Below are 72089 nucleotides of genomic sequence, written 5' to 3'. Positions count from 1 at the left end.
AAAATAGAACTACCAGGGCTTCCCTGGTGGCGCAGTGGTTGGGGGTCCGCCTGCCGATGCAGGGGACGCGGGTTCGTGCCCCGGTCTGGGAGGATCCCACATGCCGCGGAGCGGCTGGGCCCGTGAGCCATGGCTGCTGAGCCTGCGCTTCCGGAGCCTGTGCTCCGCAACGGGAGGGGCTGCGGCAGTGAGAGGGCCGCGCACCCAAAGGAAAAAAAAAAAAAAAATCGAACTACCATATGATCCCACTTCTGGGTATATATCCAAATGAGCTGAAATCTCAAAAGATCTCTCAAAGATATCTAAGTGTGTGTCGATGGATGAGGGGGTAAGGAAAATGTAACATGTACACAATGGAATTTTATTCCATAAAAAAGAAGGAAATACTGCTATTTGCAACAACATGGATGAACCTGGAGGGCATTATGCTAAGGCAGACAGAGAAAGACAAATACTGTATGGTATCACTTATTTATGGAATCTTTAAAAAAATTAAACTCATTTAAACAGAGAGTAGAATGATGATTGCCAGGGATTGGGGGAGGGAAGAAATGGGGAGATGTAGGTCAAAGGATACAAATTTTCAGTTATAAAATAAATATACAATACGGTGACTATAGTTAATGATACTGTATTGTATACTTGCAATTGGCTAAGAAAGTAGATCTTAAGTGTTCTCACCAAAAAAAAAAAAAAAAAAGCTATATGAGGTGATGGATATGTTAATTAACTTGATTTGGGGAATCATTTCACAGTATAAATGTATATCAAATCATCCCACTGTATACTTTAAATATATTACACTTTCATCAATTTTACCTCAAGGAAGCTGGAGGGAAAAAAGGCATCATGCGTAGTATTTAGAGGGTTGACAATGGACTCAGCCTGTCTAGGTTGAAATCCTGACCCTAGCACATTTTGTCTGAATGACTTGAAGCAAGTTTCCCAACTGCTTTATCCCTGCTTGTGCATCTGTAAAGGGGGTAATAATAGTACAAACCTCATAGGATTGTGATGTGAATTAAGTGATCTTTGTACATAAAATATTTAGAACAGTGCTTGGCACATATTAGATGTTCAATAAATATGAGTTATACTTGTAGGACTTGAAATCTCTTCCCCATATCTCATTTTAATATCTATAAAGTGGGAACACTATTGCATTTTCTTTCTCATTAGGATTGTAATACATTTCCAAGTTGTGTGGAGAATGTTTTAAACTGTAGGTCCTATGGATCTACAAAGGGTAACCATTTTTCCATTTTTAAAAGGGAGAAGAAAATTACTATGTGGTCTTTTTTCAGGAGGAGCATCAGTCAACAAACTTTTTTCTTTTTTTCTTTTTTTTTTTTTTTTTTTTTGCACCCACGGAGTTGCAAGCTACTGTGTGATGATTCAAATGATGTAGAAAGCTCAATTCTGGACTGAAGTGGAATGTTTTTCTCATATCAGAATTTTTGTAACTGCAATATCAGAGCAGGAGAATGTCAGTTTTCATGTGGAAAAGGAACCCTTTCCTAAGAAACACACAATATTTTACAAAGAGTAAGTAAAGAAGGGATCTATTTTAAACTGCCTCTCCTCTTAAGAAAAATGAAGCCATATATTCTTCTTTGCATATTATGTCCATGTCTGCCCTCCTCTTTATTAGAAGCACAAAGGTATCCCAGACAGCTACCAGGTCAGCCTCCCCCAAGTGCATTTCTATTTTTGTTTCCTTGTAGGAAACAACAAAGCTTACGGCTTGTTTTAGATTAGAGTTCTTTCCCCTGTCACCACTGGGAACTAACTGTGCCTTCCCATTGCCAAACCTACTACCTAATGGCACTGACAGAGACTGGCTCAAAGGAAAAGTCAATTTGAGTTTATGAAATAAACATCTGTTAGTGAAAGATGGGGACTAATCAAATCCTGTCATTAGGAAGACTCATTTAATTAGAGGAACAGAATATTGTGGGCTCACTTTGAGCATCGTAAAATCTTCTCCAAAGGCAACTCCCACCCCCAACATCTTAAAGTTAAGATCAAGCAGAAAAGGATGCTTACTTTTTTTTGCTAGTTGAACACAACTGGACCTTGAGCCTGTTTAACAAGATTTCCTGAGAAGTTACACCATACTTGGGTGAACCCCAAAGAATGGATGGGGAATATATGCTTATTAGGATATATACTGGGAAAAATGAAAAGGGAGTTGGGGGAGCATTGTGATATCCTGAACACAGAATGCATCCAGCCTATTGGTGAATGAAGGTGAAACAGGAAAAGTCCCCACATGCCTGAGTGAGTATGAAACCTAGAAGTGTTGAGAACCAAGGTGCCTGCCATGTGTCTGTCATGGGTCAGGAAGACCTCTTAGCAGAGACTAAGGGGAGACCTCTAAGGGTACATGGGGCATTAGAGCTCAGTGATGCCAATGAGAACAGAGCCATGGCCCAAGTCATCAAGGATGGGGAGGGGAGACTGAAAATTTTTCCCAAGTGAAATTACTGCCTCTGTCCATTAAAATGGATAATATGCATAGCATCTATGGCTACCAGTAGAATCATGGTCTACTCATTTTAGGATGATGAGTAATTCCCCTAGGAATTTAGACAATCCCCCAAGAGAAAAGAGGAACAGAAGAAACCCGACATTTGACTACCCAAAAGGATATGAGTTTCCACTGGAAGTGTTTTAAGTTCTGTTTAACAGGGATGATTAAGTTTGTGCCTGCTAAGCACAAGAGGCAAAAATAATTACACTTGTACATCTGAGTTGGGTACAATAGGCTCCATCATAGAGGATGAGAAAAAAGGAGTGTCGACCTCATTGTGGGGAGGACGAAAGGGTACAGAGAAAGAAATTTTGGAATTAATACTCTGGAGATTATCACGGACAAAAGTCCCACTTTCATTCTTATCTCCTCTCTTTACTTTAGAGAGGACTTGGAAAACAGTTACTAGGGCCAGTTAGGTCTGGAAGCCTTACTTAAACTTTCATAAAGCCTAGACCTGACTGCCCATTTTCATGGTTTCAGCCCAATTCTATATACTGACGGCACTTTTCATGTTTAAAATAAGATTTGTAGTAAACAGTATAGCTTCATTTCAAAATCTGCCCAGATACTAGTGGTTGGATAGAGATTTGCAGTGACTTAGAATGGTACTTCAGAGTTTTTAAAGCATTGAACTCCTTTGATTTTTCTTTTTTTTTTTGCCTTTTTCTTTTTTTTTTACCCCCATGGCCACCTGCCAAGGCAACAACCAAAATGAAACAAATGTATTTCCCACAAATGAGGTCTGCTGTATTTTCCCTGGCAAGGTAGGGTTATATTGTATAAGATCAAATGTTGGAATGCATCTTAAGATTGATTGACTCAAACAATTGCTTGTTTTATACATTACAATATATGTCAATTGATAAAAACATAACTTTTCTGTGTCTGAAGCCAACTACCAAGCTTAAAAAAAATGGAAGAAGAATTAGGAAATAGAATAAGAACAATAATGTAATGAGATCAATTTCTGTTATGATTTGATAATTTAGACATTAAAGAGAAGCCCTATTTTTAAAATACAGAAAGGACGGGTAAACCAGTGCTGTCAAGTAGAAAGTTGGAAGACCAGAAGATTATAGTAGATAGAGCCTAGAATGGGAGGCCAGGATAGGTCTCTTTATGTTAATTAATTAGACGAATACTGGTTGAATATATACCATGTACCAGACACTTTTCTAGGCACTAGGATATAAAAAGTTGCTGCCCTCATGGTGAGAGAAACAGACAAGAAAGTGGTATACACATAACAAATGGTACTATGATTATAACTGGTTGTGTTTGGTGCCTCTTTAATAGGTACTTTCTACAATTTCCACTTGTCCCAGAGAAAAGTCATATATCCTTGCCATGCCAAAGGTAGAAGAGGCTGTTCTACTGCCACTCCTACTCCGATCTGCCCTCTTGCTGCAATCCTTTTTGCCCCAATGTCCAAATGGGGCAGGGAGCAGAATAGCCATTACACTGTGTAAGCAGGTGTCCAACAAGGAAGGGGATGCCTCTCTCCCTTTCTAGTAGGCTTGCCCAATATCTCTTAGTAGTTTTCTTAGAGCCCCTGCTCCCCCTGCCCCATGTCCTGCACACACACACACACACACACACACTTGTTGTTTTGGGCATAGGAATGTGTACCTGTCACCTCTCTCATGAAAAGTTAAGGAGAAAGCCTCAGCACTTTCCTTTAGGTGGACTTCATACAATCTCATTCCCCTGCAGTTCTTGTAGTCTTCTTACGCAGGTTGGGAGATACCAGGTGGCGTTGGGGGTAGGAAGGCCTCAGGTGGATCGCTGGGAGTATCAGGTTCAGTTAGACTGCTTCCTAATAAAGCTTGAAGGGGATTATCTTGCCCGCTATTGCTTTGCATCCTTTGAGAGGGATTCTTTTTTTTTTTTTTTTTAAGCAGAGGTCTTCTTAGAAGCCCATGATTTAAATTAATTAATTAATTTATTTTTGGCTGTATTGGGTCTTCGTTTCTGTGCGAGGGCTTTCTCTAGTTGTGGCAAGCAGGGGCCACTCTTCATCGCGGTGCGCGGGCCTCTCACTGTCGTGGCCTCTCTTGTTGCGGAGCAGAGGCTCCACACGCTCAGGCTCAGTAGTTGTGGCTCACGGGCCCAGTTGCTCTGCAGCATGTGGGATCTTCCCGGACCGGGACACGAACCCATGTTCCCTGCATTGGCAGGCAGATTCTCAACCACTGCACCACCAGGGTAGCCCCCTGAGAGGGATTCTTACAGTTTGTTTTCAGAAATTTATGTTCCAGTGATTCATTTAGGAACCACAAAGTCCCACTTATTATCCCACTGCAAATTATCTTTGAAAAAGAGAGAGTTATCTACTTTAAATACCTTTCTTATGGAGTAAAATTAAATGACAGGTGAAGAGCACTTAGGGAAACTCTACTTAAAACATAGGTAACAATACCAAAAGAACCTTGTAGTAGGTACTAATAGCAACTTCATTCCCTGAATTGGATTGAGGGTGCTGAACTGAGGGATTGCAACAGCCCTTTTGAACTGACTGTTATAAGTGTGGATTGTATTAAACTTGGTTTTCACAGCCCTTCCAAGATGAATCTTCAAACCAGGGACTTGATTGTAGTAAGAATAAAAATAAAAATAACCACCATGTAAATAACAATAACATATCTTGAATTTAAATATTTTGAAATATTACCAGTTACTCTTATTATGTGATTGATGTTTACAAAAACCCTACTATGATGGTAAGAAAATGATCATTGTTACCCTGACTTTGCAGATGAGAAAAGTAAGATTCTCCTCACTTAAGTTCCTTACTTAGAGTCACCTGAGAGAGTAGTGTTGGATGCAGGACTTCTGTTGATTCTTCTATAGATTCATCCTGCCACACAGCCAGCCATCAGTTCCAGTTCTACAATACTCGGCAACATCTTATTATGTGGGGATGAGATTCAAGATTTAGAACTCATGGCAGAAATTGAGTAAGGCTAAAATGACTTTGAAAGATCTGGCTTCTTTGAAGTTTAAAAACCAATGACTAACTTAAAATATATTATTTTTCCATATATCTAATTTCAGTAAATTAAATGCATAAATGATGTGATTCTACTGAAATTCTGTAATAATATTTGAAACAAAGACCATTATCATTTATTTTACAGAGAATAGGTTGTGTAATGGTCTATAAACTCCCCTAATTTCTCCTCTAGGATTGTTATTCTCTGCTTAAACAGAACCTCCATTGCTCTTAGGATTTCAGAAAAATTCTAAGGATTCTAGGATTCAGTGCTTGTGGTCATCAAGCAGGCCCACTATTATAAAGAACTAATGGCCCTATTGTCTTTGGTTTGTTGCTAAGCAATTCTAGACAGCACAGTTTTCTCTCCCATAGTATTTGGACTTCAGCTAATCCACGTACTTTCTGGGAACTTTCCCACATCTTTGAACATATATAGTAAAAGCAGAGGATTCACATATTGATTCATTGCTGTTACAGATTTAATGGTGGGAAATCTGCCATGGCTTTGTTTTGGATATCTGATGTCTTATGAGTAAGGCAGCTAGGGACACCAATTGCAAATGAAAGAAGACACCCAAATCCTGCTTTGCTATCAAGGGGTTATTAGAAATAGGAGTTCAAGGATTTTATTTTTTGATGCTTCTATTTTTTCTACTCTTCTAGTATCTTCACCATTTTGAATCCTAAGCTATACCATTGTAACTTTGGAAACTTTCAGCTCTAAGAGACATTTCTAGCAGATGATTGAAGGCTTAAAATCAAGCATATTTCTGAGAAATCCAAGGATATTTCTGAAGCAACTGTCAATAAAATTGAAGAAATAAAAAATTAAAAGAACAATAAAATTGATTAAAAATTTTAATTTTGGAGTTTAATTTTAAAAATATTTCAAATTGAATGATGTGATGGGTTAGGATTGGTTTGCAAAAGGCACTGGATAAAAAATACCCAGATTCTACCACTTACTGGCAGAAGGGCTTTGACAATTTACTTAAACTTTCTAAACTTCAGCTTCTGTCTCTTCCTCTTCTTTCTTTCCACCTCTTTTTAAAGAAAAGGGACAAGTGGCCTATCAGTAAATGTGATTTTTTTCCTTCAATTTTCCCCTTCCCTCTTATTTTAAGGTAGCAGCCATGCTTTGTAATTTCTTGCCTTTGGAATATTTGTAATGTATTCTGTACAAAGGAGAAGGTGGGACGTGCTCTTTCTATTCTGTTAAACTTTATTTTTTATGATCTTAAAGCCATGAGGGATTATGCTAGTGTCCTGAATGAGAGAGAGTTGGGAGCAGGTATGTGAGTCAGAAGTTAGCTGAGCAAGGAGGGGAACTACTGAGAAATTGGGAGGACAGGAATTTGGTTGCCTTTGGGATAATGGCAATACCTCAGAGGGAAATGGCTGCCATCTCCTAGGCCTCCTAGCCTTGCTTAAGTGTCACATGCCTCAAGCCTCACAGGAAAGCAACAGAGCAACCTCTCCTGAAGTGACCACATGGACTAGGATAATTATGGGTGTCTGAGTGGGCACCAGTACGGATGGGTGACCAAAGACCAGCTGAGCCTCCGCAAAGTCTTAGTGTTGTTTGATCCCAGGATTTTGCACAACTCTGGAGTGATGGATGGGGAATACTCCAGCAGTAACTGGTTAGATTACCCTTCAACCCAGTAAACTGGGGACCAGAGTCAAGATTAGGTTGACTGAAAACAAATTTAAATGTGATATTTCTTGCACCCCTAACATGAGCTGAGAATCTGACACATAGCTTGATATACATTGATTTTCCTTCCTCCTTCCTTCTCTCCCTCCTTTCTTCCTTCTTCCCTCCTTCCTTCCTCCCTTCCATCCCTCCTTCCTTCCTCCCTTCCTTCCCTCCTTCCTTCCTTCCATCATAGTATCCTCCTTCAGTCAATCTAAGTCATAATTATTGCTGACTTACTGGACTGATTAGCTCAATGGGTTGGATCCTGGTATTAATGGAGCAGTGGTCTCAGTTTTATTCACTCGTTGTCCAGAAAACTTTGAATGGAAAAAAAAGACTACCCAACAACCACAGCCAACCCTGTTATTTTCCATCAGTCACAGATTCCTCAAATAGGAATTGATTGGTCAAAGGAAATTTTAGAAGGTAATTTGATGCATAACCACAACTAAAAGAAGTATGTCCCTGTGAACATGAGTTAGCCTTGCTAGCAACAAATGTCCCTATAGAAAGCAGCCCTTGACATTGTACTTGAGGCAAAACATGGATCATAAGTTTCAGACATGACTTCTTTTTAATCTTTTTTTTAAATTTTATTTTTATTTTATATTGGAGTATAGTTGATTTACAATGTTGTGTTAGTTTCAGGTGTACAGCAAAGTAATTCAGTTATACACATATCCATTCTTTTCAGATTCTTTTCTCATATAGGTTATTACAGAATACTGAGTAGAGTTCCCTGTGCTATATAGTAGGTCCTTGTTTATTACCTATTTTATATATAGTAGGGTATATATGTTAATCTCAAACTCTTAATTTATCCCTCCCCCCACAACCTTTCCCCTTTAGTAACCATATGTTTGTTTTTGAAGTCTGTGAGTCTGTTCCTGTTTTGTAAATAGGTTAATTTGTATCATTTCTATTAGATTCCACATATAAGTGATATCATATGATATTTGTCTTTCTCCATTTGACTTACTTCACTTAGTATGATAATCTCTAGGTCCATCCATATTGCTACATTATTTTATTCTTTTGTGTGGCTGCATAATATTCCATTGAGTATATATATACCACATCTTCTTTATCCATTCATCTGTCAATGGACATTTAGGTTGCTTCCACAGACATGACTTCTTAATGTAAGTAGAAACAATGGTGCTTTTCCCCTTAATAGTCATATTAAAATGAAATTAACCATAATTAAAATGAAATTAACTATTGTGGATTGTGAGAGCTAAAATTTTTGTCTGCCCAGAAAGTTTGTGGCTCATCACCACTCCTTTCTGCTGATGGAATCCTCTTTCTCACAAGAATCCATTTTAAATATTTTGGTGCTGAAGGCTGACCAAAGAGTTGATCATGAGACACTACAGATCAGCAAAGTGTATCTGCTCACTATAGCGACTTGTTTCAGGGTGACCACAAGACCCAAGACATTGACTGGAACATTCAATAGCGATCTTTTCAGTGACATTTTTTAGTCTAAGTGTGATGTAAACCTAGAATTGACAGTTGCTGTTTTGCCATCACATGAGGAGAATTTATATAAAAATGAAGACATTTGAGTCTCTGGATCCAGCTTAGCTTAGCCTTTATAATCTCTTGGACTTCTTAAGTTAGTCAGTATAAATATTCTCCTCTGCTTTTTCCCTTAAACTCGGGTTGGGCTTCTGTCACTTGTTTTCAAAAGTTCCTGATTAATACAGAAATCACATCAACTCAGAGAATAACTGTAATCCATAAGGGACAAGGATTCCTTGAAAGCAGTTAAAAATATTTGTAGCAAAAGGGCTGGTCACGGTAACAGCATATTTGAAATTATATAAATGTTAACTCTACCTCTCAGTAGCGTGTCTAACCTTATTTGCTTGTAAAAACTTCCAGGAGGGATCATTCTGTAAGGATAGAATGGAGCTTGCTCTGCTCCTCTGCAAGTTTTGTAATTCCTGAAGCAGGACTTATTTCTATGAAGAAGGCTGCTGTGAACCCATAATGGGTTTCATGGAAGATAATAACTATGTATCAATTTACAGCTGTAACCAGAAAAAGTTTTTTCCTGTTAAAGAGCATGCATTAAGTAACAGCACACTAAGCCTAGATAATGACGGGTTATATTATCTGCTTGAAAATGTTGCCAGTGCTCTGGATTCTTTCACCTGAGAGAGATGGCATTTAGTTCAGTTACTGGTCTTGTTGGATGAGTGATTGCATCAAAGCACCATATTGCCAGTTCATCACCAAAACCCATTTTTTGCTGCTGGGTAATAGAATAGGTGACATTTTGGATTTGAAGGTAGGGTCTTGACAGGACCTTAATCTTGCAAGTGCTAGGAAACTAATAAATTTACTCTGTACTCTTTTTGGAATAAAGAAGGAAGATATTCTACTTTCCTAGTGGAAAATAAAAGTTATTTTTTAAACTGTAGTGCATTTTGTTCTTTTGGCATTTGTATTAGTTGGGCCATGGTATCAAGAGACAGAAGCTAGGTCAGGCTAGCTTAAGCAAAAATGAGGAACTCACAGAAAGTTTAGAAATATAAGAATGGACAACCAAACTACAAGAAAGTCAGGGAATCTGTTGGACCTCAGAAATAGCTGACCCCAAAGATGAACATTTGAATTTTTCAAATGCTTTTATAAGAATTTATTAATAATAGTTGTACCTTTTTTCTTGTCATCTATATGATTTCTATTAATAGATATATTATTGGTTAGAGTAGGCTAACTTCTGTAAGGGACAGAACCAAAGAATGTAATAGTTCAAATAAAAGTTTGTTTTTTGGGACAGAACGGGAGGGATGAATAAGTTAAGGCAATTTTCTTCCACATAATCATTCAGAGACTCAGACTGACAAATGCTCTACCATCAACAAAATATAGCTTCCTAACTCCTGGGATCATTTCTATTCCAGCTACCCAACTGGGAGGGAATGAGAGAATGCAGGAGTACCTTGTAAGAGGCACCTTGAAGTGGCACATGCCACTTTATTTCACATTCTATTGGCTAAAATTCCATCATATAGCAACACCTAATTGTGAGGATGGCTGGGAAATATAGTCCCAGTTTGGGCAGTTAATTTCTAGCAGTAAATATACACCATGGTTGGGAGAACAGGAATTTTTAGTGGATCATTTTTAGCTGGTCATCTCTGTCATAATCTCCTAATATAGGGTTATTTTTGACTTTTCGGAATTAACCACACTGGTAATAATGTATTATTCTTTTAAGAGTATATATATGAAAATTGACATTTCTATTAATAATTGAGTAACATTATAGTCTCTTTGTTATGAAGTGTCCACTGAGTATATCCTTGGCTAGAGTTCATAACTCTGAAATATACTGTTATTGTTATATTTTCTATCATTTCTATTTATTTATTATTATTTTTTTTACATCTTTATTGGAGTATAATTGCTTTACAATGGTGTGTTAGTTTCTGCTTTATAACAAAGTGAATCAGTTATACATACACATATGTTCCCCTCCCACCCTCCCTATCCCACCCGTCTAGGTGGTCACAAAGCACTGAGCTGATCTCCCTGTGCTATGTGGCTGCTTCCCACTAGCTATCTATTTTACATTTGGTAGTGTATATATGTCCATGCCACTCTCTCACTTTGTCACAGCTTACCCTTCCCCCTCCCCATATCCTCAAGTCCATTCTCTAGTAGGTCTGTGTCTTTATTCTTCTCTTCCCCCTAGGTTCTTCATGACATTTTTTTCCTTAAATTCCATATATATGTGTTAGCATACGGTATTTGTCTTTCTCTCTCTGACTTGCTTCACTCTGTATGACAGACTCTAGGTCCATCCACCTCATTACAAATAGCTCAATTTCGTATCTTTTTATGGCTGAGTAATATTCTGTTGTATATATGTGCCACATCTTCTTTATCCATTCATCCGATGATGGACACTTAGGTTGTTTCCATCTCCTGGCTATTGTAAATAGGGCTGCAATGAACATTTTGGTACATGACTCTTTTTGAATTATGGTTCTCTCAGGGTATATGCCCAGTAGTGGGATTGCTGGGTCATGTGGTAGTTCTATTTGTAGTTTTTAAGGAACCTCCATACTGTTCTCCATAAAGGCTGTACCAATTCACATTCCCACCAGCAGTGCAAGAGTGTTCCCTTTTCTCCACACCCTCTCCAGCATTTATTGTTTCTAGATTTTTTGATGATGGCCATTCTGACTGGTGTGAGATGATATCTCATTGTAGTTTTGATTTGCATTTCTCTAATGATTAATGATGTTGAGCATTCTTTCATGTGTTTGTTGGCAGTCTGTATATCTTCTTTGGAGAAATGTCTATTTAGGTCTTCTGCCCATTTTTGGATTTGTTTGTTTGTCTTCTTGTTATTGATCTGCATGAGCTGCTTATAAATTTTGGAGATTAATCCTTTGTCAGTTGCTTCATTTGCAAATATTTTCTCCCATTCTGAGGGTTGTCTTTTGGTCTTGTTTATGGTTTCCTTTGCTGTGCAAAAGCTTTGAAGTTTCATTAGGTCCCATTTGTTTATTTTTGTTTTTATTTCCATTTCTCTAGGAGGTGGGTCAAAAAGGTTCTTGCTGTGATTTATGTCATAGAGTGTTCTGCCTATGTTTTCCTCTAAGAGTTTGATAGTGTCTGGCCTTACATTTAGGTCTTTAATCCATTTTGAGCTTATTTTTGTGTATGGTGTTAGGGAGTGATCTAATCTCCTACTTTTACATGTACCTGTCCAGTTTTCCCAGCACCACTTATTGAAGAGGCTGTCTTTTCTCCACTGTACATTCCTGCCTCCTTTATCAAAGTTAGGTGACCATATGTGCGTGGGTTTATCTCTGGGCTTTCTATCCTGTTCCATTGATCTATATTTCTGTTTTTTGTGCCAGTACCATACTGTCTTCATTACTGTAGCTTTGTAGTATAGTCTGAAGTCAGGGAGCCTGATTCCTCCAGCTCCGTTTTTCATTCTCAAGATTGCTTTGGCTATTCGGAGTCTTTTGTGTTTCCATACAAATTGTGAAATTTTTTGTTCCAGTTCTGTGAAAAATGCCAGTGGTAGTTTGATAGGGATTGCATTGAATGTGTAGATTGCTTTGGGTAGTAGAGTCATTTTCACAATGTTGATTCTTCCAATCCAAGAACATGGTATATCTCTCCATCTATTTGTATCATTTTAATTTCTTTCATCAGTGTCTTATATAATTTTCTGCATACAGGTATTTTGTCTCCTTAGGTAGGTTTATTCCTAGATATTTTATTCTTTTTGTTGCAGTGGTAAATGGGAGTGTTTTCTTGATTTCATTTTCAGATTTTTCATCATTGGTGTATAGGAATGCCAGAGATTTCTGTGCATTAATTTTGCATCCTAATAGTTTACCAAATTCATTGATTAGCTCTAGTAGTTTTCTGGTAGCATCTTTAGAATTCTCTGTGTATAGTATCATGTCATCTGCAAACAGTGACAGTTTTACTTCTTTTCTGATTTGGATTCCTTTTATTTCCTTTTCTTCTCTGATTGCTGTGGCTAAAACTTCCAAAACTAGGTTGAATAAGAGTGGTGAGAGTGGGCAACCTTGTCTTGTTCCTGATCTTAGTGGAAATGCTTTCAGTTTTTCACCATTGAGGACAATGTTGGCTGTGGGTTTGTCATATATGGCCTTTATTATGTTGAGGAAAGTTCCCTCTATGCCTACTTTCTGCAGGGTTTTTATCATAAATCAGTGTTGAATTTTGTCGAAAGCTTTCTCTGCATCTATTGAGATGATCATATGGTTTTTCCTCCTTCAATTTAATATGGTGTATCATGTTGATTGATTTATGTATATTGAAGAATCCTTGCATTCCTGGAATAAACCCCACTTGATCATGGTGTATGATCCTTTTAATGTGCTGTTGGATTTTGTTTGCTAGGATTTTGTTGAGGATTTTTGCATTTATGTTCATCAGTGATATTGGCCTGTAGTTTTCTTTCTTTGTGACATCCTTGCCTGGTTTTGGTATCAAGGTGATGGTGGCCTCGTAGAATGAGTTTGGGAGTGTTCCTTCCTCTGATATTGTTTGGAAGAGTTTGAGAAGGATGGGTGTTAGCTCTTCTCTGAATGTTTGATAGAATTCGCCTGTGAAGCCATCTGGTCCTGGGCTTTTGTGTGATGGAAGATTTTTAATCACAGTTTCAATTTCAGTGCTTGTGATTGGTCTATTCATATTTTCTATTTCTTCCTGAGTCAGTCTTGGCAGGTTGTGCATTTCTAAGAATTTGTCCATTTCTTCCAGGTTGTCCATTTTATTGGCATAGAGTTGCTTATACTAATCTCTCATGATCTTTTGTATTTCTGCAGTGTCAGTTGTTACTTCTCCTTTTTCATTTGTAATTCTATTGATTTGAGTCTTCTCCCTTCTTTTCTTGATGAGTCTGGCTAATGGTTTGTCAATTTTGTTTATCTTCTCAAAGAACCAGCTTTTAGTTTGGTTGATCTTTGCTATCGTTTCCTTCATTTCTTTTTCATTTATTTCTGATCTGATCTTTATGATTTCTTTCTTTCTGCTAACTTTGGGGGTTTTTTGTTCTTCTTTCTCTAATTGCTTTAGGTGCAGGGTCAGGTTGTTTACTCGAAATGTTTCCTGTTTCTTAAGGTGGGATTGTATTGCTATAAACTTCCCCCTTAGAACTGCTTTTGCTGCGTCCCATAGGTTTTGGGTCGTCGTGTCTCCATTGTCTTTTGTTTCTAGGTATTTTTTAATTTCCTCTTTGATTTCTTCAGTGATCACTTCGTTATTGAGTCGTGTATTGTTTAGCCTCCATGTGTTTGTATTTTTTACAGATCTTTTCCTGTAATTGATGTTTAGCCTCCATGTGTTTGTATTTTTTACAGATCTTTTCCTGTAATTGATGTCTAGTCTCATAGCATTGTGGTCGGAAAAGATACTTGATACAATTTCAATTTTCTTAAATTTACCAAGGCTTGATTTGTGACCCAAGATATGATCCTGGAGAATGTTCCATGAGCACTTGAGAAAAATGTGTATTCTGTTGTTTTTGGATGGAATGTCCTATAAATATCAATTAAGTCCATCTTGTTTAATGTATCATTTAAAGCTTGTGTTTCCTTATTTATTTTCATTTTGGATGATCTGTCCATTGGTGAAAGTGGGGTGTTAAAGTCCCCTACTATGATTGTGTTACTGTCGATTTCCCCTTTTATGGCTGTTAGTATTTGCCTTATGTATTGAGGTGCTCCTATGTTGGGTGCATAAATATTTACAATTGTTATATCTTCTTCTTGGATCGATCCCTTTATCGTTATGTAGTGTCCTTCTTTGTCTCTTCTAATAGCCTTTATTTTAAAGTCTATTTTGTCTGATATAAGAATTGCTACTCCAGCTTTCTTTTGGTTTCCATTTGCATGGAATATCTTTTTCCATCCCCTTACTTTCAATCTGTATGTGTCTCTAGGTCTGAAGTGGGTCTCTTGTAGACAGCATATATATGGGTCTTGTGTTTGTATCCATTCAGCCACTCTGTGTCTTTTGGTGGGAGCATTTAGTCCATTTACATTTAAGGTAATTATTGATATGCATGTTCCTATTCCCATTTCCTTAATTGCTTTGGGTTCATTATTGTAGGTATATTCCTTCTGTTGTGTTTCTTGCCTAGAGAAGTTCCTTTAGCATTTGTTGTAAAGCTGGTTTGGTGGTGCTGAACTCTCTCAGCTTTTGCTTGTCTGTAAAGGTTTTAATTTCTCCATCAAATCTGAAGGAGATCCTTGCTGGGTAGAGTAATCTTGGTTGCAGGTTTCTCTCCTTCATCACTTTAATTATGTCCTGCCAGTCCCTTCTGGCTTGCAGAGTTTCTGCTGAGAGATCAGCTGTTATCCTGATGGAGATTCCCTTGTGTGTTATTTGTTGTTTTTGCCTTGCTGCTTTTAATATGATTTCTTTGTGTTTAATTTTTGACAGTTTGATTAATATGTGTCTTGGCGTATTTCTCCTTGGATTTATTCTGTATGGGACTCTCTGTGCCTCCTGGACTTGATTAACTATTTCCTTTCCAATATTAGGGAAGTTTTCAACTATAATCTCTTCAAATATTTTCTCAGTCCCTTTCTTTTTCTCTTCTTCTTCTGGAACCCCTATAATTCGAATGTTGGTGCATTTAATGTTGTCCCAGAGGTCTCTGAGACTGTCCTCTGTTCTTTTCATTCTTTTTTCTTTATTTTGCTCTGCAGCAGTTATTTCCACTATTTTATCTTCCACTTCACTTATCCGTTCTTCTGCCTCAGTTATTCTGCTATTGATCCCATCTAGAGTATTTTTCATTTCATTTATTGTGTTTTTAATCGATGCTTGATTCATCTTTAGTTCTTCTAGGTCCTTGTTAACTGTTTCTTGAATTTTGTCTATTCTATTTCCAAGATTATGGATCTTGGAAATAGAATCTTGGATCAGCTTTACTATCATTATTCTGAATTCTTTTTCAGGTAGACTGCCTATTACCTCTTCATTTGTTAGGTCTGGTAGGTTTTTATCTTGCTCCTTCACCTGCTGTGTGTTTTTCTGTCTTCTCATTTTGCTTATATTACTGTGTTTGGGGTCTCCTTTTTGCAGGCTGCAGATCCGTAGTTCCCTTTGTTTTTGGTGTCTGTCCCCAGTGGCTAAGGTTGTTTCAGTAGGTTGTGTAGGCTTCCTGGTGGGGGGGCGTAATGCCTGTGTTCTGGTGGTTGAGGCTCGATCTTGTCTTTCTGGTGGACAGGTCCACGTCTGGTGGTGTGTTTTGGGGTGCCTATGGCCTTATTATGTTTTTAGGTAGCCTCTCTGCTAATGGGTGGGGTTGTGTTCCTGCCTTGCTAGTTGCTTGGCATAGGGTGACCAGCACTGTAGCTTGCTGGTCGTTGACTGAAGCTGGGTGCTGGTGTTGAGATGGAGATCTCTGGGAGATTTTTGCTGCTTGATATTATGTGGAGCTGGGAGGTCTCTTGTGGACCCGTGTCCTGAAGTTGGCTCTCCCACTTCAGAGGCACAGCACTGACTCCTGGCTGCAGCACCAAGCGCCTTTCATCCATCCGGCTCAGAATAACAGGGAGAAAAAGCAGAAAGAAAGAATTAGTAGAAGAAAGAAAGAGAGAGGGAAAGAAAGCAAGAAGGGAAGAAAGGAAGGAAGGAAGGAAGAAAGAAAGAAAGGAGGGAGGGAGGGAGGAAGGATGGAAAGAGAAGGAAAGAAAGGAGGGAGGGAGGGAGGAATGAAAGCAAAAGGAAGAGTGAATGGAAGAAGGGAGGGAGGGAGGAAGGAAAGAAAGAAAGAAAGAAAGACAGGAGGGAGGGAGGAAGGAAGGAAAGAAAAAGAAAGTGGAAAGAAGGGTGGGAGGGAGGGAGGGAGGAAAGAAAAAGAAAGAAGGAAAGGAGGAGCGGAGGGAGGGAGGGAGGAAGGGAAGGTAGGAAAAAAAGAAAGAGCAGGTAAAGTAAAATAGAATAAAGTATGAATAGCGTTATTAAAATTAAAAAGTAATTACTGGAAAAAAAAAACGGACCGATAGAACCCTGGGACATATGGTGGATGCAAAGCTATTCAGAGAGAATCTTACACAGAAGATTACACATACACATTCACAAAAAGAGAGCAGGGGGAAAAATCAAAAATCTTGCTCTCCAGGTCCACCTCCTCAATTTGGGATAATTCATTGTAAAAAGAGGAATAGGGCGAGAAGTCTGAAATCTTGCTCTCTAAGTCCACCTCCTTAATTTGGGATAATTCGTTGTAAAAAGAGGAAAAGGGGGGAAAGTCTTAAATCTTGTCCTCAAAGTCCACTTCCTCAATTTGGGATGATTCGCTGTCCATTCATGCACTCCACAGACGCAGGGCATATCAAATGGACCGTGGAGCTTTAATCCGCTGCCTCCGAGGCTGCACAGAGAGATTTCCCTGTCTCCTCTCTGCTCTCACAGCTCCCGGGTCTCAGCCTTGGACCTGGCCCCGCCTCTGCGCGTAGGTCGCCGGAGGGTGTCCGTTCTTCGCTCAGACAGGACGGGTTTAAAGGAGCCGCTGATTCGGGGGCTCTGACTCACTCAGGCAGAGGGGAGGGAGGGGTGCGCAGTGTGGGGCGGGCCTGCGGCGGCAGAGGCTGGCGTGACGTTGCAGCAGCCCGTGGCGCTCCGTGCGCTTTCCCGGGAAAGCCGTCCCTGGGTCCCGGGACCCCGGCAGTGGCGGGGTGCACAGGCCCCCAGAAAAGGCGGGGCGGACAGTGACCCGCGCTCGCACACAGGCCCCACGGCGGCGGCGGCGGCGGCGGCAGCCCCAGCGTCCCACGCCCGTCTCTGAGGTCCGCGCCTTACCCGCGGCTCGCGCCTGTCTCCTGCGCTTCCCCAAGCAGCCCTCTTAATGCCCTCTCCTCGCGCACCAGGAAACAAAAGGGAAAAAAGTCTCTTGCCTCTTCGGCAGCTCCAGACCCTTTCCCTGGATTCCCTCCGGGCTAGCCGTGGTGCACTAACCCCTTCAGGCTCTCTTCCTGCCGCCAGCCCCTGTCCTTTCCCTGCGCTCTGACTGAAAGCCGATACCCGAGCCTCAGCTCCCAGCCCCGCCCGCCCCGGGGCCGAGCAGACAAGCCTCTCGGGCTGGTGTGTGCCTGAGGGCACCGATCCTCTGTGCCAGAATCTCTCCGCTTTGCCCTCCGCACCCCTGTTGCTGTGCTCTCCTCCGCTACTCCGAAGGTTTCCCCCTCCGCCACCTGCAGTCTCCGCCCACGAAGGGGCTTGTAGTGTGTAGAAACCTTCCCTCCTTCACGGCTCCCTCCCACTGGTGCAGGTCCCGTCCCTATCCTATTGTCTCTGTTTATTCTTTTTTTCTTTTGCCCTACCCAGGTATGTGGGGAGTTTCTTGCCTTTTGGGGGGTCTGAGGTCTTCTGTCAGCGTTCAGTAGGTGTTCTGTAGGAGTTGTTCCACGTGTAGATGAATTTCTGATGTATCTGTGGGGAGGAAGGTGATCTCCGCGTCTTAGTCTTCCGCCATCTTCCTCCGGGGGCTCCCTTTCCTTCTCTCCTCAGTTCTTTTTATTCTTTTTTCTTTACTCTGCTGTGCAGTAGTTATTTCCACTATTTTATCTTCCAGGTCACTTATCCGTTCTTCTGCCTCAGTTATTCTGCTATTGATCCCATCTAGAGTATTTTTAATTTCATTTATTGTGTTGTTTATTGTTGCTTGTTTCCTCTTTAGTTCTTCTAGGTCCTTGTTAAATGTTTCTTGCATTTTGTCTATTCTATTTCCAAGATTTTGGATCATCTTTACTATCATTATCCTGAATTCTTTTTCAGGTAGACTGGCTATTTCCTCTTCATTTGTTAGGTTTGGTGGGTTTTTATCTTGCTCCTTCATCTGCTGTGTTTTTTTTTTTTTTTGCAGGCTGCAGGTTCATAGTTCCCATTGTTTTTGGTGTCTGTCCCCAGTGGCTAAAGTTGGTTCAGTGGGTTGTGTAGGCTTCCTGGTGGAGGGGATAGTGCCTGTGTTCTGGTGGATGAGGCTGCATCTTGTCTTTCTGGTGGGCAGGTCCATGTCTGGTGGTGTGTTTTGGGGTGTCTGTGGACTTATTATGATTTTAGGCAGCCTCTCTGCTAATGGGTGGGGTTGTGTTCCTGTCTTGCTAGTTGTTTGGCATAGGGTGTCCAGCACTGTAGCTTGCTGGTCGTTGAATGAAGCTGGGTGTTGGTGTTGAGATGGAGATCTCTGGGAGATTTTTGCTGTTTGATATTATGTAGAGCTGGGAGGTCTCTTGTGGACCAGTGTCCTGAAGTTCGCTCTCCCACCTCAGAGGCACAGCACTGACTCCTGGCTGCAGCACCAAGCGCCTTTCATCCACACGGCTCAGAATAAAAGGGAGAAAAAGTGAAAGAAAGGAAGGAAAGGAAAGAAAGAAAGAAAGAGTAAAATAAAGTTATTAAAATAAAAAATAATTATTAAGAAAAAAAATTTTTTTAAGAAAAAAAGAAACGGCAGGTAGAACCCTAGGACAAATGGTGAAAGCAAAGCTATACAGACAAAATCTCACACAGAAGCATACACATACACACCTCACAAAAAGAGGAAAAGGGGAAAAAATAATAAATCTTGGTCTCAAAGTCCACCTCCTCAATTTGGGATGATTCGTTGTCTATTCATGTATTCCACAGATGCAGGGTACATCAAGTTGATTGTGGAGCTTTAATCCGCTGCTTCTGAGGCTCCTGGGAGAGATTTCCCTTTCTCTTTGTTCGCACAGCTCCCGGGGCTCAGCTTTGGATTTGGCCCTGCCTCTGTGTGTAGGTCGCTGGAGGGCGTTTGTTTTTCGCTGGGACAGGACGGGGTTAAAGGAGCAGCTGCTTCGCGGACTCTGGCTCACTCAGGCCGGGGGTAGGGAGGGGTACGGAGTGTGGGGCGAGCCTGCGGCGGCAGAGGCCAGCGTGACGTTGCACCAGCCCGAGGCGCGCCGTGGGTTCTCCCGGGGAAGTTGTCCCTGGATCCCGGGACCCTGGCAGTGGCGGACTGCACAGACTCCCCGGAAGGTAGGTGTGGATAGTGACCTGTGCTCGCACACAGGCTTCTTGGTGGTGGCAGCAGCAGCCTTAGCGTCTTATGCCTGTCTCTGGGGTCCGCGCTGTTAGCTGCGGCTTGCGCCCGTCTCTGGAGCTCCTTTAAGCAGCGCTCTTAATCCCCTCTCCTCGCACACCAGGAAAGAAAGAGGGAAGAAAAAGTCTCTTGCCTCTTCGGCAGCTCCAGACTTTTTCCGGACTCCCTCCCGGCTAGCTGTGGCGCACTAGCCCCCTGCAGGGTGTGTTCATGCCGCCAACCCCAGTCCTCTCCCTGCTCTCCGACCGAAGCCCGACCCTCACAGCTCCCAGCCCTGCCCGCCCCGGCAGGTGAGCAGACAAGTCTCTCGGGCTGGTGAGTGCCGTTCGGCACCGATCCTCTGTGCGGGAATCTCTCCGCTTTGCCTTCCGCACCCCTGTTGCTGTGCTCTCCTCCGTAGCTCCCCGCCTCCGCCACCCGCAGTCTCCGCCCGCGAAGGGGCTTCCTAGTGTGTGGAAACCTTTCCTCCTTCACGGCTCCCTCCCACTGGTGCAGGTCCCGTCCCTATTCTTTTGTCTCCGTTTATTCTTTTTTTCTTTTGCCCTACCCAGGTACGTGGGGAGTTTCTTGCCTTTTGGGAGGTCTGAGGTCTTCTGCCAGCGCTCAGTAGGTGTTCTGTAGGAGTTGTTCCACGTGTAGATGTATTTCTTGTGTATCTGTGGGGAGGAAGGTGATCTCCGCGTCTTACTCTTCTGCCATCTTCCCGATTCTCCTCTCATTTATTTTTACCTTAATTTATGTTTGACAGAATTTAGTTAGTAGACAATTAAAATTTTTCACTTTCTTTCAAATCTTTTATTGCTTGTGTTCAGAGAATCTAATTTGTACTATTGCTTCTGCGGGGAAATATATTGTCATTTTCTTTGTGGCATTTGAGAAAAGGGTGGATATTTTCTTTTTAAGGTCTACTGAGTCACCCTTACTGATTGTATTGGTAATTCTATTATTTATCCCTTTATATATCTGCTCAATTTTTATCCAGTGAATTGTCTTCTAGACTGAGAGAATGTGATTAAAAACAAAATACACTAGTGGTGTATTTTGTTAAGTTTCATAATTTTTTAATTTGCTCTTTTCCTACCATACAAATGATGCTATAGTTTACTGGAATCTATAGCTCATGGAATGGATCCATTATCATTATAAATTCTGTGTCTTATTTGAGTTTGGTCCAAATTGTTTTGTAATAGATGATACTATTCAGTTTCAGTTTGTGGCATGAGCTTTCAATGTTATCATATCTTTTCTATTTTTACTCTTTTTTGGCTTATTTTAGTTGTGTTTGGTAAAGGGAGTTTCTCTTAAATTTAAACCTGTAAGACATCTTTCACAGAAGTTCCTATATTACAATTTTAAATGAAAAAAAGGAGAACATAAAATTACAAGCTCACTATGACACATAAGAAAATGTGTACATATGGACAAAACATGGATGAGTATATGGAAAATTAAAGTGGCCACATTAAGGCATGAAACGTAGAAAGGTTTAGCATATTTCCTTGGATACAGTTAGAATGTTATCTTGGTAATAATAAAAAAATAATCCCTGGAGTTAAGGAATTAAAGATCTCACAAAATATGTCAGGTTCATCGGTGCCATATATGGGTGATAATAAATACATAATGAATCAATTAATTGACTGAAGCAATGTCCATTAATGGTAATAAGACTACATTTGATGTCAGTTTCCCCTCTTGTCACTTTTGCAATGTACCTGCCTCCAGAAGGGTTTGCTTTGCCTAACCTACCTCTCATTCCTCCAAGTTACCATTTCTCACTCCTCCACTGCCTTCTTACTGGAGCATCTTGCAAGAGCCCAACTTGGAGAATCGTGATATCAGATGTCCTAGAGAGGCCAAGAGGCACGTGGAGAAGGAGAAATGTGGTATTCATGCACTTGTGTAGTCTTCTTTTGTGTATGGATTGAATCTAGTGCCTTACTTCTAAGAAATAAATATGGCAAGTGATGGGATGTCACTCCCTATGACTTCCATCTTGCTAGTACTCTCACTTGTCCTCTCTCTGGATTGCTCTGATGAAGCCAGATGCATGAGCTACCTATGGAGAGGTTCTTGTGGCAAGCAATCCAGGGAAGCCTGCAGCCAAGAGGTCCTGAAGAACTGAGGCCTTCAGTCCAAACCTGTGTGAGAAAATGAATCCTGTCAACAACTACTGGAGGGAGCTTGGAAATGGATGCATCCCCAATTGAACCTTAAGTTGACTACAGCCTTGTCAAAGCATCCAACTAAGCTGCACTACATTGTAGGCCCAGGAAAACCATGAGATAATAAATGTGTGTTATTATAAGCCACTAAAAAAATACTTAAGATGTTCCCCTGTAGAAGGGTACCACTGCTAGTGATCTACTACTATTCACAATTGAAGGATTAGAGGGAATTTCCTCTTTGGATTTCAGGCTTTGAACTGTGGTCTAGCTATATGTACACTTTTGTTTGAATCATTCTACATCTGGAGAAGAAAAAAATGCTATTACACAATATATACACAGAGAATAAATCCAGTACAGGCTAAGGTTATTCATTTGTAACTACACGAAAACCCCAATTAGTTGCTTGCTCCTATGAATTCTGAGCCTAAAATCCCTTCAATAAATCTCTGACCCTTTCTGAGCTAAGTTCCACAAGCAGCTTATTCATTTATTTATTGATTGTGTATTACATGGAAGAACTTAGAAGTGGACTATGGAGTGGATGATTTACCTGAGAAAGGAAGTAAAGAGAGGAGCTGAAGGCAGAACCTTGGGGATCACCCAAATTTAGGGACAGGATGAAAAGTGGAGATAGCAGAGAAAGATAGATCAAAAAGGATAAAATGTTCACTATTTTTTCAGGAATAAGAATCCTTTTAATCCTTCTTCTGTTTTTTTTTTTTTTTCTGAGAATTTTGTTTTAAACCTCAGAGCCTTATTTCCATCTATAACCTTTTTTTCTGCATTCACACATCCTGGCCTCCAGATTTCCAATATTCATTTCTCTTCCATGATAGTTCTGAGTCTGTCAGTCAAATCACTTGGAATCCAAGAACAGAGGTGTGCAGATAAGCACAAGTGGATTCACTTCTCTGAGTATCATTTTTCTCATATGACAAAAGTGGACAATTATGCTTTCTCCGTATAGTAATTGTGAGAAATAAGTGTGATAATATGAGGCAGTGTCTAGCACAGCACTTGGCATATAGTAAATGTTCTTTGACTCTGAAGCTGAATTGCCAAGTAGGCTACCCCATGATAGCATGATTCATCTGTAACTTTTGCCTATAGCTGAAAGATTTACAATTGTACTACATTTATTGGGGAAGAGCTATTTACCACAATGAAAAATTATGCTTTTTGTATTCCAAGAGAATTAGCTTTCCTCCAAATTTCATTTTCTTATTTCTTTTTTTTTTTTTTTTTTGGTACGTGGGCCTCTCACTGTTGTGGCCTCTCCCATTGCGGAGCACAGGCTCCGGAAGCGCAGGCTCAGCAGCCATGGCTCACGGGCCCAGCCGCTCCAAGGCATGTGGGATCCTCCCGCACCAGGGCATGAACCCGTGTCCCCTGCATCGGCAGGCGGACTCCCAACCACTGCGCCACCAGGGAAGCCCCTCTTATTTCTTTTCTTTTTTCTTTTCTTGACTTTAGTGTATCCTGAGAAACATTTTTTTCCTTGCTTATGCCTCATTTCATGATAGGCTGTCATGAGCTTATAAACAGAGACTATAAAAATATCAGGAAAATATGGAATTTTGAAACTAGAGTTCAATCAAATTCAGAACTTTGGTTTAATGTGAATCTTTATATTTTTTTCTCTGTGGGAATGCCATATTTTAGGGAGCACATAGGTGGCTTGCACTGAAATAATTAAGTAATTCATTCTCTGCCTCTGCCAGCATCTGCTTTTTTGTTACATTTTATTCATAAGCTTTTCTTAAACACATATTTATAATTAAAAAGTTTTGGGGCCCATTATATGCTTTTTGTTGACTGTTGTGTTCACATGAAACTTTCTCTAGGAATCAACCTGAAAATAGTGCTTCTTTATTTTTATCTTCATGATACCCAACCCTTCTTTTTGGAGGGGAAAAAGAAGAAAGTCTTTTTTCCTGTTAAATTTCCATCCCTTCCCCTATAGTTTCATCAGGATCAAGAAGACTCCACATATTGGCAGCCACATAGAGCAGAGACCAAATCAGATGCATATGTGAAGCTGTGATAAAAGAGAGCTTTATAGAAAGGAAATAAGGCCAAGCAGGCATGCCTGGCTGTCAGCTGAAGAAAGTGCTACTGTCATTATTAAAGGCTCAGAGAACGTAGTATCAAGTATTTCCTGTGAACCAAAGCTGGGTGACTCATTCGTTTGGTCTTTCTGTAAATGGGAGAGCCAAGTGCCTGTTTAGAAAATCTGTTGATGACAAGGTGTAATGTAAAACACTTTAATAATTGTTGTGATTTGTCAGATCCTTAGTTTGTGCAAGAACTATGCTAAGCAAGCTGGCATCCATTTGTCTAATCCTAGTGGTAGCTCTGTGAAGGAGGGACTAGCATTAGCCTCATCTTATAGGTGAGAAAACTGAGCCCAGAAAGATAAGGTAAACTGCCCAAAGTTTATACCTGGTAAATACCAGAGCCAGAATGTGAACCTAGGCTCTTTGGCACCAAAGACTATCCCCAATCATTCTGCTAAAAAGTTTATGCTACTTTTTAAAGTATCCAATTAATTTATTTAAAAACAATTGTATCTAACTAGGGTACAGTGTCGAAGGAAGCCAGTGCAACCCTTAGAAAGACGTTATATTATCAGTGAGTTTATTAAATTACATGTTTAAAAAATTATTTCAGGTATTTATTTCATTATATTTTTAAGGTAATAATGTAGTTCCATGTTCCTCAGCTAGTGGGCCTGGTAAGTCTAAGAATGTATATTGATTACTTATCCATCAAGTACAGTAAGAAGTACTATCTAGAGCCTTTTCTTCCTTCCTTTCACTGCCCCCCTGCTTCCTTTCTTCCTTTGTGTGTGTGTGTTTTTTTTTTAAAGGTTGGGAGCATTTTATTTTTATTATTTATTTATTTATTTATGGTTGCATTGGGTCTTCATTGCTGCACGCAGGCTTTTCTCTAGTTGTGGCGAGCGGGGGCTACTCTTTTTTTTTTTTTTTTTTTGCGGTACGTGGGCCTCTCACTGTTGTGGCCTCTCCCGTTGCAGAGCACAGGCTCCGGACGCGCAGGCTCAGCGGCCATGGCTCATGGGCCCAGCCGCTCCAAGGCATGCGGGATCCTCCCAGACCGGGGCACGAATCCACGTCCCCTGCATCGGCAGGCGGACTCTCAACCACTGCGCCACCAGGGAAGCCCATGGGGCTATTCTTCATTACGGTGCGCAGGCTTCTCATTGCGGCAGCTTCTCTTGTTGTAGAGCACGGGCTCTAGGCCCACGGGCTTCAGTAGTTGTGGCACGTGGGCTCAGTAGTTGTGGCTCGCGGGCTCTAGAGCGCAGGCTCAGTAGTTGTGGCGCACAGGTTTAGTTGCTCCGCGGCATGTGGGATCTTCCTGGACCAGGGCTTGGACCCGTTTCTCCTGCATTGGCAGGCAGATTCTTAACCACTGCACCACCAGGGAAGTCCCTTTTTGTTTTTTTAACAAACATTTATTTAATACTTACTAAACTCTGGGGTGGGGCAATGAAAAGCTTTCTACATTTACAAAAGCTTTCATTCTAGAAAATTAAACAAATAATAAATAAATACGAGTATTTCTGATAATGATCAATGGCATGGAGAACATAAAATAGGAGGCTGTGATGGTAACTGGGTAGTAGGGTTCCTTTAGGTTAGGTGGGCAGAAAAGTCCTGAGACGTTTGGCTGGTGACCTGAATGGTAAGAAGCCAACTATCCTAAGAACTAAAGTCAGCCCTCCTAGGCAGTAAAAACAGCAAGGACAGAGGTTGGAAAAACCTTGGTGTATTTAAAGAACCAAAAGGTCAATGTGATTAGTCCATGATAAGAGCGACAGGAGATGAGGCCAGGGATGGAGGGATAGCCTGGTCACTTAGGACCTTGTGGGTCCTTGTAAGGAGGTGGGACATTGTTCTCAATAGATAAGTCATTTAAGTGGGGGTAGTGTCATGATCTGATTTAAGTTTTAAAAGCTAACTCTGCTGTGAAGAGAAAGAACTTAGGGGGTGAAGAGTAGAAGCAGGAGGACATATTAGGAGGCTTTTAGAGTGATGTAGAATTAGTATGATGGTGGCCAGGTACAAGACCACTCAACCTAGGACGCTGTTTCTAAGAGGGAGAAGGGTAAAGGATGGTAGGTAAGCAACTAACATGATCTACTTTAGATAAGATAATAGAGGGTGAGATAATGAGAAGAATCAGATTTAAGAAGTGAGGAAGTACAGAAACTAGTTCATCCTATATAATTTATGGAGATTGTGGTTTATTATGACAAAAAGGAGATTTCCTTGTGGATATATCAATCTACCTGGATCCCTATCTTGTTTTCCTTCAAGTCCCTCACAGATTCACAGCTGAGGCCAATGACATTGTCTTCCTCCTGCTGCCCTCTCCCTTAGCCCTGTTGTAGGTTCAACAGCACCCCGGGGTCTAGGGCAATTTAGAAGTTAGGAGGACTTAGTGAGATCTAGATCTGAGACTCGATGCTAAAGCACACTTTGAATAATTGAGGCTCATACTTCCTTTAGAGACTGGAATAGATTGATGTTTAAAAATGAACCATATCATCCAGGCAGTGGAATATTATTCAGCACTAAAAAGAAATAAGCTATCAAGCTATGAAAAGATTCGGAGGAAACTTAAATGCATATTGCTAAGTGAAAGAAGCTAATCTGAAAAGGCTACATACTTTTTGCTTCCAACTATATGACATTCTGGAAAACGTAAAACTATGGAGATGATAAAAACATCAGTGGTTGCTAGGGGTAGAAGGAGGGAGAGAGATGAATAGGCAGAGAACAGAAGATTTTTAGGGTAGCAAAAATCCTCTGTATGATATTATAATGATGGATATATGTCACTATATATTTGTCCAAACCCGTAAAATGTACAACACCGAGAGTGAACCCTAAGGTAAACTTAGGACTTTGGCTGATTATGCTCTGTCAATGTAGGCTCATCCGTGATAAAAAAAAATGTACTATTCTGGTGAGTGATGTTGACAATGACGGAGACTATGCATGTGTGGGGACCTGGGTCATGGGAAATCTCTGTGCCCCCCTCTGAATTTTTGTTGTAAACCTAAAACTACTCTTAAAAAAAAAGGCTTAAAAAATGAACTATGACCACTTCACATATTTTAATGATAAAAGTACTTAGTACTTTTAGTATTTTAGGTTTGATACTAATGAAAATACTAAAATGTACTCAGTCTGTAGTATTAAAGAATGGATATTAGGAAGGATCTTATATTGTCTGAGGTAAAGAGTCATATATAAATTACTTGTGGCAGATAATTTCAAGAACATTTTTAACCATGTGCCTACAACATGCATGGTATAACATTTAAGATCTAGGAAGGCACAAAAGTGAAGTGAGTTTTTTCCCTTTTAATCAGTGTTAACCTCAGTAGCACAGTCTTAAAGTTGACTCTATTCATTATTTTTGCAAATAAGTTCCACTTGACAGGCCAATCAAACCTTTTTCTACACCTTCTATGTATTCTGCTTCTACTGAAGCTAATATTGCTTCCAGATTTCAGTATTATTATGCCTACAGGAGCATGGCTGACTTTATTTCATAATCCCTTCCAAATTCAGTTAATTAAATGGAAAAAGTTGCTAAAATCAAACATTTGTTACTACAGTAAAAAGTTTATTTGAACGGAATTTTTCTCTTTTTTGGACTGGTGGTTCGGCATTGTAACTCTGCTTTCCAAATTCACCCACAAACATGTTTCTGTGGAAACAGAGCCACAAATAGAAGCAGTGGTTATTGACTTTTTTGAGGGGCTACCACCTGGTTTCTGCAAAACCCTGGAGAGCATATGCCAACTTCCATGTGTATTTTATCTCCTTTCTCTCTCCCTACCCCTCCCATACCCTCACAGGTTTAAAATAATCCAGGCCTATCAATTATTTATCACAAGAGCAGTAGATTGGCTGATAAAACAAAGAGAATCTGACCTCTGCTTGTTATTAGAGTCTCAGACGTGTGGCCTCTCCTACAGCCAGGCTCTTTCTGTTTTTAGGGAACCTTACCCAGGCCCGGGCTGATCCTCCGCCCTGGGTCAGGCCCTAGTGCTGCACCTAAGATGCTCCTCGTTATGCTCCCCAGCCTCTCCAAACTTTGTTTAGTTCCTTATCCTTTGATCTAGGCTCTCCACCTACTTAACACCCCTCTCAGCTCTGTCTCAGCTAACTCCTACCCAATCAACTGATTGCAATTTAGACACTTCTTCCTTTAAGAAGTCTTTCCTGACCCTCCCACTAGATTAACATGCCTGGTAAACATTGCTGTAGCCCCTGTAAATGGTGATCATAACATCTATGTTGTTATAGATGACTGTAGAAGATTGCAGAAGCCTTTTAAGTTAAATAAAGAAAAAGGTTGGCATAGTGTATTAGTATTCTGCAGCAGCTGTAAGAAAATATCACAAATTTGGTGGTTAAAACAAGAAATAGAAATTTATTCTTCCATACTTTTAGAGTCCAGAAGTTCAAAATCAACATGACAGCAGTGCTTTGCCTCTAGAGGAGATTCTGTTCCTTGCCTCTCCCAGGTTTTGGTGGCTGTTGGGAATTCTTGGCTTGTGGCGTCATCACTTCAGTCCCTGCCCCTGTGGCCAGGTTGTTCCCTTCCCTTCTCTGTGAATCTCTCTTGTGTATCTTTTAAAAGACACTTGTCATCAGATTTAGGGCCCACCTGGATAAACCAGGTTGATCTCTTTATCTCAAGATCTTTTTTTTCAAATTTTATTGCAATTTTTCCTTTTTAAAAAATGTTTATTTATTTATTTTTTTGTTTGTTTATCTTGGCTGCACCGGGTCTTAGTTGCGGCATGTGGGATCTTTTAGTTGCAGCATGAGGACGTCTTAGTTGTGGCATGCGAACTCTCAGTTTCGACATGCATGTGGGATCTAGTTCCCCGACCAGGGATCGAACCCAGGCCCCCTGCATTGGGAGCACAGAGTCTTACCCACTGGACCACCAGGGAAGTCCCTCAAGATCTTAATTACATCTGCAAAGATCTTTTTTCCAAATAAGGTAATGTTTACAGATTCTGGGGATTAGGACATGGAGGACATATCTCTTTGGTGTCCATCATTCAGCTCACTACATATAGTCACTGGCACCAAACACTATAAGGAATAGCAGCTCTTAATAATGAGGAAAGTAATGATAATGACTTGTTGATAGAGAAATCAGAGCATATTCCCACTGGTTCTCTTTAGACTACTGTCTTTACCTTGATGGGCTGTGTCATGCTAATACCCACATCAGTGACTTCACTCCTGCTATTGTCTTCACTTGAGGGATGCTTTGCTAGTCTTATCTTACCCATCTTTAATGTTCAGCTCAAGTTTAACCTGCTCTACAAAGCCTACTAAATCAATTAGCAGTGATAGTAAAAGCATCTAACATATATTGAGTCCTTACTACTTGCCAGGCATGGTACCAAGAGCACTAATTTCCCTTTTGATACCCCCGCTGTTCTTCCTTCCTTTGACTTGGTATAACATTTATATCTGTACCACCATAAACACTATTTAATTATATACTGTCAGATAAATTAATTGTAGGTTATGCCTATAGCCTATATATAAATTCTTTATAATATACACTACTTATATACTGTTTTACTATACCACTACAACTGTGGCTAACATTCATTAGAATACTTACAAGGGCCAGGAGCTGAGTACTTACATTTTCTCTTTTAATTGTCAAAGCAATTCCACAATGTGTGTACTTCCTTTATTCTCCCTTTTCAGATGAAGAAAATAAATTTTACAGCTAATTGTCCATGGTCAAGTGATGGTCTATTATTGCTGCAATCAGAATTTGAGTCAGAGCTGTCTGACTTCCGAGACCAGAAAAACTTGTGTGTTATCTTATATATTTGCCACTGTATCATGTCAGGGCTGGTCTTGCCTTCCCAAGCATGTAGGTGGATTTGAAGCTTCTTAAGGCCATACTTGTGCTTTCTATGATGGTCTATTATGATGCTGAGTCCTTAGAATGAAAAAAATTTTTTTGGTCTTGTACTGGATGATTTAAAGAGTTCTTTAGCCAATAGCTATCATTTTGGTCCCATCAGCAATGCAGATGTAAACCAATTGAGAGACTCCACTCAGAATAATACAAACTGCTCCCTCATCTCATCCCTTTCCCCCTTTTAAACTAGTCTTCATCAAAGATAGGGAGTCAAGGAAAGCAGCATAAAGTGTTTTCCTTCTTGGTATTTTAAAGGTCATTAAATGAGGTAGCATTAATAGCCTCAGTCAGAGGCTGAGAATTGTTAGAGATAGACTCTGAACCCTGTGACAAAGCTCTCTATGCTCTAGAAGGAGAGAATTACATGTTCGTTCAAGAATGTCTAGGACTGCTTTATTTGCTATTGTTAAACAGCAAAACCTTTTATTCTCCCAGAACCAAGTTCACATAAACAATGATCTGATAAGGTTTCTTTACCATTAATTTCACTCATTAAAAGGAAAAGAAGATGACAAGCTTTAAAAAATTTTTTTTCTCAAACTATTATCAATCAGTTTTCTAGTTTATATCAGCTCAGCTGGAAAAGAGCAGAATTATGGATTTTAACACAACAGAGACAAATGCCATTTAGTTTTCTCCAACCTTGATTTTGGTTTAATTTGTTAATATTCAGTTAATTATTTAAGGACAATTTATTTCCTGTTTCCTTTACAATAGCAGAACTTTTTAAAGAAATAAATTCAAAATGTCCCTCTACTGTTAAAATTACCAAACTGATCTGACAAATAAAAAAGTGAATCCTTGTGCTCTAGAAATGTTTACTTCGTCAGGTGGGTTTCAGAAATAAAAAAATGAACCATTTTCTAATGGCATTCATTCAGTTCTAAATAGTAATGATAATAGTTAACCATTGTTTATGAGAGCTCACCAGGTGAGAACCTGGTCTTAGAATTTTTCATTTTTAACCTATTTGCTCTTCACAACAGTTTTATGAAGAAGCCACTATTTTTATGCCCAATTAACTGATAAGAAAATTAAAAATCAGAGAAATTATGTAATTTCCCCAAAGTCATACAGCTAGTAAAGGATAGTCAGTATTTGACTCTACACAAAATATGTAAAGTGTACGGTTAAATGCACTGCCCTCTCCAACAATAATTGCCAACACTTTGCTCTTCATGAGTAAACATTTTACAAAATTGACAATGTAACAATGCTGAACTTTTTTTTTACGCGGGCCTCTCACTGTTGTGGCCTCTCCCATTGCGGAGCACAGGCTCCGGACGCGCAGGCCCAGCAGCCGTGGCTCACGGGCCCAGCCGCTCCGCGGCATGTGGGATCTTCCTGGACCGGGGCACGAACCCATGTCCTCTGCATCGGCAGGCGGACTCTCAACCACTGCGCCACCAGGAAAGCCCTGAACTTTTTTTTTTAACATCTTTATTGGAGTGTAATTGCTTTACAATGGTGTGTTAGTTTCTGCTGTATAACAAAGTGAATCAGCTATACAAATACATATATCCCCATATCTCCTCCTTCTTGCATCTCCCTCCCACTCTCCCTATCCCACCCCTCTAGGTGGACACAAAGCACCAAGCTGATCTCCCTGTGCTATGCACAATGCTGAACTTTACCTGAGCCCTTTGCTCCTGGAAAGCAAATAATGGTTAAGAAATCTTCCTACCCTTAAATGACCACCCTGTGCTGGTGTATTTTGAGTTAAGACCCACTTGCCTCCTTCCCAAGGACTCCCATAAACTCCAGGATAACCTTCTTGCTTATTGGTCCCTAAAAAATCCCAGGCTCCCTCCTGTTCTTTGCGACGTTCCTCATTTATGAATATTCTTCCTATTGTAATAGTTTATATAAAATAATCTCCTTTTCTGCATTTGTCTTTCACAGTTTGGTACTGTAACTCTGATATGATGGCCGCACTTTTGGATCCCTGTTTACTCCACCCAGTAAAGGACTTTTGGAGCCCTTTGTCCTCTGCTCCTGGCTAGTGATTGGTGACCCAATGGTAAGTCCAACTCCTGGTCCTGTGCATAGACTCGTGTCCATCAGTAGCATGGTAAGGATTTGATTTTGATTCTTTTTGAACACATGCCTGATTTCTGCTGCCAGCTTCTTTTGGTTTTGTGGTCCGACCATTTGGTGGTCTCTGTAAGAAACTCATGGTTTATAGAGATCTTGTCTCTGTCAGGTGAAAGACAACAGAGACTCTGGGTTGTTAGTCTTGCCTGTTTGTCTGTTTGGAGTGCAAATCAATTAAGAACTTATACCCAGCGGGAAGAGAACAGTTCTTCGCATTTCTGTGTTTATGCTTGACCCATGACAGGAATTTTAGAATTGAAGTCGTAAGCTTTCTCTCTTTCTGTGTATTTATGTGTTATTCAGAAAGGCCTTTACCTCTCATTGTGTGAGTGTGTAATATTTCCTACCTCCAGATGGAACTACCAAATTTGATTAAACCTTAAAGAGCTCCTTAAGGAGTTCTATTCTGATTGGCTTAGAGGTAAATTATTGCATATTTAAGTTGAATATTCCTAAAATTCCCAGGAATTAAGGAAGTTGAACTATTAAGATTTTCAATGTGCCAAATAAGTATCCTTACATAAACCAAATCAGAAATGTTTTATGATTTCAAGCTCACATAATTTAGGTAAATCTTTGGCAAATGAGAATTGTTTAATATTTTTTTGTTTAATAAAATCAGCTATGTTTTCTCTGATTTATCAGCATTTATCAGTATAATATACACATAGATTTTTATTCTATTTGCATATTACAGGGTAAGACTCACCTCCGTCTTTCCTCATGACCCCTATAGGATTCTAGGATGAGTCCTTTGTTTATCTGCTTCTGCTTCTATAAAACCCCCAACGCCCTTCCTTTTATTTGAAACTCTCCTCATTAATGAATAATCTCCACATTGTAATGGCTCGAATAAATCGTCTCCTCAGTTGTCCTGTGCATTTTGTCTTTCACATAATTTGTCTCCTCCAGTTCTTACAACAACCTTATCAAGTATGTATTATTGTTCTCGCTTTGTGGTTGAGAACATTCCATTTAGAAACTTAAGAAACCTAATCAAGGTCATACATCTAGTAATGGATGGAGATTTGCTGGTTTTAGAGGCTGTGCTCTTAACTTGTAATCTGTATATCACCATAAACAAGTCAAATTATTCTTTGCATATATCACATTCAATTTAGGAATGAAATATTCAATAACTTCCCATGAGTTAAAGAGGAGAATATAGTATATTTTTCTTTAAGCTTAAAACTGGAGCCAGAGTTCATCTTTTGATGGAGATGCTCTGTCTTGAGCAGGAAAATTAATAGTTATTAAACATATTATTAGTACAGGGACTCTGTTGAGCTAAGTTTGAGGCTCATGGCTAGACCACTAACTACATATACATTAGTGGTGGCAGAAGATTGTATGAACCAGAGCTGTCTTGAAAGGCTGCACCAAATACTTTGGTCCCAGGTAGAAGAAACCATCTCAGATTATCACATGTCAAGCCCACCCTTCTGTAAGTTGATTTAAAATTTTGGAAATTATTTAATATTATTTTAATTGTTTATAAAGTTTGGTATATCACCCCTCCCAATTCTCTTGCATTTTTCAGTGAGTCTCTTGCTGCACACTTTGCAGCTTTCTCACTTAAATATTTCTGCAACATATTCCTATAACTTTTAAGCTCTAGTTTAGTCTCCTCTTTTTAAATTTTTTTCTTCTGAGTGAACCTGAAGGAATAAAACACTAAGCAATCAAGATATTATTTTGAAGAGTGGTCTTTACATTTTTGGCAATGTAGTATTCTAAAATAATTGCTGGAATGCTCTGCCTCTCAGAAATGACTCTCTTGGTGCTTTTAACTAACACAGGAGAGTATGCATGTATGAATCTATTCTAAGATGAAAGCAATTGTCTATTGCTTTTGATATTGTCCTAAAAATAACTTTAATTTGGATCCAGTCAATTTTATCATACTCTTATTCAAATTATCTGTCTTTAAGTATGGAAGATTTAGTACACCTAGTAAAACATCAGGAAAAATTTCGTAATGCCTTAAAGAAACCTGCTGTTGTTTAGAAAACTGCACGAACAATTCCCATCTGCAAATGGTTATTTATTACATAGTTATTTTTAGAGTTTTTTTTGGCTGCATCGCTCACAGTAGCCTCTGGGTGCATTTGCAGAGTTTAATAATTAGCTTTCCCATTATAGCTTACACACAACATAGAAGACAACATAAACACAGGATGCATTCACATATGTCAGCACATATTCACATGCAGGCGAATAAACAGGTAAGTGAAGATATCTTTCATCCAGAGTTTATCAGCCAAAAATGTGATTACTTAATAATACCTTAAAAGCCAAGACTCTTAAGTACTTGACAGTAATCAAGGAGCTATTTCTTTGTTCAGGGATTATGTTTTGTTTCTGGGCCATGCCTCTGTGCCTATAAGCTTTTCAGGAGACTAGGAAAGGTCTACACTCTTAAAATTAGCTCTGAAATACAGAAGAAACTTAAAATACTGCAAAATTTCCATGTAATACTGTCTACTAGTCAGCTGCAACTCAACTGTAAAATAGTTGCATAATCTCTAACGTGGAATGTGTAAGCATTTAAAGTATGCTAGATATGATGCTGGGAAGATCCTCTATAAGAGTAACAAGGGTTTCCCAAGATCTTAAAACAACCTGGCATGTTGCTATTAGAATTAGTGAGCTGGACTTACTTGTATTGGCCCCTGTTCAGAAAATTTCATTCTAGCTACAGACTCAGATGAGTGAACTTCCCTTTGGGACATTGGTGGCTTGACCAGTTAAGCTGGTAATTTGTGACTTGATTGACTTGGTTAAAAAGTTGAGCTAAATTGATCAGATTCCTCCTTTTAGATATTGTAGAGCATGTGAAGGACCTTTAAACTGAAAGACTGTGTAACAATGGGGCTAACTCAGCTATTGTGGGGCCACATGTATGGAGACATTATGGGAAAGCAGACTCATTACTGAGAAAGAGTTCTTCAGCTCTTTTGTGGACTCCTGTAAGATCTGACAATAACCTTACTGTAAGCCGACTGTTTATGAGCTAGCTTGAATTGCTTTCTATTCCTTGCTATGAAAAGAACTATTAACAAAATAGAAGTAGTAACAGAGACAGCACATCCTGCCTTTTAGAGAATAGGCAGCACTAGACCAGGGAGAGAAATCTGGGAACTACATTTACAACTCAGGACACCTGGGGATAGCAATCATCACCTCTTATGTACATGTGAGAGTTTTCCTGATGTAGAACTGTGAACTCTTCCCTCTGCCCAGGACTACCTCTCTAACCCCCTAGGAAGGCTCCTTCCTATCTATTCTCAGACACTTAGAAGAGTGACTAAGCCTGAAATTGGGGTCTGAGAAAGGAAGGAGGGAGATGCACTTCCATGATCCCAACTTAAAATGATTAGGTGGTGGTATGTAGAATTAAATTGTATTAGGACTCTCGTGCATTAGATTCTGTCTGTTCACTAGACTCCTTATGGGAAAAGCTTTGCTTTCTAGCTACCCTTGTCTGACATTTTCAATTTTTAGACCACATCTGTTCAGACCTCTTCTAACAGTTTTTCTTTTCTCTGCCCTAAATCTTTACATGGCAAGCTTTCTTGTCATGTAGGCCTCAGTTCAAATGTCACTTTCTCTGTAGTTAGCCAACTGAAGTTGAAAACCTTTTTCCTGACACTCTATTACTTTATATTATTTTCCTCATAACAGTTAATGTTGTGTGAAATAACTTTGCTTATCTTTTTGAAAATAATTAATTAATTAATTAATCAATTAAATTTTGGTTGTGTTGGGTCTTCGTTGCTGCGCACAGGCTTTCTCTAGTTGCGGTGAGCCGGGGCTACTCTTCATTGCAGTGTGCAGGCTTCTCATTGCAGTGGCTTCTCTTGTTGCAGAGCATGGGCTCTAGGTGCGAGGGCTTCAGTTGTTGTGGCTCCCGGGCTCAGTAGCTATGGCTCATGGGCTCTAGAGTGCAGGCTCAGTAGTTGCTCTGCGGCATGTGAGATCTTCCCAGGCCAGGGCTCGAACCCGTGTCCCCTGCATTGGCAGGCAGATTCTTAACCACTGCACCACCAGGGAAGTCCTGCTTATCTTTTTAAGAGCAGGGGCTTTGTCTTTGTTTATCGCTACTGCTTCGTGCTTAGACTGATGCCTGAGTTAAAGGAGGTGCTCAATAAAATTTTGTTGAATTAATGAACAGTTAATACTGTTAACAACATTCAGGATATTCAAGCTAATGTCATCTATAGCCATTTTACAAGAAAAACTGCCCCAAATTCCAAATTGATTTAGAGTGAGTTTTAGATTATGAAGCCCTAATAAAATTTGACTACCATGTTAACAACTGGCAAGTTGATTACAAATCTTTCCATTCCTTGAAAGAAAACCTGTAAGGATCATTTCTTACTCAACATGTTGCTGAGTTTCAGGTACCAGTTTCTAATACCATAGTGAAGTTTTCTAGGAAAGACAGGTTAAATATCTGTTATCAAGTTTTGATTATGTCTTAATCAGTTCAGGCCGCCATAAAAAAAAATACCATAGACTGGGTGGCTTAAACAACAGGAGTTTATTTTCTTACAGTCTGGATGCTGGAAAGCCTAAGATCAAGGTGCTGGCAAGGTAGGTTTCAATCTGAGGCCTCTTCTCTGGGCTTGTAGGCAGCCACCATCTTTCTGAGAGAGTGAGAGAGAAAGAGAGAGAGAGAGATTAGTATCTCTCTCTGGTGTCTCTTTCTTATAAGGGCACCAATCCCCTCATGAAGGCCCCATCCTTATGACCTCATCTAACTCTAATTACTTCCCAAAGGCCCCATCTCCAAACACCATCACATTGGAGTTTACAGCTTGAACATATGAATTTGGTGAGTGGGGAGGTACACAAACATTCAGTCCATAACAGATGATTATTACTTTAAAATAATGTCTTCTATTTATGTTGTACTTTTATGGTTGTAGAACAGTTTTCTTACATTTTCTTATATGATCTACACTCATGATCTTGTAAAAGAGGACTGATAGTACAGTTCCCCTTTTTATAGATAAGGAAACTGAAATTCACAAGGGTTAAGTGTCTTGCAGGAGGTTCTGCAACCAGGAAGCTGGAGAGACAATCTTATAACCCCAGCACCTGATCTCTGCTCCAGCCCTGCAAGCAGTCCAAGAGTAATTGCTTTAGTCAAATGTTTATTTCCTCCCCCCCCAACCCCCCCCCCCCCCCCGCTACCCAGGGCTATTGTAAATCATTAGAACTTCACTGTAATTTACTTCCAAGTTCAAATCTGTAGATGAATTCAGAAAAGGACTCATTCTGAAAAACCATCTAAAGAAGACTGTCAGTTTTTGTACTCCTGTGTGAACTTTGGGGCTGTCAGCCTATGTTCTCTGTGTTTATTCAGAATAAGAGCTGATTTGTGAGGCTGACTGAGAGATAAATTAGAGGGGCTTGTAGTGTATATAAAACCTGATAGCTGATGTGTTGTTCTCAGAAACCAGTAATGAGAAACCATAAGTTAACAACCTAGACACTCATACTCTCAGCTTTGTTTGTTTGTGCTTTTGGTTCTAAAATACAGTTGACCTTTGAGCAACATGGGTTTGAATTGTGCAGGTTCACTTACGCAAGAATTTTTTTCCAATACGCTGCAGTTGGTTGGTTGAATTCACAAAAGCTCAACTGCAGAGAGGGAGGAATGACTATAAATTATACTCGGATTTGTGACTGTGCAGAGGGTTAGCGCCCCAACCCCTACGTCTTTCAAGGGTCGACTGTATATCAGTTGGCTAATCCCTAGAATTGTGTTTCTCTCTTAGCCAGGAGTGGAGAAAAGTGAGCAAAGAGCAGACATAATTTGAGGTATATTTCTTAACTGATCTGTACCTACTACAAATTTCTTCTACATGAGTGCATCCTTCCTACAACTGTGGCCCTTGTTTTGGAAAGCATGTGCTGGACAAAGTCTTTCTAGTACTTAACCAAATCAGAACTAATGTTGATCTGATGAAGGAGAGATGGTCAGGGCTGTGATGGGTGTTGGCAGCCTGGAGGAGTCAGTTAACATTCTTAGGCTTTAGAGCAAAGGCCTGTTTTAAGCCTTGGTGATGTCTGTTCTAGGGAGTGAAAGGTACTGATCACAATCAAAATGGGGAAGATGGCAAAGCAGCCAACTCTTGAAAGAGTAGAATACAGCCTGTACCATGGTCATTGACCATATTTAAAGGGACCTTCAGAGTCTGGAACACATTGTTGGCAGGAAGTATACCATGACCTCTTATTTTTATAAAAAGGCCCACATTTACTTATACGGGAAAAGCTCCTTGACATAAATTATTAGGAGTTAATATGGAAGGCACAGTGGTGGTAATGTCTGTAGGGACTGAAAACTATTCCATACCTAAACCTTCTTCTATTCATCTCTGCCCCAAGTTTGCACCTGATTGATTGGTACCCGCACACAAGGATGTGGGTGATTTTTATCTGCACCAAGGTGGATATTTCATTTTAAGTGAGTCTCCATAACTGCTGTATATTCTAACCACATATAAGGAAAGCATAACAAAGAGCTAAAAGAATGAATCCACTTCACCTTGTTATAGTGTACAGTTGCCCCTCAGTACCCACTGGTTCTGCATCCATGCAGTCAACCAACCAATCTGTGGATGCAGAACCTGCAGATACGGAGGGCTGACCATACTATGCCATTTTTATATTAATGGCTTTGAGTAACTTCAGATTTTGGTATCCACAGGGGATCCTGGACCAGAGGAACTACTGGATCTGACAGGGTGTATCTCAATAGCAGTGTCACCCCACATGGGTAGATTACTATTACTGATGCGGTACCTTGCAAATTCTGAGTTACTTCAGTTAACGAAGGACATTTTTGATTGATTTGCATTCAGGAATCTAAATCTGAGATGATTTAAGGTTCTGCCAACTCAATTTCACTCACTTGGCTTCTCAGATGCATTCATAGATGGAGGAGAAAGATGCCATTGTAGCCAAGAAGCCTGGAAATGCCTGCAACTCAGTCTATTTAGTGGATGCTGCAGCTGCTCATCTGCATTTGCCCAGGGGAGTGTGTCATGCATGTGAACCACATCTGTCCTGTGTGTAGAGGTGGAAAGAGGGTTGAGAATCCTTTCATGCAGTGTTTTGTCATAGACCCTAGTTCAAACTCTTGAGCGTGGCATATCTAAGTCCACACTCACTGCTTCCCATTCCCATTCCATATCGGATCCTCTGCTTCTCTGATTATTCTTACACTCATTCTTGCCATTCTTATTCAGTAAGCCTTTGCCCCGTGGCTCTTTCTGGCTTGAGGACCTTTCTAACCTCAGTTAGTGCTGCTTCTCTCTGCACCTCGTGTGACTTCTATCAGACCCTAACCACATGGGTGTGTTGATGCATCTCTCACCCTCTAGACCGCAGGGGTCCATCCAGGGCACAGGGTAGCTGTCTTACTCCCCACTGTACCTACACAGAGCTGTGGTCAGAGAGTCAGGAAGTGAGTGGTTAGTCTCTCTCTCCAGGATTGATGTTTCCTCACTTTAATGAGAAGTGATTATGCTGTTCTGAGGTCTTAAGACCTGACTAGTGCTGGTATGCATAAAACGGAATGCAAGGTGGTGTGGGGAAAGGTCACTGAAAAATCCATCTACAAGGAAAAACTAGCTGAGTGACTCACATTTCATAAGGAATTATGGGCTGCTCAGAACGTCTGCATCCATACATTAGGGAATGGGAAGCATGGAATCAACTGCCCCAGAACTCTTTCCCCCTCACATCCCTTCAGAACTTTAAAAGGCCGATAGCTGAGAGTCTGGGGTAAGCAGGTAAAAAAGCAATCTTCTCCGGGTTTTCTCCCAACACATTCACTGAGCTTTCTTGGCAAATGGAAGCCTCTTCCATTATTCATTCATTTTAGTACATTCTTATCGAATGCCTGCTCTGGGTCAGGTATTGCGCTGGTTGCTCGGGATACACTGCCTGTATTCGGGGAGGTGTTGTGGGCTTCTGGGGGAGAGAGAGGTGAAGTAAACAGAACGCTGCAATTCACTGGAGACCATGGTCCCCAAAGAGAACAAAAACATTTATAATGGACTTAGTTTGTATCCCACAGGGCCCCCTATCTGCTTTGTACAAAGGAAGATCTGCTGCCCTTTGCCCTTTTCTATATAAACATAAGCCTCATAGTGTGGTCTGGAATATTTGTATTACCACTGAGAGAATTCAAAGCCAGGGAGAAATTATGTGCGGTAATAGGTATATTTGGGTGTAGGGTGCTTGAAGAATTTTGACTAGTTGATGATTAAGAAAGGCAAGAAAATAATTTTTTCCTCTCCAAAGAAAACAGTTTGAAACTGAGACAAGGTGGATTTTTGTTGGTCACAGCAAAGAATCTTTCTGCTACTGTTTATCTGTGGGACTTTCTAGGAATCCTTAAGAGAATTTCAGGAAGAGAAATGAAATGTTTCTTGTTTGCTTTATAAAGAAATTCTTTTAAAGTTCAAAGAGGTCTGTGTGTGTGTGTGTGTGTGTGTGTGTGTGTGTGTGTGTGTTTGGGAATGGGGGGAAGGCTGGGTGAGGAGCATGCTTTTCCCAATTGGGGGCCGCCTACCTCTCAGGTTTCAGTTATTCCGTCCACGCCAGTGCCACATGCCCATGTATTCTTTATGGCAGCCACTCCAATGCTCACATTCCTCAGACACATTTCCCCTTTCTTTGTCAATCCTTGCTTGCTTCCCCCAAATTAGATGCTACTCCATTCATTGCATCCCGGGAACACGTTTCTCATACCTCCATCAAAGCACATACCCCCTTGTTTCCTAAACTGCCTCTGTATCTGTAACAGCCAGTAGTTTGTGAGGACAGATGGGCATTAGACCACGTGGCATTATCATCACCGGCATGGGGATTGTCCACATTGCTGAGTCAGCTGTTAAAGGCCCAGTTCTGCTAAATAATTAGCTAGGTAACTTTGGGGCAAGTTCATTAACCATCATAAGCCTCAATTTCCTTCTCTATAAAATAGTGATAATAATAATCCCTATCACATAAAGTGTTTATTTATACAGATAAAATTAAACAATATGTATGCAGAGAGCCAGAGCGCCGCTAGGTGGGCACTCAAAAGAGTGTTACCAGCCTTGATCAAGTTCTCAGTAACTATATCTTGTATGACCTGAATGAACATCTTCATGAAAGTGGTTTTTCCTCAGTTGTGTTCTTGCTGTGGTGCTTTAGTTATTCAGATTCCTGATACCTAAGAAGTGTAAATATCTATAGAGACCTCAGGCATTTTAAACTTTAAAATTCTCTGGGCTGTGATAGGAACAAACAGTAAATGGCACATGGAAGCACAATTCATAAAGTTTTAACATGATCCAATTAAAATGTCCAAGCTTCAATATACCTGTCTTCTTCTGTGTATCAATCCATCTCAGTTTTCATCTCCCTGAAAGTATTCCCACAGTTGCTTCCAACTGATCTCACAAATTGCTTTTGGGAAACTAGTCCCAAGATCCTGTGCTCTCAGCCCTGCCTTCTACCATCCCAAGAAACATCCTTCTGATGAGACAACAATAAACTCAACCATCTGCTTTTGGCATGTATGAAAACTGCACAGTGACTACTTCACATTGTGGCAGTACAGAGAGGATCTGGGGCCAGTACACGGGATGTTTTTTACTTTTGGAGAAATCCACCCTCCCTACTTTCAGAAATGGATTGTAGTGGGGCATGAATTGAGATAGAGCCTCTCTAGAGCTGGTGTGGATGCCATCTTTCTCTCAGTTCCTCTACCTGCGGTTGAGGCCAGAGGATCACAGATAAATTCATTCAGGACAAAGGTTCTCACTTTTGTCACTAACTGGAAGAAGTTAGGAAAACCAGACCCCATGTCAGTTTAATTTTTTTTTTCCTTTTCACCGATTACAATGCAAATTTTTTAGTTATTTTAAAAGATCCCCCCCCCCAAAAAAAAAAATCAAACAGGAACGAAAATCAGCCCTCCTGTTGTCCTTCGCCAAGCCAGCAGCAGTTAGGTGAGTGAGCACAGGGCATATCTATAATTCAGCTCGGGAATATTTCTCTTAATAATTAATAGAGCACCACAAAAGGAGGAGGCCCAATAGGGCCCTCGAACAAAGCTGCCAGCTGAGGACGACAGTGGCTGCCTAGGCGCCAACTGACCCCCCCAAGATCCAGTTTGCTCCAGCAGTCCGGGCGCACGCCGCCACTGCCTGCTTGGCCCATCAGAGAGGGAGCCGGGAGAGGTGCCCGGAGCCCCGTCGCCACCTGAGCTTGTGTGTGTGTGTGTGTGTGTGTGTGTGTGTGTGTAAATTCTGACTTCCCACTTCTTTTGGCATATTTGTGAGAATTGCATATTTACATCGACGTCCAGGGGCATTTCCCACGCCAGCCAGCTAATAAGCAATCCGAGAGTCCACCGGGGTGAGGACGCCGCTGCGAGCGCACTCGCCTGCCCACGGCGCGGGGGGTGGTGGGGGCTTGGGGAAGTGCGGTTTTTGTTGTTTTCAGGAGGTGGGTGGCATTGGAGATCCGACCACTACGTTAGAAACCTCCCGGGAGCCAAACCTCTTGCCAAATCGTCTTTCTTTTTGCAGCAACAGGTTCGCCAAGGGCTCCTCCCACTCTTCCAAAGCCCCCCGCCCCCGGGGCGGACTTGCAACCTGCTCCTAGCGCCCCGACTCTCTCCTAACTCGGACCTTAGCCTCCCTGCGCAGCCCTTAGCCTGGGCCCGATTCCAATTTCAGTCATCCTTCCCTCCCAGGGGTCGGACACCTGCGTAAAGTCGGTCTCCTCCGCTCCTGGGAGGTCCGACCCCCGACTTGAGGCCGGCAAACTCTCTCTCTACAAGGGGGGCGGAGGCCGAGGGGCCTGGGCGCGCTAGCAAACGACTAGAGAGCTCCGGGCTGGCGGCCTCGCAGAGATGCACCCGGGCTCCGAAACCGACAAACCCGTTACGGTGCCGGGGCTGGTGGGTGGGGTGCCGGGGGAGATGCAGAGAAAGCGGGTCGGGGAGAGGAGAAGACGCCCAGAAGCATCCTGCGGTCGAGACTGGACCTGCCGTCGAAGTCACCCCTTCCAGCCTCTCTTGGCGTTCCTGCTCTGCCGTCGGGACCCCATTTCAGCTCCAAAGGGGACACCTCTCTATCCGGATTAGCTCCTCGCCTCTGGGGGCGCAAGCCAGGGGATCCTGGAATGGTTCCCACTGGCTCTCCGGAGCCTCGTTGTCGGGGGGCCGCGGCCGGGGGGCCGGCAGTCACGGCGTCGTGACTGCGCCCGCCTCGCCGCGCCGGGAGGCGCCCCCGGTGACCGCCGTGAACGCCACACCCTCGGACGGCCCTGGCCCCGCCCCCGGCCGGCGCGCGCTCCCGGCCACGGGAGGCGTGTGCTGCTTCTGCAGCCAGCAAGAGAGGGAGAGGGAAGGATATTGGAGGAATTCGGGATTAACAAGTGATCGCTGCTGTCTAGGATTTTGTTTCTTTTTCTGGGGAACCTTGACTTTCTTTCCCCGTCGAGCCCTTCTGTGCTGAACTCCCGAGGAACCAGGAGTCTTGGGGTCCTCCGTGGGGCAGCCCCGATCCCCACCCCCGGGCTCCAGCAGCGAGGATTCTGTGCACCCCCTCTGGCCAGGCAATAGAACTTGTTCCGTGGATATTTTGGAGCCTCCACCTGCCACACCGGAGTGATTCCTTCCACCCCCAAATCATTCTTCCCCTCCTCCAGCTGTTGCAGCTTGAGGGGGGAAAAAAGCCAACCGGGGATTTTCTTTATTTTTCTTTTGCACCCCGCCTGGGAATGGTGAGTATCATACCTCTCTTATCTTTCCTCTACTCTTTCGACTGTTAAGAAACAGTGGACATTTGAGGGATAAATAATATCGAGAATGTGACAGAAGGGCATGAATCGAAGGCGGTTAAAAATAAACCAGGAGGTGGGAGAAGGGAGGTGCAGATGCTGTGCGGCTTTCCGGGGGTACAACAGTTGTTATTTTCCCAACCCAAGGGATGGGGTGCGTGCGCCCTGCTTAATGTGCCCGAGCGGGAACCTAGGTCTGGAGGCAAGGGCGCGATTAAAGATGTCGTTTCCCAACGAGGTGGGGTTTAGATTTAGCATCGTTTTGCCTCATCCCAGACTCACTGGTTCCGTTTCTTTGGGAACAGCTGGTGAACGGGTTTAAACTGCTGCTTCTCCCAACATTTGGGTTTGCGTGCATTTTCTGAGCATTTGAGCAACACATAGGGACTGTATAAATGGCGTGCGTTGAAGTGTATATTTCTCACGGTATTGGCCCTTGGAATTCTCTCTCAGTCTTCTCTTTCTCCTTTTCTCTCTCTGATAAGGTTCAGGTACCACCCTAAAACAGTTGCAGGAATTAGCACTGAGAGATGAAAACAGCCTTGTTGGGGGTGGGGGGGAGGAGGAGGGGCGGGATGCTTGGCTCTTGTTTGGGGGCACAGGGATTGGGGAATAGGTAGTCAGAAAAATCCTATTAGTTGGTGGTGTTTAAAAGGAAGGGACGTTACCCTGCGAAGGTCTCCCCCATAAAGTCTCCCGAGAGTTGAATTGAATAGATTCTCCTAACATGAATACCTTGAGTTGAGAAGGAAGAGAGATTTTAAACTAGTCTGATTTGCTAGTTGGATTTTTTCCTCTTTTTCTCTTTTTTTTTCTTCACTCTCTCCCTCCCTTTTTATATCCTCCTCTTCTTCTTCTAAGTTAGATCAGGGATAGTGAGGTAACTGGAAGCAAATTAGAAGGAATGTGATTTGCTTTTTGTACCGTGGGGGAGGGAGTTAAACAAAAATGAACAAACCCAAATAAATGAATAAGTAAATAAGTAAATAAGAAATTATTTGGTGTGAAGAAGGCAAGTCTAGCTCTCCTGAAGAGTTGATTGTGAATTAGAAGACCCTCTAACTGGTGACCTTCTGGGAGTCAGTTGGGTGGAAGAGGGGGTGTGCATAGTATACAAATTTACAGGCACTTTGGTTACACTAGGGCTTTATTTAAATAGTGTATTATAACTGCTTTGAGGGGTTGGGAAAGAAACTGAGCAAACTCTCAGGCAATTTGGCTTGTGTGAAAGTCTTTAAAGGATGTTGGCCTGACCCTCCACAGTGAAGACAGAGATTTGGAGACCTTGTGAGAGTGAACATTTCAGAGTATGAGATGATGTTAGGAGTCAGGCAAAGGAAGGGGATTGTCATTCCAGAGACCCTCAGAGGTGTATTTTCTGGGTTTTGTGTCCCCAGTCAGGCTCACCTCTTGCCCTGGGAGAATGTGTATGATCACATTAGAATGTGTGATTGGGAAGACCTCTGCTTGCCACTTCCCTGCTTGTCACTTGATAAAACCCAGGTGTATTTAGGCTTCTAGGCTGACATGATTCAGCAAGGAGCAGCAGGTGGTCAAGCACTGGGTCCTGTTAATGGCTCCAAGTGCTTCCGGTAATAGAGGCTGGTAGATGCCCTGAATTCTGGCTGTCAGTTATCTCCCCCAGTTCTCTCGGCCACTCTCTGCATTCTTGGAAGTCCTCTTGGACAGAGTGTATGGAAGAGGCAAGAAGAGACAGGAGAAGCAAGATTGGGGCAGGAGCATTTACAGGTCCTGGCAGAGGAGATGAGTTAGTTGGACCTACGGAGAGCAAACTAAGGAAGAAGAAAGGTCAGGAATACCAAGTGACAGTGGGGACAGAGGAGGGCTGCAAGGAAGATGTGATCAGGAAGTGGCAGATTGGAAATAAATGGGGGGGAGGGAAGGAAAAGAGAGGGGAATTTGGGGGATGGGCACTATGGTTAAATTATAGGGAAGAGAGTATCATAGGCTGAAAACGAAGTGCACACAAACTGGGATTTGAACCATGAGGAGATAGTCCCTTGAGCAAAGTGTAGGGGGAAGCATGGAGGTGAACATGGGGAACTGCAAGGAGAGAAGATGATTATTAGAGAAATGGAAACTGGGGTAAGCTCCTAGGCTGTGGGCGGTAGGGAGTGTTCTGGAGTCAGGGGAACAGAAAAACAACAACAGGGACATGCTTCAGCGAGTCAGGGAGCGCCAACGTAATATGGGCCACTGGTGAGTCTCAAAATGTCCTGGATGTCCTCACGTTCTGCCCTTCCCCTGCTTAGACAATGCTGTGAGGACGTACGCATTTGGGGGTGGGTAGGTTGACCATCACATGTTGTTATGTTGTTAATAACCGCCAGCCTTTATCGATATTCCTCATGTACAAGGCACTGTGGTGTTCTGTCCACATCAGTTATCTCATTCATCCTCTCAAAAGTGGGATGGGGGAGGTTGTATTATTATCTACACTTCGTAGACGGGGTGATTGAAGATAGTTGAAGTGGTGGAAGCTGGATTAAAGAACCCTGTTTTTTCCGACTTCTCTAATCCTGAATCAAGACACAGAGGGGTGGACGGCCACTAAATTCAGAAATATTTTATGTGGACATTTAAAAAAATGCCTTGAGATCAATGAATGATGGAAGCAGCTGTAAAGGGACAGCATTGTTACTGTGGAGTGAGGAGAGTGACAGTGAGAATTAAGACCTGGCATTAGTGAAAAGGTGGATGGAAGGAAGAGCCATGTGGGTCCAGAGTGGAGAGGGGAAAAAATAATTGAGTTGCCGCAAAAGTAGACAGTGCTGAAATATATCCAAAGAAGAAGGGTGTTTAGTGAGAAGGAGATTTAACAAGCTGCCCCATACTACTCCTTGGAAATTTATAGCCGCTTTGGTGCTTTATCTAATGGCTTGCTTGCTTGAGGACAGAAGAAAAATGTATATGTGAAGGAAACACTCAGTTTACTCTTTATTATTTGATTCTTCTTTTTATTTTTCTCCTATGCTTGTTTCCCCTCCTTTTTCAGGTGAAGTGGCTTCTTCTGCATGATTTTAGCTGAAGGATGCTCTGCATTTCCTTGATTTCTATGGAGACCTCAGAGCTGGGCTTGCCCCCACTGACACCTCATCTTGCACCTTCTCTACCTCCCAAGGTCTTTGCCTCTAAAGCTAGCTCGGCATTGCCCCTGGGTCCAGGAAGCCAGTGATGAATTTAAGGGGAAAGCCTGGAGAATCATCCTGATAGGCTTTGAGTGGCAATGTCTGGACATACTTCAAGTCACATGTTAACATGGGTCAAGCCATCACTAGAAGGCAAGTGCTAAGACTTAAAGGCTTATTTGCATTTTATTTAAATGTGATGGACTGAGCTCTGGACAATTTCCATGGCAGAAAAATATATTCCATTTTCTAGGCACGACTGCTGGCTGTTGGATACTCGCTGCCTTTAAATCTCGCAGCATCAACACCACATTCTAGACATTATTTCCCGCTTTGAATATCCCCCCCAAAATAAGTGTTTGGGAGACCCCAACATTTTCTGACTTAGGCTTGAAAGTGCCAGGCTGTTTCTCTGGAGGAACCAAGCTCTGGAGAGCAACCCTGAATCCCTGGGAAGAGAGAGCATGGGGTGTGCTGATTTAAAAACAGAAAATGCAAAGTCGGACTGAAAATATCCTTAGTCTTCCAAGCAATCTGCTTAAGGGTTCCAAACTTACCTTAATTTGGTGAGAAAAGAAGCTGCCCTATTTTTCTTTCCTTTTCTTCTCCAACTGGAACCAGCCATTTCCCCCAAACCACCACCATGGAGGTTGCAATGGTGAGTGCGGAGAGCTCAGGGTGCAACAGTCACATGCCTTACGGTTATGCTGCGCAGGCCCGGGCCCGGGAGCGCGAGAGGCTGGCTCACTCGAGGGCGGCTGCGGCGGCCGCTGTCGCTGCGGCCACAGCTGCTGTGGAAGGCGGCGGGGGGTCTGGAGGGGGCGCCCACCATCACCACCACCAGTTGCGTGGGGCCTGCACCTCCCAAGACCCTCAGAGCGGCCGGGGAAGTAAGAGGAGGAGGCGACAGCGGCCCGAGAAGAAGAAAGTCCACCACCGGCAGAGCAGCTTTCCTCACTGCTCCGACCTGATGCCCAGTGGCTCCGAGGAGAAGATCCTGCGGGATCTGAGTGAGGAGGAGGAGGAAGAGGAGGAAGAGGAGGAGGAAGAGGAAGAAGAGGAGGCAGAGGAGGAGGAGGGGAGGTTCCACTACAGCGAGGATGACCGCGGCGATGAGTGTTCCTATACCGACCTGCTGCCCCAGGACGATGCGGGCGGCGGCGGTGGCGGCTACAGCTCGGTCCGCTACAGCGACTGCTGCGAACGCGTGGTGATCAACGTCTCAGGCCTGCGTTTTGAGACCCAGATGAAAACTCTGGCCCAGTTCCCCGAGACTTTGCTGGGGGACCCTGAGAAGAGGACTCAGTATTTCGACCCTCTGCGTAACGAGTATTTTTTTGACAGGAACAGGCCTAGCTTTGATGCCATCTTATACTATTACCAGTCAGGGGGCCGCCTGAAGAGGCCTGTCAACGTCCCCTTTGATATCTTCACCGAGGAGGTGAAGTTCTACCAGTTGGGGGAGGAGGCCCTGCTCAAGTTTCGGGAGGATGAGGGCTTTGTGAGAGAGGAGGAGGACAGGGCCTTGCCAGAGAATGAATTTAAAAAGCAGATCTGGCTGCTCTTTGAGTATCCAGAGAGCTCCAGTCCAGCGAGGGGCATAGCTATCGTCTCGGTCCTGGTCATCCTCATCTCCATCGTCATCTTCTGCCTGGAAACCTTGCCAGAGTTTAGGGACGACAGGGATCTTATCATGGCACTGAGCACAGGCGGGCCCAGTGGGTTGTTGAACGACACCTCGGCCCTCCACCCGGAGAACTCAGGGCACACGATATTCAACGACCCCTTCTTCATTGTGGAGACAGTCTGTATCGTGTGGTTCTCCTTTGAGTTTGTGGTTCGCTGCTTTGCTTGTCCCAGCCAAGCCCTCTTCTTCAAAAACATCATGAACATCATTGACATCGTCTCCATTTTGCCTTACTTCATCACGCTGGGCACGGATCTGGCCCAGCAGCAGGGGGGTGGCAACGGGCAGCAGCAGCAGGCCATGTCCTTTGCCATCCTCAGGATCATCCGTCTGGTCCGAGTATTCCGGATCTTCAAACTCTCCAGGCACTCCAAGGGCCTGCAGATCCTGGGCCACACCCTGCGAGCCAGCATGCGGGAACTGGGCCTTCTGATCTTCTTCCTCTTCATTGGGGTCATCCTCTTTTCCAGTGCTGTGTATTTCGCGGAGGCGGATGAACCGACTACCCATTTCCAAAGCATCCCAGATGCATTTTGGTGGGCCGTGGTGACCATGACAACTGTGGGCTACGGGGACATGAAGCCCATCACCGTGGGGGGCAAGATCGTAGGGTCTCTGTGTGCCATTGCAGGTGTCTTAACCATTGCTTTGCCAGTGCCAGTGATTGTCTCTAACTTTAACTATTTCTACCACAGAGAGACTGAAAATGAGGAACAGATACAGCTGACACAGAATGCAGTCAGTTGCCCGTACCTCCCTTCTAATTTGCTGAAGAAATTTCGGAGTTCTACTTCTTCTTCCCTGGGGGACAAGTCAGAGTATCTAGAGATGGAAGAAGGGGTTAAGGAATCTCTGTGTGCAAAGGAGAAGTGTCAGGGAAAGGGGGATGACAGTGAGACAGATAAAAACAACTGTTCTAATGTGAAGGCTGTGGAGACCGACGTGTGAATCTCCTTCTCCACCCGCCACTGCCCCTCCCCCCAATCCCAGCATCTCCAAATATATTTATGCATAGAGAGTGCAGTTATGAAAATGATATATGCAAATGAATCCAGTGCATACAGTAGTACGCCATTTAATGGTTATACATGGCATAATTGTTACTAAACTTGTATTACATATCAAACAAACGATACATCTTGGAGAAGAGGGAGGCTTAAATAGGAGCAAATCTATCTTTATATTTTTTATTAGAATGCAAGAGTTTTGCACATTAACTGGAGGAGGTGTTAAAAGTAAAGATGGTTCTGTGGAGAGAATGTGTATGTCTGTGTGTGTGTGTGTGTGTGTGAGTGCTGCGTGCGTGTGTGTATGTGTAAGTAAATTGTCAACGTTGTTAGTAATCGTGCAGTGATGGGAAAAGTTGGCATTTTGAAGTATTTACTATGTAAGACCTAATGAATTTGAGCAGTCATTTATCAGTGCTTTAATAGCATTTCATGTCTTTGGGTTCCATAGCTGTGGTTTTTTAAAAATTGTAAGAATTACTATGTAGAAAAAAAAGAAAGTGGATTATTTAATAGACGATAGGTTACAATTTTATCTTGGATTTAATTAAAGTTTATTTTTAACTGGAAATTAACTTTTAAAAAGGCTGCAGGGGCCTTTAGAAATTGGTTATATTTTATTATTAATTTTGGGGAGATGTTACAGCAAATGCCTAACAATAATGGAAGAAATGAAATCAGAGAAAATGTAACAAGTTTTGTTCACAAATAACAGAACTGGAATTTTCTTTCTTTCTTTTTTTTTTCTTTTCCCTTGCACTACTTTATATGCTGGAGATTGAGAGAGACTTCATACTGTGAATGTTTACTAATGTTAACCGTTCAATGACAATCATTGGAAGAATGATTTCTTAGTCTTATTTTATTGTTCTCTCATTTTCTTTGTGTGAGAAGAATGGCCACGGAGATAACAGCACATGATTCCCTTCTCTTCTTAAATCTAAATAACTGATCTGCAAAGGGACTATGAAGTCAAATTTAGCAACTGAATCTTTTGAAATTGCTCTGTTACAATGATGCTTCTGAAACCATACTATTTTAAATATTCTTCTGCCTTTAAATCCAGAATAATTTAACCAAAGTTAATGCATGCACTGAAAGAATCCTTGAAGAATTAAGACACCCAGCAGCTACAGTGATTATGGCTTAAGAGCTTTCTATTAAATGTGCAACATAAATTCTAGATTTATTAAGTTTATTTATTTGTGTAGCGACATAAGTGCAGAATGTGGGGATTCACCTCAGAATTTAGGATTCTATTTGCTAAAATTGATATAAGAAAGAATTGTGTCAAAACATTTGGCTTCCACATCACCATCATTATCATTTTTATTAAAGGAATTAGTGACACTATAATTGCATTTAACTCATGACAAGATGTTCTAGAATGTGAGGTAACAGCTAGTGATCCAGCTTACACTGTTAAGTCATAATGAGATGTAGGTTAGCAAACTCAGAATACATACGAGGCCTTATTCTCCAATATTTCAACTTCTTTATAAAGTTGTTGTTCTGAAGTCTGGGGAAAAAATGCTATGTAGGGTATCTCAGCATGTAATGAACTCTGACAACTGCGAACTTTAAAAAAAAAAAAAAAAAGAGCTAGAATAGCTTTACTCAAGCCTTTTAATCCCAGGCCATCGTTTGATAATAATATAAATCTTACCTCTCCTTGAATGATATTTAAAATTCAAAGTAAATTCAGTGTTGGGTTTAAAACCAAAGCTACCCCCTTCTCTTCACCCCTTCACCGCCACTTTAGAGAAACACCTCTCAAGAACACCTTTTGGAGAATGAGAAACCGCCAGGGGTGGGGGTGGGGGGTGTTGATTGAGTGCAGACCAAAGATCTCTAGTGGACAGTGGAGAGTGACAGGACAAGGAAATGCCATCTTGTAACAAGACTTCAAAGGTGACATTTTAATATATTTTGGATTTAGAGCAAAAAATGTAACAAACATTAGACTAGGGGTAACACTATTTGGGTTGGTCACCGTTTATTTGGGAAAGTCACTCTGTTAATCTCTGTACCCCAGTTTCCTCATTAGTGAAAAAGAGGGCACATAAAGCATTTGTTACATCACAGAGTTGTTATGGGAGGCAAATTAGAACATGTGAAACCTCTGAAATGCCGAGTTCCATATAAATGCCTGATGCTATGTCTAAGTTGTTTAATCTTCCTCTGGGAGAAAAAGAGACTTAGAACCCATGAGTTACATCTGCTTTATTAGGATATTGTGAAAATAATGGGTAATTTCTTTAATTTTGAGCTCCTTACAAGAAGTTGATTTGCAGATACAAGATAGCCTGTCACTGAATAATTACTTCAGGTTCTTCTTTTTGGGGAAGATCCCAGGCATGTCATGGTATAAAAAGTTGGCTCTGTGGACAAGGTACTGTGTTGCTTTTGCTGTACCCAACTAGGTCAGATATTATATCTTAATATAGTTTAAATGCTCTCTGGTATTGGATGTTTATTGACTATTCTATAATAGCAATAGCAATGATTTGGCTATGTTAGGAAGGGAAAATGTATTTCATTGTTTCCACAACATCTCTTTTTAAAATCTGAAAAGTTACATGAAATTTTATTGATATGTATTAGAATTTGGTATTTCTGAGAATCTAGGAAATATAGTCATTTGGGGACCCTGGGCTTTTCCTTTATCTTACATGGTTTTCTTAAGGGTAAAAGGGTCAAGAAGTAACAACAAGGACTTCCAAACCAAATATTATTAGGTTATTACTAAATGTTTGTTTGTTTGTTTGTTTTTTCCTGCAAAGTGCGTTTATTTTAGCATGTCTGGATCATGATTTCACACTGAGAAGGAAGCATTTAAGCCCTCAAGACTTGTATAGGAACACTTCTATATAGAACACTTCTATTACAGATAATGTGTGAAGGTAGATTCCTCAGTGCAGCTGTGGATTTGTAGTATTTTTCCAAGTCACAGCTAGGCAAAGTGCTTTAGTATCATTTGTGAATGTTTTATACTAAGAATTATGCTTCCAGGGGCTATCTGTAACTTATTTAGGAAACTGTGTCTTTTTCAAGGCCACCATACACATTTGGCTGTAAGATAAAAGAGAAATGACCCCATTTAGAGATTTGAATTCTTGGGATCTGGAATCATTTAGTTGCTTTTCAGATGATAATAAATGTTACCAAAAGTACAGTGTTTGAGGTTCATCCTAATCAGTCTTTTCAAGAGTGGATGCATTGTTCTCTTTTGCATATGCTTGAAAAGGAAACAGCTATGCCTAACAGTTACAGAGGAGAGAGGAGGGATTAATATTCCTTTGAATTTCTGTGAAAAGAGAGCTTATGGATACCAGAGGTGTGACAGTTGGTCTAGGGGCCCAGAGCCAACTTGTTGACTGTGGGCACATCATCTCATCTCCGTGATCTCAGGTTTTTGTTTTTAAATGTACAGTCAGGTGATTGGGCTACATTATCACTTGATTCCTTCCAGTACCAAAATTCTGTGGAGTTGAAGAAAACACTAGATTCGCTTGATATTTTCTAAGTACCCCTCAAATCATACCAGACTTGTAGTAAGAACAAAATGGTTTTATTTATTTATTTATTTTCTGCGGTATGCGGGCTTCTCACTGTTTTGGCCTCTCCCGTTGAGGAGCACAGGCTCACAGGCCCAGCCGCTCCATGGCATGTGGGATCCTCTCAGACCGGGGCACAAACCCGCATCCCCTGCATCGGCAGGCAGACTCTCAACCACTGTGCCACCAGGGAAGCCCCAACAAAATGGTTTTAAAATCTCCCGGTTAGATTAAACGCAGAGCCAGGAGTTTGAGATTGAGCTTTTAGAATGTAAACTAAACTGAATGAATCGGGTTTATTTTGAAGCTATTTATTCTAGCAACTTCTAAAGGGAAGGGATTCGCTTAATAAAAAATAACTACTCAGTCTCCAGTTGAATCCACATGGTGAAAGTTGGTAAGTAAACATTTTGATTTCTTGCTTTGTTATAGTACAGTCTTGTCAGTAAGCAGTGTTCCGACCTGTGCTGGGGAACTCATTTTATGCTTAGACACATGTAGTATTTCACAAGTGCTACTGCTTTCCTTGTCCAGCTTGTTTTAAACAGGATAGCTGAAGCTCTGTGAAAATCTTTTCATTAAGCATATGTTGAAATAGCATCCAATATATGAATAAGAAATATCTAAGGAAAATACTCTGAGTTAATGTATATATATATATATTCTTTTTCCCCATTTTTTATTTTTATTTTCTGTGGTATGTGGACCTCTCACTGTTGTGGCCTCTCCCGTTGTGGAGCACAGGCTCCAGACGCGCAGGCCCGGCAGCCATGGCTCACGGGCTCAGCCGCTGCGTGGCATGTGGGATCTTCCCAGACCGGGGCACGAACCTGTGTCCCCTGCATCAGCAGGCGGACTCTCAACCACTGCGCCACCAGGGAAGCCCTCCCCATTTTTTAGAAAGTCAACTTTAACCAGTGGAAAATTATTTTTAATTGCATTGGAATCATAAATAGTAGTACCCCCTTGTCCCAAGAGAATCAGGAAGGGTGTTCTCTGTTGTTGATTTTCAGGATTGTGATGCATCTTCAGCATTAACATTGCAGCTATTCCTAGATAAAGTGGGAAATAAATACACCTCGGTTCAGTTTACATTTTTAAGTTAACATGTGATGTGTTCATGGGCACAATGCAGAGTGTAACATCCCGCTTTATATATATATATATATATATATATATATATATATAATTGAATGATTTTTAGAATGATTACGGGTTGTCATTCAGTGACAAAGGGGCCTGTTCCAGGAAATCTTTCTGACCCAAAAGTCATTCTGAATTCTGCAGAGGACATTTGGTGTGAACAAAAGGTACCTCTTGGTTTTCCTGCTGCAGAGAAACTTGACTCAAAACAGAGTTTTCCAGACCAATCCATCTACCACTACAGGTTAGAAGACAGTCCTACTTTCTAGTGTGGCAATCAGTATTCCTGTTTGAAAGAAGGTTGATGGAGTTGTTTGTGTTCAGGATTGAAGGGAGCAGACCTATTTTTGCAGTAAATGGGAATATGTACTTCTGAAATGTGAATTAAGATTAGGACTGTGATATGAGTTTTATTTCTGACTTGGTTTTCTGTTTCCATAGCAGTCCCAATTTCTCATAGTAGCCTCCTCTTAAGAAGTATGCTGATACATATCAGACCATATGATATGGCCCAATTTGAGGTTCAGAAAATATGGTGGCTTTATTTATGGGTAAATAAATTAATCCCAGGGTATGAGTTGGGTGATTTGAAAAACAGCACATATTTAATGAGCTGCAGCTCTAAGTGAGATCCTAGCATATCCCCTTTCAGGCCTGTAAGTAATATTAGGTGGGATTGATGTATAAGGCAAGTAATGTGCCAAATAAGGAGACTTACTGTCATGTAGGAAAGGATAGTTCCACATTCACTGGTCATGGTGTTGCTGACGTGCAGTTAAGTTTTTGATCCATTTTCTGTCCCTGGTATCTTGGAAGGAGAATTTGTATCCTGAATACTAGGAGCTAAATGATTTTGATAGTTGATCCACAAACATTCAACTTTTGCTTCCTTATCTGCAAATTATCTGTTGGATAGATTTTTTTCATAACTAGTTTCTCATCCTCAGATGGCTTTACTCAGGCTCAGAACCATTGTCTCCCATTAAACAGCCAGTCCAGAAAATGCAAAATCATAAAAAGAAAATAATACAGTACAAAGAATCAACAAATATACTGAAACCAGAAAGCCAAGAAAAACCTAACTGGGAGGCCAAGTCTGTTGTTCAAATCAATGTGTCACATACATCAAAATGAAATATATTTAGGGGTAGCCTTTGTCATGGCTTCTCACCACTAGCAGAGATAAGTCACTGAAAGAGTATACAATGTGAACATTTTCTGTGAAGATGATAGAAATGTCAACTTACTTTAGCAGTGGTCTTAGTAGTAATTTTTAGGAATAATAAACATGGAAAATATGCTGTTTTTTCCAGTTATTGGCATTATGTGGAAATGTACTTGGGTTGTTTTTTCATGATTCTGTAGACCAGGGACATATTTTTAAAGCCAGAGAGCATGAAGGCATTTTTATCCACAGTAAGCTACTGGCTGTTGAGGGGTCAGTCACCTCTTAAATCAGTCAAAGCACTTAAATAAATAGCCCCTATGGATATCAACTAAAGTTGTGCCAGTGCTGAGCCAAAGAATTATATTTGTTTTAACATAATTAGATTAATATATATCCATATGTTTACATATATCATATATTTCATTTTCTGCCTTTATTCTGGCAAAAGATATATAAGTCAATGAATGGTCTGAGGCACTGAAAGAGACTTCTTGAAGTCAAGTGAAAGTGTGTAAATATCATGTGGTTTGGGGAAATGGTGACACTTAAGGATTGAAAAGTCTTTCTTTATACTCTAGGTTGGATTTTTATGCCATATAACCACAGCGGTATTAGGGTTAAGCTCTGAGACATTCCATTGGATAAGGAGATGTGGAATTCATTCCTAGGACAGGTTTTTATGTTTTATGGAACATTGTAAAATATTTAGTTTATTTTTCATGGACATTATATAAAGGATGTGTATAGCATGGAAACTGGACTATATGGCTGCATAGATCTACTCTGTGCTCTCTAGAAATAGATTGATTTGAAGCCATTATCTTTCTGTATTTTTGTTGTAGCTGTTGTTTGATGTGACTTCCTTAATTCTCTTAGGTTCAGTTACAGTATTAAAAGTCTCAGGTTATTGTCGGGTTTTTGGGTTTTTTTTTTTTTTTTTGGTGAATGTTCTAATATCTTTCAGTCTCTGAGGGCACTCACATACAAAACTGTAAAATAATTGGAAAATCCCATATCTCTTGGGGACCAGGCCTATATTATCTGAACTCTCTCAGTGATGGGGGCCACATTTGTTAACATGGACGGTGCATGTTATTCTATTTATAAACTTAATTCACTCATACCTGAATAGATGAATGATTCCCCTGGAGAACACTAATGGTGTTGATGGCACCCGAGCGAGTCTTTTTTTCTCCTTCAATTGGTAAGGATCATGATCCAAATGAGGCTTTCATTTGCTATCAGGCAGGGTAGGAAATAATTAATGAAGCTCCCCCTGGACTGAAATCTATCAAGAGGAGATAGAATCTCTAGGGATTGTCGTAGGATTTATATTTATTTATTTATTCATTTGCCATTCCTCATTGGTGTCTTACTGGCATTACTATTGGGAGATGGATATTAGTTTTAGGATGGTTTACCTAAGATTAGCATGACTTTTGATAACAAAATAGAGACTCTAAGTTCCACACTATCTTATTAGCCTCAGGAGTATCTCTAATTAAATACTTTAAGAAAGTAATGTGAGATTTGGAGATTGCAATCTATATTTAGAGCCATGTATTTGGAGGGAGATTTATCCCATAAATAATGATTCATTTATTCAGATTTCTTGAGAGGATAATGTTGTTTTTCTTCCCTGTTTCTTGACTTCTCCACATTATATTTAAATTTGTGATTATGTTTAAACTGGTGGATATAAATGTTTACCTTCTAGCAGACCAAGTGAAAGGGTTGGTTGTGATTGATTAGAGAATGACAAGATTGTTTGATGATCTTTTTTGCAACTTGGCTATTAATCGGTCTAGAAGCTGATTTCAGTATATGTGAAAAATGGCATAGGGAAATGCATATATACCATATTACTATCTAGGTGACACAGTACTGTTAGGGACAGATTTTCCTTCTGGATTTTTAGAAGTATTCTCAGAGTTCTTGACCAGTTTCCTCCAGATCTGATCCAGCCAGTGAGAAGCTAGTAAACTGCTTTTTTTCTTTCAGTAGCAGCAGGATATAAGGAGGATCAGAGCTAAGTGGGGGATAAGGGAGTGGGAGGGAGGGTGGGAGGCAAGGGGCAAAGAGTTATGCCTAAATGAAGTGCTTCATTTGATAGTGTCCACTACTAGTATGTATTAATCCAGGAAATCCAGGTCAGTGAATTGATCACTTAGTATTGGTACCAGACTTAGTAAGCATGTGTATGTATATGTCCCAATACCCTAATTCCCTTTGTTCTTAGTCTTTGAGAGCACTCACATTCAAAACCATAAAACTGTTGCTGAGAATTAAAGCTATACGTCTTATTAAAGAGAAAACTCACCTTTCCTTTCAGAGCAAGGGATTCTTTCACATCCTCAGAAGATTACAACTTGAAGATTACAATTTGGGCACTTATATTTCACAGAGGATAATTCCCTCCTCCTGCCTCACCGTCTCATTCTAATACAGAATGTTACTGTGGTAGTGTATTAAAACCAAGACAGAATTAAGCAACCAGTTGAAGGCCTGAGAGTGAATGTCACTAACACAGAGCTGAATGATGTGTTTATGTTGGTTATTGCCGGTGTGCAATTCTTAGAGGAATGGAAAAATCATAAAATCTGTGCAGTAACAAAATTAGAACTCCTTGCTGCTGTCATATGCTCCTTGCTGATTTAGCTGCTGTTCATCCACAGAGAAGAGGTGTCATTTCACTACTAGAATCCACATACTTCACAGGCTGCAAGGCAGTGTGAGAAACAGTGGAGAAAGGGTTAGATTAGACAGATGAAGATGAAGCAAAGTACAGTATTGTAAGGTGTGAATCGTCTTGTGACACCAAACTATATTTTCTCACTCAAGGCACTGAGTTGACTCTTTGGATGGGAGAGGCTGTTTAGGAATTACTGTTTCTTTTTGGTTTGTCCGTGGTATCACTGTTGCAGATCAGTCTAGCATGGTATAAATCCTGCTGTCATTGCTAAAATAAGCTAAAAATTACATGCTGGAAACATTTTTTTTTTCGTTTCAGTTATGAAAAGCTGTAGTTGTGTTATAAGCTTTGCAAGAGAGATTATGAAGTCATTCAACTTTCAAAAATGTTACTGTACCCTTAAAAGGATTTGAAAAGGAAATAGAAGATTCTAATATAAGTTCCAACCAAATATAAACTTGTTCAAACTAAAGGGTTCAAAGGTTTCCTTTCTGGTTTCCCCTTTCAGTCTTTCCCCTCAGTTATTAAGCCTATTGCCTTTTTTTAAACCGCAGAGATGGCCATGTAAAATGCTTGCACGCCCAACTCACCTTTGCTTCAACAAAAGCCCCGATCAGGAAGGCTTCTGCCATCCCAAGTTCACCGATTTCTCAGGGAGAGCTTTCCTTGTGTGATCCAGGTGGATGTCTTGCCATTTTATAAATCAGGTCATGCCAGTGCATACCCAGAAAGCTTCTACGATCACCTGCAATGTGGGTCTGTTATGTTCGGTCATTATGCTAGGTTATTTTCTGCCTATTAGTGAACAGCTGGGATTTTAGAAACAGCTGGATGATTAGTTGTGTATTTTCCATTTTTTCACCCAGATGCTTTATTATCATGTAGAAACAGCCCCAGTGTGGAATGAGCTTCAAGTATAATAGCAAAAATCTTCCTCTGATGCAACTGTTGTTATTAGGAATGTAATGAAGAAAATCAAGGGCAAATTGTTCACTTTACAAACACGTTGTTAGAGATGATGCACTCATTTCCATTCCTGGACAAAGCAGTTGATTTACCAACTTTTTGAATGCCTCTCGTGATATTCCTTAGGCTACCGAAGCTCTGCTTTGACTGTTACATTTATTTGCTTAAGGGGAAATGTCTATACATGAGGAGACGTCACCTGAGCTTTCCATTCGCTGCTGGCAACGGAAGCTGACAGAGCAGGCAGGCTCAAGTCCTTTCACTCATCAGCCTATTTTTAGGTTGGTCCCTTTGTGACTAACTTCAACCCTGACTAGAGGGGTTGAAATTCGAAGACAACACGGTGTTTTATTATGAACATCTGCATGTTTATAAAACTGTTTGGTATTGTGAAAGGGACAAATGTAATTCACCCACTGTTTGTTGGTTCCTCACCCTGGACTAAAATTATTATAAAAAGAGTGCGCTGACTTCTTTCCTTCACCAATTATTTTTTTCAACAGAGGTTTGTTAAGCTCATGCCAGGTGACTGGGCTGTACCTGTGTTCCCAATCTCTAAAGGTACTAACACTTCAGAGAATCACAGTGCACGTAGAAGGATTTTTGAGTTACGGAAAGATTTATTCTTCTAAATAACAGGATTCTTGTTTATTATTACTATTGCCCCCTCTCCCCCCTAGAATCTATATGTTTGACTGGGTCTGGTTTCTCCTTAAAGGGTGAATTGCCAGGCTATCATGCTTTAATAATACTTTTTATAAATTCTATCTAGTGTTTGTAAAGTGCTTCCATTTCTGTAATATCTTCTGTATAAACTGCTCAGTAAATGGGACCAAATTCAACTTGCCAATTTTTTAGGATTCTTGCTCATGTAATAACAATAGTCAGTGCTTTCAAACAGTAGAGGTAATCACCTCTACAAAGAGTATTTACTTATTTTAATTCCTAGCATTTATATTCTATTTGATAGCATGTGTTTAAGTTATAACTCAGGGAGGAGGAGAGAAGCAAAGCTTTGATTGAAATAATAAACATCTGTGAAACAGTAAACAATAGTCATATTTTTTATTCCAAAGTAGATTTTTTCCAGGACCATGGTTCTTCTGTTCCATAAGAACATTTTTTTTAAGCACATCTGTATCTGTCTTTCTCCTTGGAATGGTATGAGTGCTGTTGATGGTGCATTTTCAAATTTTGACTTGAGTAAAGACCTGAGTTTCTTTTTTGAATACATGTAAAAAAGCTTGTGCTTCTTGTGGACTAGCTACCTAGGCAAGCCAAATGAAACTGTGTCAATTACAGGCTAAGTCAGGGCAGTTGAGGCCAACTTTCTGGATTTTTCTGAGGTGCCTCTGTCTGCATTGCTCAGATCTCATAAGTGTTTGCTCAGATGTCTATTTGCTTTTAGGATGCTGATTTCTTTCTCTCTCTCTTTTTTTTTTTTTTGATTTCTTTCTCTTGGAGTTAAGACTTTCACATTTGAAATTTGGTTGTAATAACGTGTTTAGCTTTCTCTATCTAGCTTTAGTTTCTTCAGAGCAACTCAAACTTCTATGAAATATGTCTTAAGGACTATCTTGTTTGTTTTCTGAGTGTTTCAGAACATACATTAGAAACCCGGGCTTTCAGTGTTCATTCAAACCAAACAACCATTATCTTTAATTGAAGCTTCTTCTAACTTGAAGCCAAAATAATTGGTCGAGTCAGTGAAGGAAAAAAAAAAAAAAAAAAGCCAAGTTGATTTTCTGGCATTGTGAAGTCGTTTATTCAGCTCTGCTTCGTTAAAGCTGTTAGTATGAAACGCATCCTAGATTCTTTTTAAATTTGGGGAGTTTTCAAGTACTATCTATTCTGTCAGGGAAATACTTTTAATCGTAAAACCATTATTTTGTGGAATTTTTTTTTTTTTTACTTTAGCGAATTGTAACTATTCCTGTGCCTTAGAAATAGGACATTCTGCATACTAAATGTTTATGTGATTTCTTAAAACTAAGATGATTTTCCCTTCACAATTTTTCCTGAAAGCATTTTCAAACTTTAAAAAGGTATATTTAGCCTAAATTAGCAAATACATAGTTAATATTTGAAGATTTTTTTAGCCAAATAGCTGAATTGCTCATTATTTAGTGTGAAGGAGTAAATGACTCTTACATTTTTTTTTTACACATCAGATATTGAAGATGGAAAGACATATATTTATTTACAATTTCTGAAAGAGGCTGAAGGTAACAGATAACAGAATGTTTCATGTGGTTCATTCAGAAGTCCTTTAACAGAAGCCAACTGCATTTACAACATATCAGAATTTTTCTATACCTAACCAGAGAGTGTAATTTAGAAATGTAATATTACATTAAGTAGATTACATTACTGAAATTTTAAAATAAATTCAGATTATATAACATTACCTCTATTTAGGGCGTTTAAAAAAAATGTACTAAATAGTCTAACAGGTGTGTGTGAGTGTTCTCAGAATAGAGTTTGACAATTTATAACCCTATTTCCCTGAATGAGCAATATGTTTTCAGAAGAAAAGTCTTTTATGTACACGTTTGAATATAAATATATTACTCTATCTTTAACTTTTATTTTAGACCTTGATCTTAAATTTGGTTTCCCTTTTTCTAGTATCAACTGATGGTTTCTGTGGCGTTAAGTAATCATTAATTATCTGTTCCTATTAGAATAAAATTTTACCATAAAAATAAGGACTAATAATTTGTACAGATTGACCCATAGAGAATTAGTACATAAAACAGACATTTCTCTTTTCACTGGTCATGTAGAGCCATTTCTCAGTAATTATGTTTTTCTACTTTTTAAAAATGTGAAACTCACATTATTTTACTAAGTATTTATTGCAACCTGCTCATGCTATTTATCAAAACCTGGCTGTTTGCCATGGAGAAATAAACCTCTTAGCCTCCATAGAATAGTATTAAAAGCATCTTGTAATAAACCTCTCACCAGAAAGATGGTTCCATGGCAGGTATTCAAGGGCGGTATTGTAGGCAGCTCTAGGGTATTTAATGGAAAGTACAGACAACTTAAGTGATTCAATTTCACTAAGAAAAAAAAAAAAGCCCATATTCTTAACAAGTTGAATGTTGCCGTAGCTCCAGTCTTTTAAATCACATTGTTGCACAAAATTATTTGTCAGTGGATGGTCAAATGAAAAATTGGGGATGAGGTATAGAGAGTTTTGCTATTAAATAACATTTTTAATTTTGAAACCATTCCTACCTCTGCAAACAAATTCTAATTATAGGAGATGTTTGGTTTGGTTTTCTAACTGGCAGATAACAAGAGCAAGAAGTTCAAAGTCAGATTAGTCACAAATAAGCAGAATTTGCTTTTGTGGTATGTTTCTGCTTGTGGCTATAACACAAACCTATTATCTTATAATTTCTATCATTAGCATGCTAATATCATCACATTTTAATAACTTGTTAATTTCCACAGAAGCCTAGGTGGTAAATTTAGGTTGTGTGCTTTGCAGCCAGCTACCGGTTAGCAGATGGACAGACATGGTCATAGAAGTTGCCACTGTCCACATCACTACTAGTACTATGAACATATTTGTGATGAAAGCTTATTTTTCATTTCTTTCTTAGGTTCTCAGAGAAGAGTATTTTATTTTATTTTATTTAAGGAAATCTTTATTTTTTAGGAGAATGTATCAAATCCATCCTTGAAATTGGGATCATGTGGCAATAGAGTGTGTGGGAGAAGTAGTTGTGTGTTATTCGTAGTTTTGGCCCCTTAGGTTGTTTGTCCATGTCCAGATGAAAACATACATATGTTTTTCCTTGATTGGTTGAACTGGTTAATGTGTGCTTCTTATCTGTGTGAAGTGTTTTCACTGGAAACTCAAGGGGCTGTGATGTGCTCGATGCATTCCAGCAAATTGTAAGAGGTTCTGGAATCATTTGAATTGTGCCTTTATGTTGATGAGGTTGACCAAAGTATTTACTCATTGCTTTTGTAGATGCTGTGCAGATGCTTTTATATATCTTTTAAAAGTACTATTGAAGTGTGTTTATCTCATGCTTGTATTTCAGAGTATAATAAAATATATAATGATCACATGTAACCATGATGGCATGTGATCAATAGCAAAAAGAGTAACATAGTTAAGGCTTGAAGAGTTATTTTAAATATTTTTTAAACTAAAATAATATTACCCTATTATATTCTCAATATGTAGAATAGAGAACAGGCAGAGTGAGGAGGGGGGAAGGTGTTTCGTTATTCTAACTCCTTTTTTCCTATGCACTGTTATCCTACCTCATTATAATTATAATATACTTATAATCTGAGTTGTGTTTTTCCCTGATTATAATATCACTGCCTTTTCCTTAGTGTCACTACATAGTTTTTTATTATTCTTTTATTTTTTGCCATGATTTTGTGTCTGTACCACAGTCTATCAAATCAATGTGCATAGTTTTCTTGTTCATTTCAGTATGATGGATATTTTCTAGATTGCTTTATTTTTTTCATTATAAATAAAACTGATATCTTCATGAATATAATATTTAAAAAAATTTTTCTTACTATTTTTTAAAGCTAGCTTCCCAATAGAAGTTGTTTGTTTTTAAATAAAGGGACTTTAATTTTAAATGTTATTGCAGTCTTTTCCAATATAATATAACATATCAATAATGAATCTAGTGGGTCAAGAAATAAATTTTGAAAATAATTTATTTGCTGTTCTCTGCAGTTTAGCAAACAGTAATCATTTAAATATTATCAATAATGTAATGGCTATACACTGACCTTAACTTTGCCTATTCATATAGCAAATTATTTTAGATGTAAGTGTTGCTTGAGCAGCTCATGAGAAGGTGGTTCACGTTAGTTCTCTGGTCTCCTACTGTAAGCAGACTCCTGTACCTTTTCATATGGTTCATGGTAATCAGGATAATTATACATTTGTCCCTTAGTATCCACAGGGGATTGGTTCCAGGACTCTCGTCAGATACCGAAATCCGAGGCTTCTCAAGTCCCTTGTATAAAATGGTGTAGTATTTACATGTAAGCTACACATACCCTCTCATATACTTTAAATCATTTCTAGATTACTTATAATACCTAATACAATGTAAATGCTATGTACATAGTTGTACATACAATACATGTGCTATGTAAATAGTTGCCAGTGTGTGGCAAATTCAAGTTTTGTTGTTTGGAACTTTCTAGAATTTTGTTTTTTTCCCCAAATATTTTTGATCCGTGGTTGGTTGAATCCAAGGATGTTTAACCCATGGATATGAAGGCCCAACTGTATCTCTCTCTCTCTTTGTCTTACCTGAAGGGCCTGCCTTCAGCTCTCTAATCTCTCTTAACTCTACTATCACTCAAGCCTTTCATCTGTCCTTAAGACAACTACTCTTCTGAACTCCTAATCTCTGTATGGCTTGTGAATGTTTTCATGGTAAGTTCATCATGGTATATTGAATTATAGGAGACAGGTTTTATCTCCAGTTCCATTTCTCCTCTTTCTCTATTCTCTTCTTCCTTCTTTTCCTTCAACTCCTTTTCTTCTCTCTCTCTCTCTCTCTTTTTTTTTGACTGAATATCTCACTTTTCACTGACTTGATGTTTCAATATTGAGGGACAGATTACAAATGGGAAATGCTCTGCCTACTTCTTCTCACCTTGGAATTGGATGGTCCCTTAGAAGAGTTTAAAACTGTTCATATTCAAGCTAAGCAGCCTGTCTCCTAGTAAGAGAACAAAGCTATGTAGACTACTGAATTTTATAAAGATTAAATGTTATATTCTAATGGTACTTGTCTCTGGAAATAATACAGGTTATTCCTGGGAATATTAATTCCTGCTCTTGAAGAATAATCTGTTTGCCTAACTTCTTGGATTCAATATTTTAATGAAAAAAGGCAGGGGGTGGGGAAGAGGAATAGATAATTTTTTTTTTCTTTTCCTTGGCAGCTAAAAGCACATTTTTATCTCCTTTTTCCAGGGCTCCTGAAAGGATTTCTGGAATTTTTGAAAAACTTTGCTGATTTTAAACTCTGAGCCCATAACTCTTTACTGTTTCTTATTATCTGCTTATCTTGGAAATGCTGGTTTTCGGAGAATTGATCCAATTAAATTTGAGCTGTTTCCAATTATTCCTGGAACCCCTTCTTGTTTCAGGAAGAAATAGTAGAAATAAACAAGTTTTTTTTTTTTTTTAAGATTTGAAACTATTTGTAATATCTTGTGGACAGTTTGCCTACTGCATTTCTTCTAATTGTACCTTTCTTTTCAGAGAGAGAGAGTCTCGGTATCTTAAACCATAACTACGGGGTTTTAAGGGTCAGTCATTCCAATAAAAAGGCTATAAAGCCAGGAGCCAAATCTCAGTTTCTAGAACAAACAAGGAAACAAAGAGATTAGAACATTTTAACTCACTAAGTGAAACAGTGAAATTATGAATAATGCTTCTGTTTTTGGAAATTTAGTTGTGTTTGGGGATGACTTCTGTGCACTGGCCTGGCTGTACCAGTTGTTTAAATGTTGAAATTTGTCTGTACTGATTGGTATCCAGTGGACTCTGTGGCGCTTACCAAGTGCCCCAAGATCTTGGCCCCTCGCCTTAAATCTCTTCAAGATCCATGAATTAATGGGCAAACTCCTGGCATATCAGGGGACCTCTAAAACGTAGCCCTGTTGCTAAGGCTGTGATCTATCTTAATTGTTCATGCTTTATCAGTTGTGTATATATTTTAAATATCATTCCTGGTCATGAGACCAGACCTTAGGTGATCCAGCAGTTCTAGCATTTTGAGTTCTAGCATTTCTGGATTCTGTTTCTAGTTCTGACACCAACTTTGGCTTCAGATATTTTAGATCTATTTACTTTTTCTATGCCTTAGTCTACCCATTTGCATCAGGATCTGAGGAAACCAGACTCATAGACTCAAGGATGGATAAATACCAGCTGGAGTTTGTCCAGTGCTTAAAGGTTTTAATCATAAATTGGTTTACATGTTAATATGTAGATCAGTTAGCATTTTCCATGTATCAGGCCAAAACTTAGTGGCTTAAAAGAACAGACAGTTATTAGGCATGATTTTGTATGTTGGCAATTTGGGTTGGGTTCAGCTGGTTGGTTTTTATTTTGGTATCACCAGAGATCCTACATGTGGCTACAGTCAGCTGAGTGGACTACTACTGGCTGATTGATCCCAGATGGCCTCAAACACAAACTTTAAGTTAATGGGGGTGATCAATCCATGTGCCTCTAGCATTTAGTGGGATAGTCTGTGCTTCTTCACATGGCAGCTGGGTTCCAAAAGTGGCAAAAGAGGGCAAACATGAGGTAAGAACTTCTCAAGCCTTTGCTTGCATCTTCTTTGCTAACATCCCATTAGCCAAACAAGTTACATGGCCAAGCCCAGATTCAAGGGGTAGGGAAACAGAGTTCTCTTTGTCATTAGAGAAGTTATGAAATATTTGTGGTCATTTTTTCAGTTGATGACAACAGCACGTAACCAAATTTATTTTGATAAAGAATCTATCCCAGAACTGGGAATTCCAGTGGTTAGGACTCAGCGCTTTCACTGCTGGCTCTCAGGTTCGATCCCTGGTCGGGGAACTAAGATCCTGCAAGCCATGTGGCATAGCCAAAAACAAAAAAACAAACAAAAAAAATCTATCCCAGAAAAAATATTTTAGAGATAGCTGTCCTTGTCTATAGAGAGAATGCACAGAAAAAAGAATATTTTAATTTAGTTCACTTTTCAAACTCTCTTCTGCCTAGTGCACCTTGGGACATTATGGACTCTGGGTTATATGTGCTTGTGAAGGAAGTCGTTTATAACAAGTGCTTTAAAGTTATTTTTTTTATCTCTATTAGGTTTTAAAAAAAATCCTTCCTGAGAGAATTATAAGCTTCAAGAGATAAAGGATTGATTGCTTCTTTTGGTATTCTTTCCCAGTTAGTAGCCTGCACATAGTGTTATTGGCTAATCTGTAGCCTCCACTGACTAGACATAGACAAGAATTTCACGTTAAGCATGTTTACATCATTTTGTTATGTTTGCTTGTGACTCAGTGCTTTTTAGCAGTTGTTTAAAATAATTATTTGAAAAAAATAAATCTTTGCATTAACGTGAGCTGCTTATTTGTGCCTTGAATTTTGAGCCAAGAACATTGGTTTCTACTGTGAATTTAAAGCTTATTTCTTGTGAAATCTGATAAGTCATGTCCAACTTTGGATCTGTCGTTTTACATGCAGCACACGTGAATTTCATCAAACGCTGGATCAATTCTGTCAGCCGCCAATGAAACATCTGGTAGTGTAATGTGCTCAATTTGGTATCTATTGAGTAAAGTATCAATCTTGTAACAAATTTTCAAGTGATTTCAGAGCATTCTTATTGGCTAATTACTGATATCAATAATAATTATGTTAAACTTGGTACTTCTCTTTCCATGTTATAGTAGATGTCTGACAGTCATAGAACAAGGAAGCTAATATTTTTTCTAATGTACCTGTGAGGAAATGACTTAAGAATTACTATATTGTTTCCTCTCCCTATGGTATTAAGATGTCTTTCCAAATGCGTATGATAGTCTAATCTATCAGCAAATCATTAAATAATGTTACAGGGACTTTGGAAGGTACTATTGGTGGAACAGATAAATCCATGTATTATAGAAAAGTTCTCATCACTACCCATAGTCATATAATAATAGTTGCTATAATAATAGTAGTCATATAATAATAATTCTCTCCCTTGCTGCAGTGTATAGACATGTATATGGTTGCATCTTTTTCCCTTTGGCTGAAAGGTCTATATTCCTTGTTCCTATCCATAAAATATTTTGGATGCTTCCTTTGCCATATTTAAATTTTATAGGTGAAAATTGCCTTTTCATTTCCAAATAGCCATTAGATGGCAAAGTCAGTGCTTTGGGTAACGTTAGGATTCTTTAATAATTAAAGGCAATTCTTTTCTTTGGATGCTTCCATCAATGAAATTTCTTGCAGCAGTCACTTTTCCATATACCTAAGGCAGCAAAGCTCTTGTAATGTTCTCTGGATGTATATAGATTAAATTTTGAATCATAACAATAATAATAAGTAAGGTTTTCTACACACTTTTTTTTTTTGCCAGAAAATAGGCATATACACTACTTGGTGTGAGTGATTTCATTTAATACTTCATTTCTCAGGGATTTCTAGAGGAAGATCACAAAAATTATAAGTGCATATTTAATGAAAGAAGACAATAGTAATCAAAAGTTACTTCCTAAATTTGCCTTCTGTTTGGTTTCATAACATTTATTTAACTTTTCATAAAGAAACACATACCATGCTTATAGGTCATTTTTTTGTGTGCTCTTTGCCCAGTGATGTGATTGCTAATATTAAAAAGTCAAAGAAAAGATGTCCAGGAAACAGGGAACTGTCCCTGATGACAGGGACCAGTATTGAAGGATCTGGAAGAATTTTCGATATGGCATATTTGTCAAAAACAGTTGGGTAGACTTAGACTTCTGTATCCTTTGCCATGTTGCTGGTACTTTCAGACATCTCTTTTTTATCACTGTAAAATGTGAAAAATCACATTTCAAAAGCAAGAAGGGAGCAAGGAACTGTTTTCTTGGACCACTTACTGCTGCACTGCCCTCATCTACATTGGCTGTCCTGTTCATGAGGTCTTCCGTACCTCAGTCTTTTCCCTTCTGATGGTGGAAACCATTGAATTTTGTTACTCTCACTTATCCAATGGTTGTGAAGGAGCTGAACTGATCAGTAGGTGAAGCACTCAGGAAATAGACCCCACCCTGGAAATCTAACTCATTAATTTTATTATGGTAAATGTTAAATGCTTGCTACTATATATTGGAAAATATGGCAAGATTAAACCCATACCTGTTTTTTCTATTTATTATTTTTTTCTTTTAAAATCATCTCTATTGCGGTATGTATAGTGTCTGTACTATAAGCAGTATCTACCTCAGTGTACAAGTCAATGAATTTTGACAAATGTATACACCTTTGAATCCACGACTACAATCAAGATGCAAACATGACTCCAGCAACCAATGAAACCTGCATTGTGTCACTATAGATGAGTTTCGCAATTTCCAGAATTTTGTATAAATGGACTCTTGTTTCTGGCTGCTTTCACTTAGCACCATGTTTTTGATTCATCTATGTTGTTGCATATATCATTCAGCAATTAGTTTTTTTTCTTTTTATTGCTGAGTACAGTTTCATTGTATGGACATACCATATTCTGTTTAATCCATTCACCTCTTGGTGGACATTTAGGTTTTCTAAACCCTGTTTTTATGTTTTTTTTTTCCCCCACCAAATCTTGTTCTTAGTGCCACCCACTAATTATTTCATGTCCTTAAACCTAAATTTCATTCATCTTTGGTCATTTGCTCTACTACTTGGTTATATTCTTTATATACTACAAGAAACCAATCTACCATTAAAAGTTTATATAGGATATGTATATTTCAGTAGAATTACTTAATATTTTTAAAAAATCAGTTCTTAATGATTTCTTTCTGAAACGAAGTGCTTCTAATCAAGAATGTGTATTCTTTTTCTCCAGAAGTCACTTTTATCTCTGGGCCATTTTTGTTAATTTGATGGCAGCAATGATGAGGATTTCCCTAGAAATACATGCTGACACATAGGTAGACCAGCAGTCTGCTGACAGAGCACTTCCTTGCTTCAAAGAAGCAGTACATGACAATTAGAGTGATTTCAGTTATAAAAGTTGATAAATGAAATGCAGAGTTTTCTATGTTCCCCATTTGAATATAAACTCTTTGAGACTTTCATTAGTTTTTTTTTTTTTAAAGTAACAGTCTTCTTCTGGAAGTTACACTCATGGAGCGAGCTGCAGCCTCTCCACTGAAGCAAATTTTTGAAGACCAATTTTGCCTCTGCCAAACTTAGTATAGCTACTGAAGTTAGGAGCAATGTGAGTTTAGGAGGACTGTTCTTTTAAATCTTTCTTTTAGATCATTTCTTTTAAACATCCAGACTTAATGTCTAAGTACATTCACATTTTAAAGTTCTCTGCGACTCCCTTTGTTCCTGTTCTCTCTTCTCTTTCTCTCCAGTTTTCTTCTTCATTTTTCATCTGCATTTACATTTCTCTCTTTTTCTTCCTATTCCCCCTCTAGCCACAGATTCTCCAAGGAAGGACTGAGCACCACAAGAGAAATTCTTTCTGCTCTTCTTTGACCATCTTGCCTATGAAATTTTGCTTTCCTAACCCAGAAATCTCAAAGATGTTGCTAGAGTGAGTTCTGTATCCTATACCCTGGCAAAGCTCCTAGAACTGGTCCCAGTGGGATTTCTGTTTTAGAAGCTGCCTTAAGATCTTTGTAACATTGTTCAGTTTGCTTTCCTAAAAGAATTTCAGCCAAATGCATCTCCTTAAAATGTTTTGCCAAAGTATGTGACCACTTCATCAGTGTAAAGATTATGTATATAAAAATACAAACATATGTGTGTGTATGTATATACTTGAATATATATATACTCACACACACACAACTCTAAACATATGTATATCTAAACAACTAAGTAAGTCCCCTTAGGCACCTTCCTCTTCTACTCCAAAAGCACTTCCTTCCTCCCACTCATAGTTGCTTTGACTGCACTGACTGTGTAAGGCTCCTGGGATTCTATCTCATTCCATCTCACGTTCAACTAATCATGTATTCTTAGCTTAGTTGTGATGATATAACAATTAGGCAGTTGTACTTGTGCTTCCAACTGCATATTGGGACCCTGGTGAACCAGTTGGCTAAGTGGAGGGGTGAATGAGGCAGTGGGAGAGGTAGGGGAAAAAGGTACTGATATGCTGGCATAGGTTGTCTTTGAGCATTAATAAAAGAAAATTGCCATTTTTAATTTGATTTACAACCATATTAGCAATGACTCTTACAGCAGGGAGAAAATACATCAGACTTGGTTAGTGGACATTTAGGGTCTTGTAAAATTGTTATAATTTGATAGTGTCACTGATCTTAAAATTCAAAAAGACCACTCATAGCATATGGTATAATCATTCATTAATTCAGTCTTCAACTAATACTTGAAGTGAGCCTATACTATATGAAGACTCCTGTGCTGGGTCAGTGGCATGGATGAAGCATACTCTTTTTTTGGGGTGATATGAAAATAGATGTATTTAGAACTAGCAGCACAACACTTCACTGACATTATTCAAAAGGTCACATCTGATATCCCATTTAAATCTTTGATTGTTTTTTTCATGATCTTCTACAGGTCTCTCTTTATTAGACTGTGGCTTCAGTTTCAATGAGGCATACACCTGACTTTAATGTGTATTCCCGTCAAAGTCTCTGGCATTAGTGTATTAATTTATTATTCAAAAAACTCTTAGTGAGTACCTATAGGCATTCATTATGGGCCAACAAATATTTGATGTTATGGAGATGCATAGAGGTCAATAAGATACTCATTCTTATACCTTGAGCTTACAGTCATGTAAGAGAGAATGATTTGGGAACAAATCATGTTAGTCACTGTGAGACATGTGAATGGGGCTATAAATCCTCCAGTGCCATGGAAATCTTAAATTCCCTGTTGACTTGGTATTTCTTTTATACCAGACCTTTATTGAAAACTAATGGGGGGTGGGGAAGAAAACTAATTTTGTCAGCTAAACCCAGTCCATTATTTTAGGAAGATTTTTGTTCAGAGGAAAGCACACAACTTTGATCTTATTTATTTTAAACTGTTGCAAATATGTATTTAGAAC

The 72089-nt window shown here is 40.1% G+C and overlaps 1 protein-coding gene across 1 annotated transcript; it reads left to right on the top strand.

The window, feature by feature from the left end:
* Positions 1-47739: 47739 nt before the first annotated feature.
* Positions 47740-49731, top strand: KCNA4 (potassium voltage-gated channel subfamily A member 4; the record flags this gene model as incomplete). The annotated part of the gene is made up of 1 exon (XM_081240422.1): positions 47740-49731. One exon carries the CDS (start codon positions 47740-47742, stop codon positions 49729-49731), a length of 1992 nt encoding a protein of 663 aa, XP_081096548.1.
* Positions 49732-72089: the final 22358 nt, after the last annotated feature.

Source organism: Mesoplodon bidens, assembly GCF_964165515.1.
Source record: "Mesoplodon bidens genome assembly, chromosome: 7".
Taxonomy (NCBI): Eukaryota; Metazoa; Chordata; class Mammalia; order Artiodactyla; family Ziphiidae; genus Mesoplodon; species Mesoplodon bidens.
The sequence above is the reverse complement of the archived record's forward strand: the minus strand, read 5'-3'. Positions and strand labels throughout refer to the sequence as shown.